This window comes from Hibiscus syriacus, unplaced genomic scaffold (assembly GCF_006381635.1).
Source record: "Hibiscus syriacus cultivar Baekdansim isolate YM2019G1 unplaced genomic scaffold, ASM638163v2 tig00116976_pilon, whole genome shotgun sequence".
Classification (NCBI taxonomy): domain Eukaryota; kingdom Viridiplantae; phylum Streptophyta; class Magnoliopsida; order Malvales; family Malvaceae; genus Hibiscus; species Hibiscus syriacus.
The window spans coordinates 300751-372839 of NW_024063500.1; the positions used below are offsets into that span (position 1 = coordinate 300751).

General features: G+C 33.7%; 5 protein-coding genes, 1 long non-coding RNA gene and 1 pseudogene across 8 annotated transcripts; 3 read left to right on the forward strand and 4 right to left on the reverse strand.

The window, feature by feature from the left end:
* Positions 1–8998: 8998 nt before the first annotated feature.
* Positions 8999–13216, forward strand: LOC120192723. 3 transcript variants are annotated; one of them, XM_039195453.1, is made up of 5 exons: positions 8999–9117; positions 9232–9559; positions 10897–11017; positions 11398–11457; positions 11564–13216. In XM_039195453.1, exons 2-5 carry the CDS (start codon positions 9429–9431, stop codon positions 12884–12886), a joined length of 1635 nt encoding a protein of 544 aa, XP_039051384.1. In that variant the 5' UTR covers positions 8999–9117; positions 9232–9428; the 3' UTR covers positions 12887–13216. The 3 variants fall into 3 exon arrangements, with proteins under 3 accessions (XP_039051384.1, XP_039051385.1, XP_039051386.1); XM_039195455.1 differs by lacking the exon at positions 8999–9117 and adding an exon at positions 9835–9924 and having other exon boundaries at positions 9422–9559; XM_039195454.1 differs by having other exon boundaries at positions 8999–9559.
* Positions 13217–14850: 1634 nt separating this feature from the next.
* LOC120192679 lies at positions 14851–18028 on the reverse strand. The gene is made up of 3 exons (XM_039195422.1): positions 17213–18028; positions 16368–16552; positions 14851–15595 (listed from the first exon to the last, which is right to left on the reverse strand). Exons 1-3 carry the CDS (start codon positions 17742–17744, stop codon positions 15104–15106), a joined length of 1209 nt encoding a protein of 402 aa, XP_039051353.1. The 5' UTR covers positions 17745–18028; the 3' UTR covers positions 14851–15103.
* Positions 18029–19408: 1380 nt separating this feature from the next.
* LOC120192678 lies at positions 19409–19623 on the forward strand. Its single transcript, XR_005522796.1, has 2 exons — positions 19409–19482; positions 19514–19623. It is a non-coding gene; the product is annotated as an uncharacterized LOC120192678 (long non-coding RNA).
* LOC120192677 (putative clathrin assembly protein At5g35200) lies at positions 19519–25871 on the reverse strand. Its single transcript, XM_039195420.1, is given in 17 exon segments — positions 19519–20132; positions 20318–20433; positions 20641–20716; positions 20933–21076; positions 21342–21419; positions 21528–21608; positions 21703–21768; positions 21848–21913; positions 22012–22062; positions 22197–22280; positions 23548–23648; positions 23740–23829; positions 23832–23880; positions 24594–24691; positions 24812–24881; positions 24972–25096; positions 25727–25871. Coding segments are annotated over 16 exon segments (1608 nt in total). The 5' UTR covers positions 25071–25096; positions 25727–25871; the 3' UTR covers positions 19519–19793.
* Positions 25872–38543: 12672 nt separating this feature from the next.
* Positions 38544–40726, reverse strand: LOC120192712 (heptahelical transmembrane protein 1-like). The gene is made up of 4 exons (XM_039195443.1): positions 40198–40726; positions 39997–40089; positions 39431–39488; positions 38544–39341 (listed from the first exon to the last, which is right to left on the reverse strand). Exons 1-4 carry the CDS (start codon positions 40458–40460, stop codon positions 38670–38672), a joined length of 1086 nt encoding a protein of 361 aa, XP_039051374.1. The 5' UTR covers positions 40461–40726; the 3' UTR covers positions 38544–38669.
* Positions 40727–47505: 6779 nt separating this feature from the next.
* LOC120192711 (calmodulin-binding receptor-like cytoplasmic kinase 3) lies at positions 47506–51390 on the forward strand. The gene is made up of 7 exons (XM_039195442.1): positions 47506–48350; positions 48470–48691; positions 48957–49231; positions 50157–50322; positions 50416–50505; positions 50649–50947; positions 51181–51390. The coding sequence occupies exons 1-7, from the start codon at positions 48095–48097 to the stop codon at positions 51388–51390; spliced, it is 1518 nt and encodes a 505-aa protein (XP_039051373.1). The 5' UTR covers positions 47506–48094.
* A 721-nt stretch (positions 51391–52111) lies between these two features.
* LOC120192710 lies at positions 52112–55735 on the reverse strand (annotated as a pseudogene).
* Between the last annotated feature and the right edge of the window lie 16354 nt (positions 55736–72089).

Sequence of the window (72089 nt, forward strand, 5' to 3'; positions counted from 1 at the left end):
ATTGTTTACATACATCTTATTATTGCAACCCATCTCATTTTGGCAATTACTTTATGTTTATTGATATTATTATTATATTATTGCCTCACTAAGTTGATGACTTAGCGTGTGAGTGTTTCACACGTAGGATCCGATAAAGTAGACGATCGAGGTTAAGCAGCTGGACAACATTACTCCTGCAACTATCAGATCAGAAGCAACTTAATCAGTAGGTCATTTTGTTATGAAAATGGATGTTGGCATGTAATTAAAGAGTTAAGTTGTGTATGCTCTGAATATTTTGGTAAACTTATATTACCATATGTATATTATTATATTTTTTGTAATATAAGTTCGAGTATTTTACTATTATTTATAATGAGTTGTGTTTTAAAAGTCAATGTAATATCTCTGACTCGTATCCGGGTTGGGATACAGGTTGGGGGTGTTACATTTAATGGTATCAGAGCTATGGTTTAGCCGATTCTAGGCATAAACCAGAGTCTATAGAGTCTTTAAATGAAATACATGCCAACAAATAGTGAGAACTTCTGATCTGGTATAGTATGAGTATGTTGTTTTGCTAATAGAACAATGTGTTTATTCTTATTAGATGTCCAGACATAATAGCTCCCGAAGTGAAGCGGGAGAAGATAGGCATGCTGAAAGCAGTAATTCACCTGCCCTGGCCAGGTAAGGTGAAGAACAGGCATCTCAAGGAGTGCCTGTGCAAGATCAAGATACGTTCAGAACGTTAGACGCTATTCTGACGCGTCTTCAACTTTCTGCTCCACTAACTCAAAGAATAAATGTAGCAAAAGAGTTGAGAGGCTTAGGAGCTCCTGAATTTAAGGGAGAAGCTGAGGAAGGTCCAGTGTCAGCGGATCTTTGGTTGAATGATTTGAAAATCATATTAGATGGTCTCCACTGTTTGAAGTGGAGAAGTTAGATGGAGTTGTATCTTTATTGAGGGGTCAGGCGAGGATATGGTGGACGAATGTCACCATAAGGATGCCCAATGACCAGTTGACTTGGTCTTTGTTCTTAGATGAATTCAAAAACAAGTACATAGGAGAACAGTTCATTCGGCAGATGAAGCAGGAGTTTTTGAATTTGAAACAGATAAACCGCTCTGTATATGAGTATGAATGTGAGTTCAACAAGCTGAGTAGGTTTGCATCCGAGCTTGTGCCTACCGAAAAAGAGGCTTGCGAATGGTTTGTGGAGGGCTTACTCCCTAGATTGAAAGAGATGCTGATAGTGTTGAATTTGTCCTCGTTCCAAGAGGTGATCAATCGCGCCAAGGCTCTTGAAAGAGCTTAGAATGAGAGATTCGGGGATTTTAAAGTTCATACATCAAAGAGAACGGGTGCTTCTTCTAGCTCCGCACCATCAAAAAGGGGAAGAGACTCGGGATTTTGATCACAAGCTAGATCAGAATTAGTTGCATCGTCTGCTAGGGGAGCAAGTCAGGCAAGACCTAGACAGACGCAGTCAGTGGGATCTGGTGTTGGGAAATCTACTATGAGTCAAGCGAGACAGTGTCAGCACTGTGGGAAAAACCATTCTGGGGCTTATCGGATGGCTGCTGGGACTTGTTTTTGATGCGGAGATGCCGGACATTTTATCCGGGATTGTGCATTGATTGTTGGTGAGCCTGCACCATCTGAAAGAGTTGGTTCTTCCTCACAAAGAGGACGAGGAAGAGGCAGAGGAAGGAACCCATCTGAATTCTCTGCTCAACCTGAAGTTTGATCAACCGTACGGGTGTACAATCTAAAGACAAGTGAAGACCGTGATGACCCTGATATTATAGCAGGTACTTTTCAGTTGTATGATAAATTAGTATTGGCACTGATTGATCCGGGTTTTAATTATTCTTATATTACAAGTAAGTTAGTAAAGGAATTAAGGATTCCCTTAGAAGCTACGAGTAATGAGATTATAGTAACAACTCCGTTAGGCCATAGTGCTCGGGTGAATAAAGTCTGTAAGGGGTGTCCCATAAAGGTTCAGGGAATTGAATTCCCTGCTAATCTGATGGAATTACCCTTTGACGAGTTTGAAGTGATTCTGGGAATGGATTGGTTGTTCTGTTACTATGGAGATGTTAATTGCAGATTGAAAAAGGTAACCCTGAAAAGTCCAGGAGAAACAGAGATAAGTGTGAGCAGTGAAAAGTTTAATCCCTTAGCAAATGTAATGTCAGCTAAGAAGCTATTGCTACATGGATGTCAAGGATTTCTTGCAAATGTGATAGATTTAAGAGCTATAGAGAAAGGGCTAGAGGAGATTCCAATAGTTCAAGAATTCCCTGAAGTTTTACGGCTGAGTTACCAGGATTACCTCCAGATAGAGAGGTAGAATTTCAAATTAAGATAATGCCAGGAACCGCTCCAATTGCAATGGCACCTTATCGGATGGCTCCGAAAGAATTGCAAGAGTTAAAGAATCAATTGCAAGAGTTGTTAGGAAAAGGATTTATTCGACCAAGTGTGTCACCTTGGGGAGCTCCGGTGTTATTTGTTAAGAAGAATGATGGATCAATGCGTCTCTGTATTGATTATCGACAGCTTAATAAGGTGACCATCAAGAACAAGTATCCCCCTTCCGCGCATTGATGACTTGTTTGATCAACTAAAAGGAGCTTCGGTATTTTCGAAGATCGATCTACGTTCGGGTTATCATCAATTGAAGATTCAGGAGAAAGATATTCCGAAGACGACTTTCAGAACGAGATATGGTCATTATGAATTCATCGTAATGCCATTCGGAGTAACGAATGCACCAGCTGCTTTCATGGATCTCATGAACAGGATTTTTCAACCCTATTTAGACCAGTTTGTTGTTGTCTTTATTGATGACATACTGGTTTACTCGAAGTTCATTGAAGAGCACAGCGCACATCTGAGGCTAGTTTTGCAAATTCTCAGGGATAAAAATCTCTATGCGAAATTGTCCAAATGTGAATTTTGGCTAAACGAAGTAATTTTCTTGGGGCATGTAATCTCAGCAGTTGGGATTAGAGTAGACCCTCAGAAGGTTAAAGCTATAATGGACTGGGAAATTCCAAAGAATGTATCTGAAGTTCGGAGTTTCCTTGGACTTGCCGGTTATTATCGAAGATTCGTTAAGAATTTTTCGATGATAGTGCTGCCTTTAACAAAGATGATGAGAAAGAATGTACCGTTTGTTTGGACTTCTGAATGTCAAGAAAGTTTCGAAGCTTTAAAGAGAATTCTGACGGAAACTCCGATATTGGTTCAACCGGAATCTGGCAAGAATTTTGTAGTATACAGTGACGCATCCCATAACGGGTTGGGGTGTGTATTAATGCAAGAAGGAAAGGTGGTAGCGTATGCATCGAGACAATTGAAACCACATGAAAAGAATTACCCCACTCATGATTTAGAAATGGCTGATGTAGTATTCGCTCTCAGGATTTGGCGTCATTATCTTTATGGGGAGCGTTGTTACTTATATACGGATCATAAGAGCCTGAAGTACCTGATGACTCAAAAAGAGTTGAATTTGAGGCAACGTAGATGGGTAGAGTTCTTAAAAGATTATGATGTGATAATTGACTATCATCCCGGAAAAGCTAATGTGGTAGCAGATGCTTTGAGTAGAGAGACGTTTGCAGTTTTACGAGCTATGGATGCAACATTATCTTTAATGGGAGATGGTGGTCTTTGTGTAGAGTTAACCCTTAAACCAACATGGTTAGAATGTATAGGAGAATTGCAAAGTAAAGATGAAACGTGTTTGAAAAGAATTGAGCAAGTAAAGAGCAAATAGATTAAAGACTTTGAGGTTAAGTCAGATGGAAATCTATATTGTAAAAGGAAGAATTGTAATACCCGACAATGACGACTTGAAGAAAGAAATATTAACAGAGGCTCATTGCAGTCCGTTAACGATGCACCCGGATGGAACCAAGATGTATATGGATTTGAAGGATCGATTTTGGTGGCCAGGAATGAAACGAAGCATTACTGATTTTGTGTCCAAATGCTTAACATGTCAGCAAGTCAAAGCAGAGCATCAAGTTCCGTCAGGATTATTGCAACCGCTTTACGTTCCTCAATGGAAATGGGAAAATGTTATGATGGATTTTGTTTCGGGGTTACCCTTGACTCCGAACAAAAGAGAATCAATCTGGGTAATTGTTGATCGATTAACTAAGTCAGCGCATTTCCTTCCAGTTAGAATGGATTTCTCTATGGAAAAGTATGCAGAGCTGTATATTAGAGAAGTTATTAGATTGCATGGAGTGCCTATTTCCATAGTCTCTGATCGAGACCCTCGATTCACTTCTAGATTCTGGAAATCTTTGCATGGAGCGTTGGGGACTCGTTTAAACTTTAGTACGGCTTTTCATCCTCAGACTGATGGGCAATCAGAGAGAACTATTCAGATATTGGAAGATATGTTGAGAGCATGCGTAATGGAATTCAAAGGATCATGGGAAAAGTATTTACCGCTGGCAGAGTTCGCTTACAACAATAGTTATCAGTCTAGTATAAAGATGGCCCCATATGAAGCATTATATGGAAAAAAATGTCGTACTCCATTAAATTGGTATGAACTCAAAGATCGAAGTGTTCTTGGTCCGGATTTAATTCAAGATGTAGAACAGAAAGTTTGAGAAATTCAGCATAACCTCAAAGTGGCCTCTGATCGACAAAAGTCCTATTCTGATCTTAAAAGAAAGGAGATTGAATTTGAAGTTGGGGATAAAGTGTTTTTAAAGGTATCTCCATGGAAGAATGTGTTGAGGTTTGGTCGGAAAGGAAAGTTAAGTCCCCGGTTTATTAGACCATATGAGATTGTAAAAAGGGTGGGACCCGTAGCATACCAATTGACTTTACCACCAGAAATGGAAAATATTCACAATGTATTCCATGTCTCAATGCTTCGAAGATATCGATCGGATCCCTCCCATATCGTAAACCCATAAGAGATCGAGGTACAACCGAATATGACTTATGAGGAAGAACCGATTCAAATTTTAGCTCATGAGATTAAGCAATTGAGGAACAAGACTATTCCATTGGTTAAAGTTTTATGGAAGAATCACAAAGTAGAGGAAGCAACATGGGAGCGTGAGGAGGATATGAGGAATCAGTATCCCCATCTCTTTTCTTATTGAAAATTCGAGGACGAATTTTCTTAAGGGAGGGAGATTTGTAACGTCCTCCATACCGGGTTAGTGATCAAATTGTGAAATTTTAAAATTTAGTGACCAAAGTAGATAAATTGAATAGTTGAAAGATTTAATATGAATGTTTCATATAGAATGGATAAGCAAAGAAGGAAAATTAAGAGGGCAAAAGAGTGTTTTAGTAAGAGAAATAATTAAATATTCCTTAAGGTTATTTTATAAACCACGTGGAAAGCATTTGAGAGAAAACAAGGTTCCAGATATTTCTCTCTTCTCTCTTCTTCTTCTCCAACCGTGAAGCTTGCAAGCAAAGGTGAGTTGTCTTCTTTTGGATTAATTCTTATGAGTTAAGCATGGGTTTGGTTAATGAAGATTTAGGAAATATGATGGAGAGAAACAAGGACCTAGAAACTCAAAGAATTGTAAGTTAAGGGAGATTAAAGGTTGGAAGCCATTGATTGAAATCTTAGATTAAAGGTTATAATAAGAATTAGAAGCTGGATTTGACTTGTCATCAAGCTAATTAAGAAGTATGAGGTGATAGAATTAAAATTAGAACAAGTTGGAATTTGAGTAAGATTCTTAAATTCTATATGGATTAGTTTTTTTAAGTTTTAGAGGTATTAAATGGATAATAATTAGTTTAAGTAAGTGTATGAAAGTTAAGAGTATTAAAAGGAGTAAAATATGAAGGTTTGAGCTGAAATGAGATGATTTTTGAGCTCAAAATGGGATTTATGGGCTAGGGGAATCGGTACCCATTCAAGGGGAATCGATCCCCCCTCAAACGAATATGAATTTCCAGAATGCTAGAGGGGAATCGATACCCCCAGGGGGGAATCGATTCCCCCATAATGAAAAAAAAGAAGAAAGAAGAGAGACTAAACTATTAATCCCTTAAATTGGTAGGCTATTAGAGGTTAATTTCAAGACTTAGGCATCTGATAATCATCTTGAAAATTTTGCTTATGTAGATATTGAGCCTAATCGAGTTCCGGAACCATCGACAAGTAGGATCAATCGAGGGAAAAACAAAGAAATCTAGGTGAGTGCATATGCATAGCATGAATATGTATTTTATTCAGTTCTAGACTTGCGATAAGTCTAGATTCAATATTTTGATACATGATCGTAGTTCATATGATGATATATGACATGAATCCATACCATATGCATTATGAGACATGAATATGAAAGAAAAGTTATATGAGTTATATGATAAAGGTATGGAAATAATATGTCTACGTGATATGAATTAGATAAATTGTGAAAGCCCATGTTATGTAAATGAGAACTATATGTATAGTTGACATGCCAAGGGTAGAGGGTCTATGTGGTCCTTCGGGACATATATGTATTCTTTGGAACATGTGTGAAGTCTGGTGAGACACATACTTGATCCTTGGCATATGTATATGATTCTTAAGGAATGATATGTGGTCCTTCGGGATATATATGTATTCTTTGGAACATGTGTGAGGTCTGGTGAGACACATACTTGATCCTTGGTATATGTATATGATTCTTAAGGAATGATATGTGGTCCTTCGGGACATATATATATTCTTTGGAACATGTGTGAAGTCTGGTGAGACACATACTTGATCCTTGGCATATGTATATGATTCTTAAGGAATGATATGTGGTCCTTATGGACATTATTATATGGCACTACGGTGCAATTCTACGCGGCACTCCGGTGCAATTCTACGTGGCACTTAGGTGCAATTATATGAGCTGTGGTGACAGCATAGTGCACAACCTCACGATACTCACATACCTTAGGTTCTCTGTATGGTACCATGGGCTAATGAACTTACTAAGGCGAACTTATGAATGTGAATTTGATAAGTATATGTGTAAGAAACATGATTTTGGTTATTGCATTGTTTACATACATCTTATTATTGCAACCCATCTCATTTTGGCAATTACTTTATGTTTATTGATATTATTATTATATTATTGCCTCACTAAGTCGATGACTTAGCGTGTGAGTGTTTCACACGTAGGATCCGATAAAGTAGACGATCGAGGTTAAGCAGCTGGACAACATTACTCCTGCAACTATCAGATCAGAAGCAACTTAATCAGTAGGTCATTTTGTTATGAAAATGGATGTTGGCATGTAATTAAAGAGTTAAGTTGTGTATGCTCTGAATATTTTGGTAAACTTATATTACCATATGTATATTATTGTATTTTTCGTAATATAAGTTCGAGTATTTTACTATTATTTGTAATGAGTTGTGTTTTAAAAGTCAATGTAATATCTTTGACTCGTATCCGGGTTGGGATACAGCTTGGGGGTGTTATAGAAGCAGTTTTAGATAGTTTAAGAGAGGGTTTGAGAGAAAAAGAGGAATCGTGAGGAATATAAGGGGAAATGTGAGGAAACAAAGAAAGAAAAACATAGAAAGTTAGTGATTAACAGAAAAAACGAGCACTACTTGGATTTAAGAGGGTTCGAAGTAATTGGTTTTGAGAAAAATTTTAGGGTTCGAAGTGAAGATGGTACTTAGATAGAGGCTACGGCAAAAAGGAGACAACGTTATGCTTTACGGTAAGCTTCCTTCTGAGATTTAGAGAAAAGGTAAAAACCTAGGTTTTTAACAGAAAATTGAATGGGTTTCTTTGAAATAATGTTGTTGATTATTTTTGTTATATGTGTACAACTTTACTGATTTTCTTTTGACAAAAATCTATGTGGTAATTCAACATTTAACTGTTAGGTTTTCACATTAATATTGATATGATTTTCTGAAATGGTTTTCTATGGTTTTCTTGACATAATAGGTTGATGAAATATTGATATAAAATCATTTTCTGAAATAATGTTGTTGATTTGTTATATGATTACAACTTTACAAATTTACTTGTTATCCTTTCTGTTATATGATCATTTTTATGTTGATATGATATGATGTCATTTGCTATGTTTTCTGTTGATATGAACCTTGACTTTTTTTTTGTATTTTCAACTTTATATGATTTCTGTTGATATGATACCATATTTAGAGTTTCTGTTGAAATGTATATATATTTTATATGATCATTTTATATCCACTTATGTATACTCATGAATGCTATTTTTAATAAAATATGGTGAAGGTTTGTGGTTTATGAAGGCTTTAATCTATCATCCAAATAAAAGCATTCTTCAACAAAAACCTTCAATCCATCCATCCAAAGCATCATTCCGTTTACAAATAGAGACATAAAACCAAAAAATCCTTTCATTTCTCATTTCCCTTTCCACTTTTCTTAATTTCTTCATCAACCCTAAGCAAACAAATCTTGCCCGAGGCACCATGGGAGGATTCATCCAAACAAAAAAAATGACATTTTGTACTTATCTTTTTTTCATAATTTCGGCAACCAAAAAACCGCCTCCCACAATTTTCATTCGTCCAAGCCATGACCACCTTAGCTGGTTGTTCACAATTGCAAAAAGAAACTTCAATGGAGTATTATGTCTTCACCTTAGCTAGGTTTTTCTTAGGAAAATTTTTGAGAAATTTTAAACAAAAGAGAATATGAAGGAAAATAGGTAAACTAGGATTAGTGATTGAGTTTTTATTTAAAAGGGAAAAGATGACAGTTGGAGACATGTCTCTTCCACCATGGCATTCTAGGTAAGAAAATAATAGTCCACATGTGTTTTTCGTCATGGCTGTTAACGCCGAGTGACCAATTTGTAACAAACGATAATGTTAGTGATCGATTTGTGACTTTTGAAACATAAGTGGTTAAAATGAAAACTTACTTAAATATTAGTGACCATTTGAGTAGTTTACTCAAAATTTAACATATACTTACGTGTATGCGTTACGTTACCGCGCTCAGAAATTTGGTGAGCATGGCGGTAACCTTAACATTTCTTTTTCAAACCCTAATCCGTAGGGATAAAATATCATTGACCAAATCTACTTCAAACTACTCTAAGCGCACCGTTCAACTTCACTTGTTCTTCTGTATTCTTCTTCTTCTTCTTCATATGGAAAAAATTAATCATTATCTTTTACCCTGTTCTTTGTTTGGATAAATTCCGTTTCGTTTTATTGTTTGAATTTCTTGTCTTTGAACAGAGAGACTGCTGAATTCTGGTCGGAGGATTTTGGGAATTCTGGGAATCACGCCAATTCATGAATTAGGAGGTGAATCGGGTCAACCGGCTTCGAGAAGTATGGAAAATCAAGTGCAGTTGCACTCATAAGTTCCCGCTTTGAAACCAATCAGGCTACTTGAATTTTGGTATGCAGATGTTATTTTCGTATTAGTGAAAATGGGGGAAAGGGAAGGATCTGGTTCTGGGAATTTGAAGTCGGCTCGTCCTACAGTTGCCGAGAAACTCTGGGATGGTTCCCTTAAGCTTAATTCTTCTGTAACTGTGTCGGTCGTTGCCTTCTTCAAAAGGTTATTCAGCTGCTTCTTTTTTTCTCTCTCAGTTCTGAGAACAAATTCTGTTTTTAGTATCGGAGATATTCAGTTCATTTGTTCATATTTTTTCATTCCAAAAAGATGAAATTATATGGATTTTTCTTTGCATGTAATTGCTTTTTAAGTAGTTAAATTGCTGTTAAAAGCTCTGCTTTATGAATAATTTTGGCAATAGAAACTTTATATTTTTGTATCTGCAAAGTTAACATAACATTATAAATGCAAATAAGAAACTATACAATATTTTGTAGGCTGCAAGAAATCAAATCATATTACTAGTAGAACAAGTCAGCTCAAGAACAAGGGCAACTTGGTAACAAATAAATTATGCAAATTGGCTGGTTAATTGGTTTATTTTCTGCATATTTCTCTTCATAAAAAATGGCATAGAGTACTGTAGTCAAAGAGTACTTTGTTCCAAGAATTTCTTATCAAATACTAAAGTAGAAAAGGGAAAATAAAATTAATCAAAATTGATAAGAGATATGTTGATGCATGCAATGCTGAAGTTGGTTTGATGTAGGATCAACAGTTTTTTTTTTTTAAATCATCTACTCAGAGATTGACATGGAAATGAGACCATACAAAAACTTCGGTAGAGTTCACAGTGTTACTACTCACCTAGATATGGCATGAAACTGAAATGGATATTCGTCCAACCACCAATATAGCCGTTTGTATAAAGAGGCAAATGACAATCATCAACTCTATTTACCGCGGATTGAAAACTTGAAGGAGCAAATTAAATGACATGCTCTAACTTAAGTGACACCAGAATTGTGATCTAAACCTTGAAATGTAAAGAGAGAGTTTGCTGTTAGTCTGCATGGGAGCCTACCATTCTGATTGACTGTACATACCCCTATGCTTTCCGGCTTCTGCAATACATGGCAATTTTGAGTTTCTTAATACTAGAATCCTTTTATTCCTTGATTCTTTCATATATAATGCCGCTTTTGCATGTTGTAAATAACTTTATGCAATTTATTTGCAATTGAGTCTTTCAAAGTTAACAATTTATATTTGTTGCACTGACATGTTTTGACAGTTTCTCCTCCATGCCTTTAGTTAGTAAATTCAAATATGCAATCCTTTTTTTGGGACTATTTCAGGTAAAATATTCGCTTCCAAATTAAATTTGGTGTCCTGGTTGGACACCTGGTTTACAGTCTCTTGGCATAATAAGACGGTTGTTTCACTTAATGCATTGTTCGTCGTTTTGGTATGATATTATCTGATTAGGTTCATGACATAAATATTTCAGTGGTAAATCTTCAATGGATAACCTTTTCTACGATGATTTTGTTGTGTAGTGGTGAGAAGATGCCTGATACCAAGTGGCCTGATCTTGTAGAAGTCAAAGGAAAAGTTAGACTAGAGGCTTTTGAGAAATATATTCAAGACCTTGCTCGCTCACACAATAGAGGGCTGATGGTAAGATATAATTTTCATGAGTTACTGGCATCAATTCAGATTATTTAGTGTGTGATTTACCTTGCCTTACATCACCAAGGTTTGAATTTAATAAACAGTTGAATACCAAGTTCCTTAGGAAATAGAGATGTTAAAGACCTGGGGTACCTCTAGAGGTTTCTTCTTTGCATGTCTGTAATCTCAAGTTTATGTGGCTATAGAATGAATAAAGAGACCTTAGTCATTTTGCAAACAAATTCACGTCATTATCAACTCTTCCATAAAAATGAAAACAGTAATGATTTACATGCTACTTATTAGGCTTTTAGCTTAGGATTTGCACATTGATAATACACTCTTTTCACTTCAAATTTCTGATAGATCAATGCAATTATGTTCAGGTAGTATCACTTTGCTGGAAAGAAGGGTCTTCTAAATCAGGACTGGTAGGCTTGAATCAGGTATGTTGGTAGAAAAGGAACATGATTTTGGTGATTTAGTGTTTGGGGTGCGTCTCGAGAATTTCTGCTTTATTTATTAATTCATACTTTCTTGTAATCTTAACAGATTGCTAAAGGGTACAAGAAAGGGGAAAGAGTGGGTTTTGCTCAACTCTCACCAGGTATTGATCTTTACATATGTCCTCGCAGTGATGCCATAATCACCATACTTGCAAAACATGGATTTTTCAAAGGCATGGCAGCTATTGAAGACAAGAAAAACTCATTAATTGGTTGTGTTGTTTGGAGAAGAAATCATGGACCTTCAGATTCTATCACGAAGAAGCTTGAGAAAATGTGTTCTTCTTTGACAGAGCAGCCGCTGAGTTCCTACTCTGAGCAAAAGGTTTCTGAAAATAACTTGCCGTGTGCTCAGCCTGCTCAAGAATCAGTGACATGCACAAGCATTGAGAATGCTGTCATCAATAGAAATGAATGTGACAATGCAGGTAGTAACAGCCAGCTTGCACTGCATACCTCTCCTGCCAGTGCTGATCTCTTGCTTAAGACTTCAGCATTGAGCAAATTCTCAGGTATTTCACTAGGACTTCAAACACCATCCTTTTCTGATTCTGTCTCACTCTTCAGACCCAAGGGGCAGTCTTCTGCAAAGGAAATGTCTCGTGTGGATATCTCAAAACCGGAGGAAATTAAATCATTTTTGAGACCTGAAAATCCTGTATTATCTCTGCCACAAGTTATTATAAAAGAGAACATTTCTGCCATTGATGATGATGATCTTCCAGAATTTGATTTTGGTGGGATATCTCAAACTCCAAGAAGTAAGGTTTTGGATACAACAGTGTTTGAAGAAAATGTTGTGGTTGAAGGATTAAAGAAAGTTGTTTCGACATTTCCCTTAGCTTTGCCAACTATGCAGTCCCTACCTGCTCAGAATAAAAGGCTGGCAGAAGATTTTCTTCCTCCTGGGTTTGCGTCCAACAGTAGCCCAAACTTGCCTCGAGGAAAGAAAATTTGTAAACTTGATCAGGTATCAGTGTTACCAGTTTTAGAAGCAAAACATACTGCCAAAAGCAGCTCAGTATTCACTCCTGTTGTCACTAGTATAGTTGCACCACAAAAGAATATTTTCGCTGATGATGACGACATGCCTGAATGGTATCCACCGCATGTACAGCTCCCCAAGCAAACATCTCTCGAATCAGCAATGGTAGTAACTGCCTTCCCTTTAGCTTCTCAGTTGCCTTTTAATACCCAAAGACCAAGTTATGCAAATCAGTCTCCGGTAACTGCCTCTGTGAAACCACTACAACCAAGACAAACTGATAGATACATTCAAAGAGCTCCAAGTTCTTCGATGGGGTCCAATTGCATCCATCTTTTGAGGCCACCCATCCACCCTCCTCAGTGGGAGGGCCAGGGTCGATGAAACCAGCTAACTGCTCAATATATGTGAGATAGTTAAAGCACTGTACAAAGCTTGCTCCAAAAGGGGATGGATAATGACTTAAAGAATCTTAAGGTAAAGAGAAATATGGATTTGCAAATAAAGAATTTGGTTTAATGGGGCTTCACTGGACGACAGTTTTCCAGTTTCATTTGTCAGGTTTTCTGCATTTTAGATTATAATGTCGCTTTCTAAATACATTCATCTTAAACCTCTCTTTAGCTGCGGCAAAAACTTCCTAAATCTATGGTGAAAACAGTCTAAGGTGACACTTTGACACTATATAAAATGCTGAAATCTGGTTTATGCTAATGTTTTCTGATATTCCTTTTAGGCCAGAAGAGTAGCAGCTATGGAAGGGCTTAATTCTCCAAAATCATAAGCTTGTCTTATCTACTTGACTATTTAATTTGCTTGCATAAGCTTTTTCCAACAACCTTTTTGGAAGGGTTAAATACTCATTTCAGGCTCTTCAGGTGACTAGTTTTTTTTCAGTTTGATACTTGAAGGAAGAGCAACCTCATTTTGATAACCCCTAGTTTTCCACCGTCTTTAGTTATCAAAGAATGTCATTTTCCATGTTTTATGAACTTCATTGGCAATCCGCTTGTCACTTTAGGTTGATGTTTTTCACTTCAAGGTTTCATCTTTTCCACTTTTCTCATCTGTGTTTTCTTCAAACTATGAAATTATTTGTTGTTTCATGAAATTTTCACTCTATTTCTTGTAAATCCCAATTCTCATGTCTTGTAAACCATTGTCTTTGATTGGGATGCAAAAGTCCATAGAAGCTGAAGCCAAAAGACTGTTTGACCCCTTCTTGTGGTGTTCTTTCTTGTTGTAAATAAAGTGATTTCACCAAAAAAAAATGTTTGGGAAGTGTTTTTAACCAGTAGCAAAAGCTTTGCTATTGGTACAATTTTGAGCGTATAATTGCATTTTCGGGTTAAGATAATATGAATAGAATTAGTTTTTATTTTATTTTAGTAAAATGTATAAATGGTCCTTAACTTATGTTGAAATATTTTTTTTATTATTGAAAATTTCCAGTTTATAAAATAGTTCTAAAATTAGCATTGAATTTTATTAAATTATTACATAACAATTATTAAATTGTTATAAAATTGTTTTTAGATATATCAAAATTATTATTATTTTATAATATGTAACGATTATTTTATAATCGTATGATAAGTTTTATGATTGTTTTTAACTTTTAGAATTTAATAATAAAATATATATTTCGGTTTAGCTTGATAATTATTTATACTTTATATATTATTTTAGATATAAAATATAGCTCTTTTATGTTATAGTTACAAATACCATACATTTGAATCAACATCTCATCATCTGACTTTGTGTAATGAACCGAGCTAGCCTACTTATATTTCCAATATCAACTTATAGTTCTGTCATGTCCTTGTCAGCATTTCAAAAACTTATTCAACCCAACTTCTAATTGAAAGTAGAAATGTATTGTAAATAGTTAAATTTTAATTCGAATAATATTATTATTGATGTAGGTCACCATCCAATTTCACCTGTATTGTATATGTATTTATGATGATAATACATGTAGGAAGACCTGGAAGTTAGATTACTTGTCTTAACCTACTTACGTGTCAGTTTGAACAAAACAACCCAATTGTTGTAAACAAGACGCAAGTATAACCATAACTACAATTGACAATAAATGCACGTACAATCTGGCAGCTATTTGAACGAAACTATACCACACCTCTTTTAGGAAAATAATATTTCTTTTAATCGTTTAGATGGACTCATAATTAAAACATATTCAAGCTTAATTAAAAATACGATAGAATTTAGATCATAATGGACTATAATTCGTAGACTTCTTTTCAACAGAATTGGAAGCCTACAACAGATATACACCCACGTATATTCGTATTTTTAACATAATCGACTAACACAGTGGGGGAAAAGGAAAATGGGAGAAAAAAATGAAAGAACCAACGCCGATAAGTTGGCAGCTACCATTTACAAATCAATGTACCAATATCATGAACAAATTTTACCAGTATCAGGTTTAGAGTTGACTGTATTTATTAGAACACAAGTATGTGAGTTTGTTTCCGCAAGTACATAATTTCTGGAGGTGGAGAAGGATTTGTGAAACTTTACAATAAATCAATAATCAATTAGCCCTTACCACATCAACGAAATCATCGTCAGTCAGCCAGTCATTTGACTCCTCGCCTTCAGAGTATTTATATCGAAATTCGAGAGGCCTGCTTTCTGCAAATCACCACGAGTTTCTGGTCTCTTCTTCAGCTGAACCCAGTCATTGGATCCGCTGGATGGAGCTTTGTCATGCTGTTTCGACTTAGGCAAGGATACTCTATTAGAATGATAATTATCATCGTCTTCCAGATCACTGAACGAAACATCCTCTTCATGTTCCAGGTTATGCTCGACTCTCACGGAACTTCCACTAGAAATATCTGCTTCTTCCACCCATTGCGCAGCGCTGTCTTCACCTGAGGTAATCTCTAATCCTTCTGCTGCATTTACAATTTCACAGACCCTCTCCTCAGATGAGACATTCTCCTGTACTGTCCCACCAAACTTGCCACTCTCCTCAGATGCATCAAGACTACTGTTCTCAGTTTGTGCATTCTTATTGTTTTGCAGCTTCTGCAGAAGTGCATCTCTGGTTTCAACAACCTGCAACATAAATAACCTTCAAGAAAATGGTTTTGGTTGCATAGAACAAAGCATGATTTTCCAGCCACAAAGTGAACGTATAACACACATAGAAATTAGTTAAAATAGAGTGAATAAGAAAAACACGCGCATATGCATTGGAGATTAAAGAGAATACGCATATTTGGTGGATTTACCACAAATTAGTCTCTACCAACTTGATGAAAGACCAACTTAATGCTTTACAGATTAAAGAGAGTAGAACAAGCATTTTGGAGATTCAGAACATTACTATACCATAAAAGAAGGGAAATCCATACTACATTTGAAATTCTAACTTCAAAGCTCACCCCATAGAAAAGAATCAGCAAGTGCATGCATATTACAGATAGAAAATAATTTGTGCACAAGGAATCCAGTCTTGATGCATTTGACTATATAAACATGAATATGTAATTGAGCGAACAACATCACGATATTAGCTCCTCTGGCAACAAGAACACGATTCTCAAATAAATACACGTTAGAGAATGTTGACTAATTAATAATACAAAGCAATATAACATGTGTTTATAATATTACTCCTACATATCTTCTTTTTCGGCCTAATTCATTCCTAAACCAAAAGCACGCGGAAAAGAACATACATGACAAACAGATTCATTTACGGATGAATTAAGGAAAACAATGGGTGATATCATTCTTGATCAGTACATAGTATACCTATTCACTATTATGGAAGGCATGCAAGTTCAATTCAATAAAACAACAATAAAGATATTAAATCTCTTGCCTCCGGGGTTGAAAGAAGCTCAAAATCATGCTCATTCAGTCTTGGAAGCAACAGTATGAAATATATCATCCAAAACCTTTCCTCTCCCATGTTATACTGAAGGCTAAACTTAAGAGCTTCAAAACTCAGGACTAGGTGTTCAATATTTTCAGCATGTTCTCTCTGACTCTCAGACATTTTGAAATCTGCGGTAACCAACACCTTGTTAGCAAAAAAATTGCCTCAGTTTCCATGGAGAACTGGAAAAGAGAAAAGAAGAAGCTAAAGGGTTAAGTAATTCTCAAGTATATCCTTATATAATATGCTCCTATGATACTTCGCCTATGGTCGAAAGTAGTGAGTCTTAATCTCATTACAGTGCATAAATCAGAAATTCTCATTAGAATATCGGCCATAAGCAAAGCCAATCCAACCAAACAATACTGATGCAGTCCCTTGGTAATAATGCATACAATGCACAAGTTATCACTTCCCCATGCACATTTACTAATGGCGTAAGTTACCAATCCTAAGTGTATCACATTTTTTAAGCAACACCACAAACAGTGCATAAAGAAATCCCCTTTAATAACGGAGATCTCTAATCTAGTGATCCAAACCTGTAGGAAATGTCAGGTATTGCAAAAAAGGAGGAAGCTGCCTCAAACAAAGCAATATATTCTGCATTTGACCTTCCTTGCTACTGTGACAAATTATAGATATGGTTTCTAATATTTCGGAGAACTAATTTAAATCCCTCAACTTAAAATCTAATTCGGTGTTAATAACAATCAAGTAAAAAATGCAACGTAAAGAAAATTTAGTTTTGTAGTAAGTAATTTGTAAAAATATAAATAAATAAATACCGTTATTTAGTAAGAGAGGAAAATCAGTCCAGAGCTCCGGCCGGTTGGAAATTTTTTTAACAAATTCAATCACCTCATCGGTAATCCCAGGCACTCCATCGTCGTCGTCGTCGTCGTGATCATCATCTTCATCTTTATCATGACCACCACGATCATCTTGATCCGGGAACTGCAAGAAACTCGAAGCGAATTTGGAGATCTCTGACACGGCTTTGTTACTTGACAACAATGAAAGCCCGCCCTTGAAGCTCCCACCGATCTCCGCCAAATCGTTGCGGATTCCAACTAGCTTATCTGAAGACCACAGTTCTTCTTCTTCATGTTCTGCTCTTTGCTCGGCGGCGGTGACGGAAGGCGGAGAAGGAGGCGGCGCTAAAAAGGCGGCTACTCCACGTAGTTGGCGACCGATAGTCTCACCGATAACCGAAAGATCGTCCTTAACGCCGCCGTTATGGTTGGTTCGACTGTGATCTGGTGAAGACGTGGGCGAACATGGAACGTCTGATTGAAGAGACTTCAACAGCCAATACATTACTGAATATTAAAATATTATAATCAATTTATTTTCTTTTTTCGCAGTTGCTGAAATTAGAGAGAGAAAAGAGCATAAAGTTCAGCTTGTATTCCCTTCTCTACAATTTTTTTTCGAAAGCGAAAATTTAGTTCAATGAAAAAAGAAAAAGAGTTGAAATTGAAGGAGAGAGAAGCGGTGGAGATGGCGGTGGCGGTGTTGGTGTTTTAGCGTTAGGTGGCGGAGGGGCTTTGGTTATCTATCCATTTGTTTTGTTTGCTAGTTTTTTTTTTTTTGCTTTCTTTTTTGCAGACCCTTTTTATTTAACTTCTCTTCATTGCTTTCTTCTTTTGGATTTCATATTGGGATAAAGAAAATTTTAATCCTTCAATTTTCAATTCTTTTATCTTAATCTCTGAATTTTTCATCTTCCCCGTTAATCCTAAATTTGACAATTTTTTCTTCTTATTTTTAGTCTCGCTGATAACGTTACATGTCACCAAAGTATAGCTTATCACTTAAGAGTGTCATGTCATCAAAATATTAAAAATCTATGTTCAGATATCACAATTAACCAATAATTTACGGATCAAATTGAAAAAATTATTAAATTAATAGACTAAAAGTTATTTTATCACTTTCAAAACTTAAACATTTGCTCCGCACGTCACTGTTTCTTGCCGTCTTGGCTCTTCATCCACACTCGTCTCTTTCCCGGTATTTAATTATTTATTTTTTGAGGTAAAAAAAGAATTGGAAAAGATTTACCATGATGACAACGATACCATTCAAGGGCTTCATCTTTAAGTATTCAGATGCAAAAATATTTTTTTTATTAGGAATATTTTATTTTTCATTATTAAATTATATAAGAACACATGAATAAACTAATAAATATAAATTTGAGAGGATAAAGTATAATTTATTTTCTAAAAGAAAAAAAGTGGAAGAGGATGGATCCCAACTCACCGGTAAAATGGATCCATCACTGCTTGGATGTGAACACAAATGATACAGAATCCAGTATCCAAGAAGGAAAGGATTGCAATCAGTTTCAAATAAATAATTGAAAATAAAACATTCATACATAATTACGTCCATGAAAATGAATGATGTCTGTGTTGATAGGATGTCCATTTCATTTCATCAATGATTAGCAGCCTAAAATTAATTATATAATAAACCCCCATTATACAAATACATATGTATACATGGATTATTATACACGTTCACATGGTTTTCTTGCCTCAAAAGTTACGGTAACTTGGACTGTAATATATTATATTACCCGAAAAAGTGTGATGATTATTAAAATAAGTCCATGTTCCTTTCAATCAAACTTCCATCTCTTTCTTCCACGTTTTCTTACATGCTCTTGCCTTCTGGTCCCCTTCATATTTCCTTCTCCTTGGCCATGGAGCCAATAAGAAAAACATACACAGTATCCGGCAATCACATAAATATAAACATAGTAAGCATTCATGAATAATTACAAACCGACCTATAGAATGACCCCAGTGATAAAAGAGAATGTTATTCTCCCTAAAAGACCCAGATTTTGGGTTCAAACAGCTACATTTATAAGATATGTGAGCATTGTCAATAGGTTAAGGGGTTCTGAACGGACACTACCTTGTAATCAACCTAGACTATTCAAGAAAAAAAATATCACTAGCCATAGAGCATGAGAAAAGCCAAATATTATAAACAATTTATATCAACAAGCGGACAATCCTGAAAGAAACAATAAGGATGAAAGGTCCTGATTCAGTATCAACAACACTTAACAGGTTTTAAAGAAAGTTACCAAGTGTATTAGCATTATTACCAACCTTGGTCAATGAAAACAATCAATAACAAAATGCTCTTTCTCTCTCTCTCTCTCTTACTAAATATTTAATAAAGAATCTTAATCTAGCTAACTAGGGCACATTCACAACATATGGTACACAATTTCCTATTGTTCAAGCATTCTTCCCAAGCACAAATTTCACAACCGATGATGAGTTTCACCTTTTTTTCTTCTTTCCTGTGCTTAGAAATATAAAACATGCACTTTGTGCGAAGCATCTACATCAGGCCTGCATATGGATTGTGCGGTTGAACTGGCATACCTGAGGTGTAAGGGTGGACGAAGGCTCTGTAATTGTTGAATGGATTTGAAGGCTGCTGTTGTGGTGCTGCCATCATCATCATCTGTTGCTGCTGCTGATTGGCCATTGCTGCCATCTGGACTGAATATGGAGCGGGAACCATGTTGGAGGCATAAAAGGGATCATGCGCTGGTTGTTGCATCATAGCACCAGACATAGTAGGTTGTTCCCATGGATTATAGCTAACGTTTTGGTTGCTTCTTCTGATTGCATCATCGTAAAGGCTGTCCAATGTAAGCTTATCGAGTCCTCCGGCCTACAATTTAATACAATTAAAAGTGTCAGTGCAACATGCATGTATATATTATATTATGTTACCAATGAACGATGCAAAAATGCCTAGTATCATAGGAAAAAAAATTGAAGTGTGTAATGGGCAACAGCCTTGTAATATAGCAGAGTCTGAAAGGTTCATAGAGGAGATGACAATAATAAAAGTACCAGTTTGCTAGCAGCAGCGGCACTTTCATTTGAGCTTGGAGCAGTGACAAGTGCTAATTCCCAGCCTGTAGTACCATTTGCTTGAGGAGGAGGAGGAGGAGCAGTAGTTGTTTGCTCTGCGGAATGCCACCAGTTAAACACGAACACAATTTCCCAATAATAAACATACCATTGAAGCTCAGTTGATTCAACTTACAACATTACAAGAGAAATTGCTCAGGTACATATTAGTTTTATGTGGTTAAAACCATTAGGAAAGCAAGTTGTTGAAGGTTCATGTTGTCTATGATTGAATTACTGAAAAGGAATGAATTCAAACTCACCAACAGGAACAATAGCCAGTGCCAAGGCATTCTTCTCATCCAGCTCTGAAGCAACTGGGACAGGATCATTTAAATTCTGCCAAGAAAGACAAAAAGAAGAGCTCGCAAATGAATCTCAGGACAAAAAGATCCGATGTAGCTGCCAAGTTCTCATATAACAATATAATAGGTGAGCAAAAAAGAAAGACTACAAAATTCTTAGATAAAAATAAAAAATAATTCAGATGAACTGCTAAGTTCTCATACAACGATACAGTTGGTAACAAGAAAAGAAAAAGACAATGAAAATTACCAACAAATCAGGTTGTTCAACAATAGGCTCTTCCACTTTCTCCACTTTTTTGGGTTCAGGAGGAGGAGGTGATGGTGAACGTTTCTCCTCCACCTCTGGGGTTTTCTTGTACTCAATGGCCAATACTTCCTTGGGTTTGTCAACCTGCTAGTTCAAAAATAAAATTTAAGACAATAATAATTGCAAACACCACTCTCTTGGCTTACTTTTCTAACACAAACTTAAAATCGGATTGTTTCTATTTTGCATAAACCAATCGAATAAAACTATTTTTACAAATTCATAAGCTAAACAGGATGACATTTACAAACATAAAACATTTATCGTATCACAAAGGCATAGAAATATATAAATTAAATTAAATTGTCTTCCTGTTAAAATGAGAATCAATTTCAGAGGATTTCAAGACCTGATCTTTACGAACTGCTGAAGCCTGTGGAGCTTCTCTTACATACTCTTCCATGGCTTGTAGAAATGATGCAGGGGGCTTCAGCAAAAAACACAGAAAATAAATTAGTTTTATAATGATGCCTCCAAGAGAATTCAAGGAAAAGCAAATCAGTTTCAGAAGGCACCAAACGTGGAGGATCCTAACCTGCTCTATCTTAATAAACCTTTCCCCACGCCCTATATCCAGACTTTTACATACTTCATAAAATTCTGAAAGCCTCTCTGCCTGCAAACAGAAAGTATTAAACTCCCCCAGATTTTGAAATCCTCCTCATTCACAAAAAGGAGATGACATTAGCGATACTGGCACAGCAATTTACCTGTTGGCCAGCCCTCCTGTAAATGTCCAAAGCCTTCAGAGCATCAGGGCGTTGCATCTCAAAGAACTGTAATTGTTCAGGGCATCATATATACATGATGTACTAAATAGAGAAGCAGCTTATTTAGATTAATACTACAGCTTACCTTGTCTACAAGATTTACTGTACCATCACTAATGGCTTGATAAATTTTGACACTTTCCGAAGCAACCTGTTTGAAATGATGAGAAAGATAAGAGAATGTCATCTCCAAATTCACCCTACGAATATGGGGAGCGTAGACTGGTAGTATGTTTAAAAGAAACATACCATTGAAAGTGCCAACCGGATAACAACATTATGAACAGCCGCACCTTGTGGCTGCACAGAAATTCCGTTAATACTCTCGCTAAATAAAGTGAACAAGAATTAGGAGGTACAGCAAGATATGCAACTAACACAACCAGTTCCAAGCCAGATAGATGTTAGCACAGCAAGAGGCATTAAATTCTCACCTGACAACCAAGAACACGAAAAAGAAGCTGTTGCAGAGCTGGAAGCTGCTCAAGCAACTCAGCAGTGTCTAAATCTTTTGTTCTCTGCAAGAAGATTAATCTATGAAATCTCCCGACAGTTCAGTTTCAATAAAATTCAAGAGACTGCAAGAGATATGGTTACAATTCTAACATGATATTGACAAAATTAAGGTGTTCACAGCTTTGTTTCAGTTCGTTAAACTTAAAACCCACAGTTACAGATGTGCATTAATGCATCTAGGCACTAAAAGCTTGAAGGGCATTGTAAACTAGACAAGCTTTCACTGTTTTTCACTGTTCGCTTAAGGCTAGCAAGATGGTTTCTAGCAAAATATCCTCTTTCCTATATTAAGGTGGATTCTTTAATTGGTGATCCTTCCTTGGCAGATAGTATCTCTGCTTCTAAGGAACTACTCAGATCTGGGTGCGGGTGGATTCCTCCTCCAGTAGATTTTTTTAAATTGAATGTGGATGGGGCTTTTAGTAGAGTTGGGAGAGTTGCTGGAATAGGGAGTCTTCTCAGGGATTGGAATCGGGTTACAATTATCTCTTTTTCAGAAAATGTTGGTCCTTCTCATCCCTATTTAGCAGAATTGAAAGCTGTAAAAAGAGGCATTGATATCTTTGTTTCTTCAGAATGGTTGTTCAAGGGCAGACTCATTATTGAATGTGATTGCAAGCTTGTCGTGGATTGGATCAAAGATCAAGCTTTGGTTCCTCTTTCCCTTTCAAATTTTGTTAAGGAAATTGTATCTATTGTTTCTTTTAGAAATTTTATTGTCAGGTGGATTCCAAGGTCTTGTAATTGCGAGGCTGACAAGCTAGCAAAAGAGGGGATCGGGTGATTATTTTGTCTGTTTCAGTTGGTGTCTGTTTCTGAGCTTAGAAGCTAGAGGAGTGTGTGAGGTCTTATGTTGTATGTAAAAGTGTTTTTAAGTCTTATGTAACTTGGCTTTCATTAATAAATTGAGGTACTCTTTTCCTCCTTCCGCTAGTTGGGCCTTACCTTACGAGTAAGGTTCACTAAGAGGGAGGTTTTTAATGAGATCTCCTATTCCTATCAAAAAAAAAAAAGCTTGAAGGGCATTACAAAAGGATGCAGAAGAGAAGTTTTGAAACCTAATGTAATTTTCTATATGATAGGTTAAAAAACCATGTGTGGTTCCTTGAATGAAGCATGTAAAATTTGGAACTCAATACAAGTGCCATACCAAATACTACCTATGATGTTACAGGAAAGCCAATAGAACATAATGAAAATTGAAAGAGATAAAATTGAAAAGATGTAGAATCCAAGAATAAAGATTATGCATCAAAATAAGCTTCTTACTGGGCGGTCCATCTCAATATCATACTTCAAGACACGGAAACATTCCAGCCTCTCCTCCAAGAATAAGGCATAAGTGCGAACCCATCCAGAATAATCCCAAGCTGTGAAGCAGATAGTAAAGGATTTCATAAACAAGGAACTTCGGTTTAATTAAAATTAATAGCAAGGATTTCAAAAGGGAAGATAAGGTACCATTTGGGCTGGAATCATCCTTGAAATGAGACATGTTAAGCATATGGCTTCTACTTCTGCCATAATTAATGAGTTCTTCATGAAACGTAGGTCCACCTCCCTCAAAGCACGATGAATGACAATTAGAGTTTTCAAAGCAACCTAAATGGCAAACAAAATTCAGTCAACCAAATTCCACCAACATCCATGAATTAAAATATAATTGTTAATGATTGCAGAGATTGGCTTCCCAATTAAATTAATGAATGAGCATTAAGCTAAACAATTATAAGTGAAACTTGCAATTCTAGTAAGTATCTGGGCAAAATTTTACTTGTCAGAATTTTATTTCTATCGGAATTAAATTCATCTTAATATAGATTCTATCAGAATTAGGCTTTTTAGTCTAAGTGATGGACAAATGCCGCAGATCTTATATTTCATCAAGCACAAAATTCGATGATCCGCTTCTTGAGAACTAAAACCTTTTCTTGTCTTCAGTTTCTTTCCGGCATAAGAACATTCTGAAATTTTAAATCTTATCTGAAATGTAACATGATGGTAAAGAAGATGGACGGATGATGAATCAAACAAAGAGTCTCGATTCCTATCACAGGTTCAATATAAAGGTATTTTAAAGCTTAGAGAAAGCATTATTATATACAAATACACACACACACACTCACACTCACACTCACACTCACACTCACACACACACACATATATAACAGAAATCTTAGTTGACCAATAATTTCTCTCTGACAGTATAGCTTGAATTACATTTTTGAAGTAACTCATGTTAACTCATGGTGGCACGTCATATCCTCAAAAATCAAATCAAAAAATGTCATTAGCAATATTAACATTTAACATACCACCCAATTATGAGTCCTTGACAACCGCCTTGCAAGAGCATGGATGCAGTAGGCAACATCAGCCCGAGGCCTGGTAGCTGAAATGGCAGCGAAAATTGCTGTGGAAAGGGGAAAAAGCAAGTGTTATATATATACTCATCTACTAAGTTCTCTTTCTATGAGCAGATCAAAACTCGAACTAAATGATACCATCACGAAAACAAAAACCCTGTACCCACCTCTGATGTTTTTTTCCCTAGCTGGACGTTCATAATGGTTTGTGGCCTTAACTATAGCAATATCCAATTCCTGCAAAATGCAAAAATCCATAACCCAAAAGGATCAGTAACATTCATAGTTGAAATAACCAGCTTGATGGTTATCGTTATAGAAATCCACCTTATAATCACTATTGACTTTAGCCAATGAAACGGTGGTGGTATCTTTGAGGGCTCCCAGTGCTTTCCTCAAGCTATTTTGTGTGCCTCCGCTAGACATTCTATCTCCCTCTCAATCACAAAAGTCTGAAAAAGAAAGTAACATTTAAACAAATATTATTTTCCTCCATGAAACATCAATTTTCATATAACCATGCTACAAAATTCATCTTAGAACATCAAATATAAATATTACTTCTTTGATCATCAAAAACATGATCCTTGCCCTCAACTCTTGACATTTGCAAACCACGAGTTAAGATCTAACTATACCAAAAATCATGATCGCCTACATAATCCAATAAGCACTAGTTAACTTTTAGCACAATTTGAGAAATTCCCATAAGAAACAAATAGATACACTCAACGTTGAAGAAACTGGAAGTAATCGATACAGACATTAAGAAATTCAAACAAATCCCCCGTAAAAACTCATTTTCTATGACGTAAAACGAAACCATATCCCGTAACCAAAAACAACCGAACACAAAAAGAAATGAAACCCAGTCGAAACGAAAATGAAACTAAAAAAGCTTCAAAATTCAATCAAACAAAAGTAAACATCTTTGACTTACCACCCAAAGGGAAAAAAGATCTAAACAAAGAGAACCGAAAACCAAAAAAAAGGCAATCGAGCAACAAGTCGGGAGATATATTAATATTCAACACAATATATTGAAGAAATCAGAGAAGAAAGAGCTTAATAAAGAGTTTTACCAGATGCTGTAATGAGAGAGAGAGAGAGAGAGAAAATTGGTGGGTGGAATTCTGGTCTTCTAGAGACAGCAAAGAAAAGTCGAACAATTCTTTGAGTTCTACTGTGTTTGGTTGGGTCGTCGGCGTCGCTATTTTTTATTCATTTTAGCTTTTTTGTTATTAATATTTTTTGTGAATTGCAAATGTTTAAATTCGTTCTAGATTTTTGGTTTTCTTGTTTTTATGATCTGTCAGAAAATACGGTATTGTAAGAAATTGTACTGGAAAATTGGTGCGTGAATAATATGCGGGGGCTCTGTTACCCTGCGTTGGCTCCCGCTGCACCCGTTTTTTTATTCGATTGGATTGCAACAATATTCTTTGGCTTTAATTAAACTATCCTCTTAGCCATTGAACTTTAATTTATTTATCAATTTTGTCTCAAAACTTTAAAGCACTTCAATTTTAACACTGAACTTTTGATACCGATTCTCTTATCATGAATCGTTAAATCATTAATAACAAGATGATGTGATCATTTTTCCTTTATTTTTTGTAAAAAAGTCATCAACTCATTTGGTTGTCAGTCAATCGTGGTTCATCACGAATCACTATTTGTGACATGATCAATACCAAAACATTCTCATTCCATTATGTTTTCTTATCTTTTGATTAACTGTATATGATAATCACTTAAAATCGATAAAAAAACCATCTTAATATTCAACATTCTAATACTCGTATCTTCTCTGATGGTCGTCCAATAAAACTAATTTCAAGATATATTATTTGTCTTTTTGAAAAAAATACTTCTCATCGTTCATTTTTTAATGAGCTCTCCAAACTCATAAAATTTTAAAAGGTTTTCAAACCCAACAAATGGTGGATTCTCTACTCCTGGATTTTGAATAGATCTTGGGAAAATCATAGGTAGATTATTTAGATTTTCACATCAGTGTCAAATTATCATATCTTTTGAGTGTTAAAGATTAACGAACAAGTGACGAAAAATCAATTATCAACAATTTAGTGTTAAAAATGACACATTTTAAAACTTAGTGACCAAATTAATACACTGCTAAGTTCAACATCTAAAAGTCTAAGCGCTCTTAATTTGTTTTTTATTCTATTTTTTTAAAATATGATCTTAAATCTGTAATATATATTACAATGAAATAATCATACACTACTGTTTCTAAATTATATTAATAATAATATTTACACAAGAAGATAAGGCAACAAATTAATGAAGCAGACTGTCGTAGATTAAAAAAAACTTACTTTCAAGTAGATATTAGATATAATAATAACGTGTATTATATTTTATTAAAAATGTAATTTGAATTGACTATTCAAAAAATGGAATTTAAATTTTAAAAATAATATTATTAAAGAATGAAATAAGTCTTGAACCTAAATTATAAACTGACAAGAGAAATAACAATTGGAAGGTTCTTTTTGTTTTCGTTTTATTGTTTTTATTTGTTTATTATATGGAAAAGGAAGAGTGTGGTGAACGATATTTGTCTTTTTAGAACAAGAAGTCGCTTAGAAACAAGAAAACCTAATGCTGCCAGCTAAGCCTAATTGAAAGACAAAACACAGGCATTTTAACGTTTTGTTTTTCAAATGTAATTTCATTAAAAAAAAGTAACTTATACATTGCTTCTGTATTAAATAATTAATTAATCTCTCCTGATTAATCTTGTTTTGTACAAAACTTTGATTAAGACTTGCTTCCATTTCAACTTGCTTATAGTTAAAGCAGCATTTGTAGGAAGAAAGGGTGTAATGCAAATAAAATATTATTTTTTATATTTCCACATAAAGTATGTTTTCTTAAGGACAAATCCACAAAAACATGATACATGGAACTATTTTAAGAAGAGAAAATCGCCTCAGTGACCAAAAAAAAGTTATAATATACGATTTTAACCAACTTTTTTTGGATTTGCCAAAATGATCAACAAAATCGCAACGCGAAATAAAAATCGCAACGCGATCCCCAGAATCGCAAATCAGTTTCCAAAATCGCAACGCGATTCTTGAAAATCGCAATGCGATAGTACAAATTCGCATTGCGATTTTACAAAATCGCAACGCGAATATGAAAATCGCAACGCGAACACATAAATCGCAACGCGTATCCGTAAATCGCAACGTGTATCCGTAAATCGCAACGCGTATGGGTAAATCGCAATGCGTATCCGTATATCGCAACGCGTATCCGTAAATCGCAACGCGATATTTAAAGCGCCATTATAATCGCTACGCGTATTTTATTTTCAAATTACAAAAAGAATATTAAGACAAAATCCCGTAATCGCAACTCATAACCTAAAACCTAAAATCACAACTCAGTCTCATCTCCATCTCTCACTCTCTACGGCGAAGAAATTCGTCCCCATCTTTCGAAGATTTCCGTCCCCATCTCCGGCGAAATCCCTCACAACCATTCACGGTCAGAAATCCCTCACAATATTCAGAAATGGAAAATCAACCTCCGAGGGTTAGTTTTTTTAATTATTTTTATTTTGAAATGTTTGCATTATTGTAGGTTTTTCATATTGAAACTGATGATAAGTTTACTGGTCATTTCAATAATAGATTAACCATTTCACTTAGATTTCATTTCGCGTTACGATTCTGTCGTTGCGATTTTCATTTCGCGTTGCTATTCTCTCGTTCCGATTTTCAAGTTAGTATTTGTCTTTGTCTTTGTTCTGTCTTTTGGTTGAAGTAATGCAATCCATTCAAGTTTCAATTTGCAGAAGAGTCGCAACGAGATAAATGAAAATCGCAACGAGAGAATGACTGTCGCAACGAGAGAAATGAAAAGCGCAACGAGAGAATCGCAACGCGAAATGAAAATCGCAACGAGAGAATCGCAACGCGAAACCAAAATCGCATTGCGATTTTCATTTCGCGTTGCGATTCTCTCGTTGCGATTTTCATTTCGCGTTGCGATTCTCTCGTTGCGATTGTCATCTCGCGTTGCGATTCTCTCGTTGCGATTTTCATTTCAACCAAAAGACAAAACAGTGTTGCAAATTTTAGTTTCAAGAATAAACTACTACTTTTTATGTTTATTGTTTTTGGTATATCTTCACAGTGTAGTTTTTGGTATATCTAACTTGGTATGTTTATTGTTTTTGTAGAAATTTTTTTCGGCTCAATTGACCTTGAGAAATAAAGTCAGCCTGGCCACTACAATTGCAAAGAAGCTTTCACCTGCTCAAAGACAATTGTTTGAGGAAACCTGCTTCGGGCCATGGCTGAGAGTACAGCATCCGGGTGGAGATGCTAATTTGACCCATTTGTGGCTTCAGACCATGACATCAAATCTACCCGACAGTATACAACGTGGTGAGGAAGAGATATGGTTTCATTTTCCACCAGCGTATACTTGTTTTGGGCGGAAGGAGTTCTGCTTAATCACTGGTCTACGATTCGGACACGATGATGTAGGCCGGTACACTCGTCATATCGCCCGCCCATCATGGTTATCCCGGGTTTTTCCGGATGAGTCAATGGAGAAGCCGAACCTACATGTCGACGACCTGAAGAAATTGTTTAATAAGAAAGCTGGTTTCACTCTGATGGATGACGTCGATGTTGTCCGAGTATGCCTTCTACTACTTGTGTATGCCGGCTTTTTAGGCAGAGAGGCCAGACAACCTATTCATCGGGAGCTAATAATATTGGTAGAGGACCTGAATGCATGGAATCTGTTTCCGTGGGGTTCGTATATATGGAAAGCTACCTGGACTAAGTTGTCGTCTGCCTTTGATGACCGCAAAAGTTTGCGGGGCGATGGGTCCAAATACACTTTGTCAGGCTTTGTTTGGGCCTTTAAGGTAAGAATTTCTATATAATGTTTCTAAAATTATAATTAATTATTTAACAATTACTAATTTTGTTATTATATTGTTTGTAGATTTGGATATTCGAGGCTTTCCCCAGCATGCGTACATATGCAATAAAAACGTCAAATGATATTCCCAGGGCTATTTCCTGGAAGAGGAAAACTCTGTTGGATTGGGAAGACTTAATACCATATGCCACAATAAATAATGTAAGTTAACACAAATACTTTCATATAATATATAAACAAGTTATTAATAGTAGACGTTTAACTTTGTTTGAGTTTTTATATTTTAGGAGGCTAACATTCCATTACAAAGACTGACACCCACGGAGGAAGAGCTTGCCACTGATTGGTGGCAAGCTAGTCAGAATTTTTTTGATGGCACGGATGATGAGCAGCATCCACTTCCTCCAATTCGAGAGCCATCACCTCACCTAGAGCCATCACCCGATCGACCCGACTATACACCTCTAGAACGAGAGCCATCACCTATCCCGTCACATCATCGAGCCTCTTCTCCACCATCACCTCATGATAGGCGACCGGCAAAGATGCCACGACTCCTATCTCCCTGTTCTCCACCTCCACCTCAACGGGATGAGTCAAGGGAGTTACGTGATGAGGTCAATGCCTTGCGTGAGGAGATCGGTACTCTACGCGATAACGATGGTGCATGGCGTGTGGAGGTGTCAACTTTACGTGGTGAGGTTGCCGCTCTACGTGAGATGATAGTATCGTTGCAGAATGAGGTTCATACTCTACGCAACGAGGTAAGTTTAAGATTTTCCATATTTAACTTAATGATAAATTTACTCGTAATTTCACTTAGATTAGCCATTTCACTTAGATTGCTTAGTAAATTTATTCGGTTGCTGCCAATTCTGCTAAACTGTATTCTTTAACACTGTGAAATAGTATTTGTCTTTGTTTTGTCTTTTGGTTGAAAGTAAATTTGTTCGGTTGCTGCCAATTCTGCTAAACTGTGTATTCTTTAACACTGAAATAGTATTTGTCTTTGTTTTGTCTTTTGGTTGAAAGTAAATTTGTTCGGTTGCTGCCAATTCTGCTAAACTGTGTATTCTATAACACTGTGAAATAGTATTTGTCTTTTTTTGTCTTTTGGTTGAAAGTAAATTTGTTCGGTTGCTGCCAATTCTGCTAAACTGTGTATTCTTTAACACTGTGAAATAGTATTTGTCTTTGTTTTGTCTTTTGGTTGAAAGTAAATTTATCCATTCAAGTTTCAATTTGCAGAAGAAGAAATAGTTTACTTTCGCAACACGAAACTTAAAATCGCAACGCGAAACCAAAATCGCAACGCGAAATGAAAATCGCAACGACAGAATCGCAACGCGAAACCAAAATCGCAACGACAAGATCGCAACGCGAAACCAAAATCGCATTGCGATTTTCATTTCGCGTTGCGATTCTTTCGTTGCGATTTTCATTTCGCATTGCGATTCTGTCGTTGCGATTTTCATTTCGCGTTGCGATTTTGGTTTCGCGTTGCGATTTTAAGTTTCGTGTTGCGAAAGTAACTATTTCTTCTTCTGCAAATTGAAACTTGAATGGATAAATTTACTTTCAACCAAAAGACAAAACAAAGACAAATACTAACTTCAGGGTATTAGTTTGAAACATATTTTTCTTTGTTATCTGATGCATTTTGTGAACTATGATAGAATAATGACTTGGGTGAATACAATGCAAGTTTGAAACATATTTGTCTTTGTTTTCACTGTTTAAATATCATGTCTGTTTATTTACTGATTTTTGTATTTAATTATTTAGCGGCCCGATAGAGTGGATGCTTTACGTCGGGTTATGCTTGCACGACGGAGTTCACGCATCAGACAGCGTGCACGTGCTATTAAGTCTCCGTACACCCCAATAGTGCGAAGACACCGCAAGAAGAAGCCCGACTCGCCTGTCATCCCTCAAGAGTCCACTCCTATCGTTGAAGAGGCCCCCCCTATCATTCCTCGAGAGTCCCCTCCCACCGTTCAAGAGGCCACTGTCATCATTGAAGAGGTCCCTCCCACCATTCAAGAGCCCGATTCACATGGCGTCATATGTAGGCTTCTTGAGAAACCCTCTGACGTGCCGGACATGATGGATTCAAGTTGGCTCTTGTATGAGTTACCGGCCAGTACCATACCGGTATCTGAAGAGGAGAGGGAACAACTACCGGACACAATTCTGGATAACACCCTTTGGGCTAAGACCGCTGTTGATTTTTATCTACATGAGCGGAGCCAGGGGTGTTTCACTGACATATGCAAGCTCACCGATGATATCTATTTGTTGCTTGATCGGTCTTGGTGGGGCGTATTATTAGGGGTCGAAGACAATGGCTATTTCGATGGGGGGGTAAGTCTTATATTTTTCTTATATTTCAATTTGATTAATTTTTTTTTTAAATTTATGTAAGTCACTAATATATGTCTTTTTTTGTAAAACAGCATATCGATGCGTGGGTGACACGTCTTCTAATAATAAGAAAACTTAAGAAAAATAAAAATATACGATATACAATTATGCCGACGTCTTTTCACGCCGTTCACTTGAAGAATGCACGAAATGAATCATTTGATTTGGGCAATGGACAAGCTAAACTTTATCCTGCATGGTGGGAGGTCGATAAGGTTAGTATTTATTTTAGATTGAGTTTAAAGGTTTTATGAAATAAGTGCGCAAATGAATGAATTATTACTTATGATTGCAGGTGTTTATCCCTGTTTTGGAACGTAAACATTGGATTCTCGTCGAGCTTCAGCTCCCATCCCTTAAGACAATAGTGTATGACAGCATGATAAATTACATATCATTGGCTGATTTAAGAGATGTTATTAAGGGATGGAGCTCTCATTTGGCTAAATTCTTGGATGCGATCAATTATTGGACTCGTTCTGGAAACAAGAAGCCAAAGAAGCTCAATATTACAGTTATTAGAGACGAGACCGCGCCACAACAAACGAGCGGAGCCAGAGGAGATTGTGGTCCTCTCGTATGCTTGGCGTTGGAGCGTTTGACGACGGGAAGCATCAAGTATCTACCTCCCACCGATAGAGATAGAGCTGCAGTAGGCTTGTGGTTTCGGCATTATATGGCTAAATCGATATATACGAGACGCTGCCTACCTGCATCCGTGTTATAAAAATGTCCATAAACAATTGGTAAGTTTATATACTTTTGGTTTGAAAATGTTTGGTTAAGTACCTAGAATTCAATAATTTGCTGTTTGTAGGTTTTAGATGTGTAGAAAGTGTTGTTTGAGCAAATGTTTGGTTTCTGCAGGTTAATCTCAGAAGTGAACTGCGTGAAAATGATGTATGGCTGCAAAAGTTGATTCAATAGTTTAATTGATTGTTTTTGATTGTTTAATTGATTTGTAAAAGTTGATTCAATAGTAGATGATCGGAAATAAGAATTATTGCTTATTTTTTGATTGTTTAATTGATTTGTAAAAGATGATTTGTAAAAGTTGATTTGTGTAATTGATGCGAATATAATTCTTATTTGTGCTTGTTTAATTGATTGAAATGTAATGGTTGATTTTGTTGATTTCAATCTGCATTATGTTGAAGGCAAAATTGACTATCGCAATGCGAAATGAAAATCGCAATGCGAAATGAAAATCGCAACGAGAGAATCGCAATGCGAAATGAAAATCGCAATGCGGAAATGAAAATCGCAACGAGAGAATCGCAATGCGATTTTCATTTCGCATTGCGATTCTCTCGTTGCGATTGTAATTTCCGTGTTGCGATAGTCAAATGCATGCCTAATAGTGATAACAACTGAATAACAAGAGTTGGTTAAGTCAAAATGGTTGGCCTGAGTCATTAATTCAACTGAAAATGTTAAAAGTTCACACATAAAATCCACATAATACAACGTTTGCATTTAAAAATCACCTAAGTTAACAGTCCCAAAAGGTGAAGCCAATTGTGATTGGGATTTTGAAGATGGTTGCCTTTTGCTTGACACCATATGAGCTTTGGATTTTGATGAGGATCCATATTTTGGTAGAGGAAAAGATGATTTTGATGGCACTGGTGATCCACATGTCAACCTTGTATGACCACTTTCCTTGCACCGACTACATGTCGATCTCTTCTTCTCTTCACCCTTAGACGGTATACGATCGTGACTTTTTGGTCGGCCAGGTAGCCTTCTGTCCATGGCTGGTGGCAAAACTGTTTGTAAGTCATCTGGTATGTCCCACTCAGAAGGATGTGGAATAGGGTAGACAATCTCGGCATAAGTCTGTCAATAAACTTCTGTAGTGTAGCAATCCATAGTGTATGCGCTTGAATCATCTTGGTTTAAATGAAGAGCAACTTTTATAACATGGCCACACGGATAACCAGATGTTTGCCATTTCATACAACTACACGTCTTTGCATTTAGATCGACTAGCCCATTTAAGTTATTATCCAGTACTTGAAACAAAGTGTTTGAACATGGTTCAACTCTCCATGACGTTGACTTCACAACACGTTTCGTTATCTTTTTTTCAGTCCATGGTGTAACACGATGTTCCAATGTTCCTGTAAATTTAAATAAACAATACTTAGTAAAATATAAATATGATAAGTTACGAATTCAAAGAAATAATACCTGCATGGTTTCTTTTCTTGTAGTACCACTGTTGAATAGAGGCTCGAAAAAACTCCATTAACATAGTAATGGGTAATTTCCGGGAATGACGACTTAGAGCGTTGATTGATTCTGCACTATTAGACGTCATGAAACCATATCTTGCTCCAAGTTGATGTACTCTTGACCATCTTTCAAACCCGACATCTTCTAGTGTTTGAGCACACTGAGGCAAAACACGTCTTAAACAATTTATATGCTTATTGAAATCCACTTCCCGATAAGCTTTTACAGCCTTCCAGTATGTCCATTTGTGCTTTTTTATACCAGCAGACCTTGATTTTAGATTTCTATACAAATGAACACCACAAAGTCCATGAAAAGCATCTGGGAAACACCTTCTAACAGCGTTGTCAATTGAGTTTGCCCTATCGGATATGATTGTCAGATTGCTAATAGGACCTATGCAATCCCTAAGATGCCCCATAAACCATGTCATGAATCAGAGGTTTCAGATTTGCCAACCCCGTAAGCTATTGGCAATATCCCATTGTTAGCATCCATGGCTACTGCTAATAAGTTTACTCCAAGGTATCGACCTTTCAAATGTGCTCCGTCAACTATAATAACTGGGCGCATGCAAGTAATAAACGAACGAATCTACAAAATAATATACACAAGAAATATAATCATTTAAATGTGAAATGCATGTAACTAACAAAAATGAGTCAACAAAATTATATTGATTTACTAACCGTAGCACCAATGGCGATAAACAGCAACTCAAAGCGTCCATCTCTATCTGTTTTGATATGAGTTACCGACCCAGGATTTTTCAGCTTTAAATTGTGACAATAAGCCGGAAGTTGGGCAAACGATGCTTCTGGCGACCCCCTCAACAATTCCAAGGCATAACATTTGGCTCTCCAAGCTTGAGAATATGATATACTAATCTTGAACCGAGCATTCATGTCAGTCATAATTTCATGTCCCCGATATACCCTGCCATTCAAAAACATTAACTCAGCCAGAAAACCACCCAACACCTTTTTGTTTGCCTGTCTATGGTGAGGAAAAACTTGGGTTCTTGAACATGTATGTTTATCAATAAAAGTCCTAACTTGAAACATTTTGCAATCTTTTATTCTCTTTGCAATCATACGCCACGTACAGTTTTTGTCAATCATACACCTTGTTTCGAAACGATCTTTGCTTGATTTGTTAACTTTTAGTTGATAGCCATCTTCCACACATTTCGTATACAAAGCTATCTTCAAGTCTTCCTTTGTATCAAAACAATCATCTTTCTTGACACGAATAACTTTTGTGTAACAATCAACTGCTTTCTTTGCCAACTCTTCTTCCGGTAACTGAAGTAATTCTGGCATATTCCAGTTATACTCCCGTGGCATTTTCTTTTCTTCGGGGACTTTTTCTTCTTCTTTTTCTTCTTCAGGATTATATGAATTACAGAATGGATGTTCAACATGTTCATTCACAGTCGTAACTTCCTCCTCATTATCATCAACAACATCTTCCTCGGCAACGGGTGTTTCATCATCAAAATTCGGGTATTGACCAATATTAAAATCATTACACACATGGTCTGTTTCTTCTTCTGAAACATCATCAAAATCCGTGTATTGACCAATATCAAAGTCCGGATATTGACCAAGACCAAATTTCGAATACTGACTAGTACTCACAATTTTTTCTGTTGGCTCATCATCGTCTAACTGGTCAATACGAAAACCGGAATTTGGTGCTGAAAGTTGATTGGGATTTGGATTAGAGAAAGGTTGTGGGTTTTGAGAAAAACTTAGTTGATTACTACCCGCTACTGACCCAACAATACTACTTCTAGGTTCAACAACATACAATGTAACATCATCTTGTGAAACACTAATGTAAGCAATGAATCGTTCAACATCTTCATTGTCGGTTAACAAATAAACTTTACCATTTCTCTGATAAGATAGCCTAAATCCACTTAGGGGCTCTAAATTCAATTTATTTGAAACACGTAGCATTAGAGTTTCATAAGTTAACTTTTGTAAAGACAATTTTAGTTGAAGATTCATGGGTAAAGGCATATATTGTAAAACACCATGAACATTATCTCATGACCCTCCAAAACACAAATCTATCCAAACATGATCAACATTAGATGATTTCATGGTTGTAAATTAATTTACTAAACAGACGAGCTGCGAAACTAAAACCTGTTGCCGGATTGGGAAGGATGTCGTTGGATATAGGAACGGATGTCGCCGGAGAGAGTGATAGATGGAGATGGAATGAGTTGCGATTTAGGGATTTAGTTTATGATTTCAGTGTTATATACCCAAAATTTCAGTGTTGTGATTTACAGATTCTCGTTGCGATTTACGGATTATCGTTGCGATTTACGGATTATCGTTGCGATTTACAGATTCTCGTTGCGATTTACGGATTATCGTTGCGATTTACGGATACGCGTTGCGATATACGGATACGCATTGCGATTTACGGATACGCGTTGCGATATACGGATACACGTTGCGATTTATGTGTTCGCGTTGCGATTTTCATATTCGCGTTGCGATTTTGGAAAATCGCAATGCGAATTTGTACTATCGCATTGCGATTTTCAAGAATCGCGTTGCGATTTTGGAAACTGATTTGCGATTCTGGGGATCGCGTTGCGATTTTTATTTCGCGTTGCGATTTTGTTGGTCATTTTGGCAAATCCAAAAAAAGTTGGTTAAAATCGTATATTATAACTTTTTTTTGGTCACTGAGGCGATTTTCTCTTTTAAGAATTATACCATAAATGACAAAATTTTAAATTAATTATTATTGAGTGCTGCTGATTAAGCTTGGAAACAGATATATACAGCCACAGGAGTGCCATTTTTTTTTACAGACTACAGACAGACACGTTAGAAGTCGGTGCCACGTGAAAAATTCTTGGACAAGAACGATGAGTGAAAAGACGATCGTACCCTCTTCTTTTGAAACGAGAAGAAAACAAAGGAATAAATAAAGCTGGAAGATAAGGATCCATGGATGCGTTGAAACCTTAAGGGCAGGATTTGTCTTTTAGAAAATTGTCATCAACCTTCATAGACAAGAAAATGTTCGATTACCAAGTATTTTTTAAAATCGATTTGAATTGTTTAAAGAATATAAATATTAATTTAAATTAAAAAAATAAAAACTCACTAGGTTTAAAAAAGTACATTTTAATTAAATTTTAAACAAAAATTAAAATGTAAATATATACTTCAAGAAGTGGGCCCCTAAAACAACCTTCTATTATTATTGTTATTATTGGCCTCAAAATAATAAATTTTTTTGAGTTCGACATTTTCCTCTTCTTTGTTCTCCATGTTTGATGCTACAGCGGAGGCTGCTTAGGCGGGATCCACAAAGCTTTTTTTTTTCTTTTTTAATTGTTCTTTTAATAAAATGAATCTAAATTTATAAGCCGTTGATTAAGTTTTTGGACGTGCAAGATTTCGTTAGTTCTTTGAAGCTCTGGCATTAGTTGGATCTTAGATATATGGTTCTATATACGTTCCAAGATCACGAGCTCTTTGCAATTATTCCAAAAGTAAATAACATTAAAAAAATGACTAGTAATAATAACAATATCAAATTATTAGAGATCTTATAGATTAAGCCAAAGATTAATAATACCTTAACTAGCTTAGATTCCAATCTTCAAACTTTTAATTTATTATATTTTTTGGTAAATTTAAATTTCATACAACATTCATATTTATATATATTTGAAAAGAGAAGATGAATAATCTAAAATTGAATTTAAATTGTAATATTAACAGAAATTAAAGTTGTTTTTTTAGTAATATATTATAGATTTGATTGATAATATTAAAGTTAATATATAAACACAAAGTTTAGTGCTTGAACTACAAATAAAATATAAGAAAGAGTATAACTGCGCATATGTCATAAATGATAAATTTTTGTGCAGATGTACTTTCGAAGATGGGTTGTTCTCTTGATGAGGAACTTGTCACATTCAATTCTCTTCCAGTAGTTTTATTGCCGTTCTTAGACCTTGATTATAGGGGAATCTCTTTCCCTAGAGGTTTCAATGTGAACTGAAACCACTGCTTTTCTCTTTTCCCTGGTAACCAAAAAAAAAAAGAGCAATGAATTTGATTTTGAAATAGTCCAAGATTAATAATTTAATATAATGATGAAGAATTGAGTTAAATTCAGATGAACCAAAAATTCTGTCTTGATATGTTGTCATCTCTGATCATGACATGTAATGATTCTTTGTATATTGTTGGTCTCTATCATGGACGAAGACCGAGAGAACAATAGTTGAACTTCAACAAGTATAACCCCAGCATGCCTAATCTTACCAAAGTTACAAATAGATATATATGTATATAACAAAACAAACGAGTATTCCTCGTAGTTAAGTGAATTAATTGAAGCAAACATGAACCCTGCTTTGGGTGAGACGACAAAGTTTTTTTAGCAGCCATTACGGTCACGCCATTCCAAGAATACAAGAGAAGCACCGTAGTGAGCCAATGCACCCATCACTACAAGAATGTGAAAGATTTGATGACTATGCCCCGCTATGTCGAACCATCCGGGCTTCAACCGCTCTGGAATCCGAGTCACATAGAACATGGTCCCTGTTAAATAGGATACGGCCATGGCGAACTCGTATGCCAGGGTGACGTTGCGACGCGGATTCGACCAGTTGACCGTCGCAGCATGGAGTCCAGGGACAACACCGAAGAGACCCATGGAAGTGAAGAGTAGGGCTCGGAATGAACGGAATTTGCCGGTCGACAGAGTCGGCGATAGCAGCGTTACAATGGTGAACATGCCTATAGTTGTGATTCCACCGAGATAGACAAATTGCCATCGTGGATCACATTGAAAAATGTAGTAGATCGGAGGGAAAAACGATGTGATGATCATGGCGGTGATCCCAGCATAGTCGAGTTGCAGTAATGTAAGGTTTAGATGGTGTGAATGGCAAGAAAAGAGGTGGCAAACGCTGCTGGATAGGAGGCAGAACAAGGAGCCGCATAAGAATACATAGAACGGCCAACGGGTAACAGGCGTCACCGGGATAGTTATATCCAATTCCGTGGACGCTATTCGATTAAAATCAACGAGATTTGTTATTCCCTGCAATTCTCCAACCATCAGCTCCATGGCATAACCAAAATGAAGAGAAAAGGCAGGCAATAACATTAAATGCCATAGGACATACTCACCAGAAATAGGTCTTTAGAATTATGAGAAACTTCGGTGTCTCCATCAAAGAGAAATGACCTGCACAAATTTGCATAACATAAATGCTTGAGATTTCAATCATCAACTCAATCCCAAGGCTTGACTTGGGTGGTTCATGTAATCATCTTCAAGAGATGAAATCTGGTTCGAATCCAATCCAAATTCGAATTTTTTTGGAAAAGCTTTGTAGACTGAACCATCCATACTCTTTGTTTGAAACCTGTTCCTGTTATTTTTCTAATACTTACAATCACAAGACTAATTAATATTTTATTGTTTCTTAGATTGATTTATGAAGTAATATAATTAATTTTTTTCTTTATATTATTCATGTCCAGCATTTCTTAACTGTCTTCAAACCTGTAACGCATTAGGAAAATGTTGGATCCCCACTTATATTTCATGACAATTAATTAATTAGAAAGAAGCCCTCTAAGTGTGATCATGTCATTTTTGTTGCTTTGAAATTGAGAAATAAAATATTCACCAAATTGAAGGGGAAAGAGTGCAAAATTCGTTAAAATTATGACAAAAACCTTAAACGAACCTGGTTAAGAATGTAATGAGATCCGCTGGCTGTGGCAGATCCAATAAGTTCGCCATGGTTAATCCCAAAAATAGAAGAAACCCAAGCAAATGCCTACACAGTCCAACACAAAACCAAAAATTAAATCAGGAAAAAAGAAACATGGTACTGTAAACCTTTGTAAGAAGAAATGAAACAAGAAATCATGTTTATTAAACATACGTCCAAACATTAAGTGTTTCATTATGCCAACGAAAGATGCTGAAAAGAGCTTCCTTGAGAGACAAATTAGCCCTGTAATAATTCAGTATGAACTCGTTGTCCTTCATGTATTCCGGCAACTCCTTGTACGATACCAAAACATACGAAGAAGACGAAGACCGCTTTTTAGCCTTGTTCGAGCCCTGCTGCCGGCTGTCGCCGTCGCCTAATTTCTTCCCGCTTTTCGTATCGGAAACAAGCTTGGACTCGAGGGTAGGATCCATCTTCCCGAGCTTTTTTTAATAAGATAGAATTCAAAACAAGAGCTTGATGATCTTCAAGAAGAATAGAGAACCCTAATGAAAGATTTATATAAAGAAGAATGAATTGATGATGTAAAAAAAAGGGAATGCAGGGTAGTATTAGCTTGTGGGGATGGCAGATAGATAGCTAACTACACCAACTGCAACATTTAAAAGGGGAAAGAAAATCAAAAGCCTCCGCCTCTAGAGCTTACTTAAACTACTTGTAATTTATTGTTAATGGAAGAATTCTATTTGTTGCATGCAAAATGCAAAAGCAAAGAGTCGGGGAAGGGAAAACCAAGTTGTTGGTAGGTGATCAACAAATATCACGGGTTTTTGTGGGACCCGGCTAATTTTGGGATAATCAATTACTTCAAGTTTTGATTAAATATTAAGATTTCGTTTCATGGTGAACCGAACACGAGCTTTAATTAGCATACATTTAAATTCGGGTAAAACTTAATTAAAAATAAAGATTAAATCAGTTAAATATAATAACATTAAGTATTAAATTTATCCATTATATGATACTAATAGTTGAAATAAATAAATATAATATTAACATAATTAAGTTTAGCTCAATTTAATAAACAAAGAAAATATATATTGCATAGTATACATACGACTATATATAAAGTATATATTCATCATTATATACTTGAATGATTTTGAATTTGACTTGAATTTTTAACGAGTTAAAACAAACTATTTAATATTCAGTTTTTTTAGTTTTTTAAATTAAATTATTAATACTATTAACATTTATATGTTATTTTTAAAAAAATATAATATAAGACTTTTATGTACTTAAATTTTTTGTCTGAGTTCAAATTTGAGCTTCAATTGAGCTAAGTCTAAGAATATTCCGAGTTCAATTTTTTTTCAAGCTCGAGTCGAGCTTCAATCTTTTATTTTGAGTCGAACTTGAAAATGTTAAGCTCACGAACTTTCTAATTGAGTTGAACTTCAGTTTTTTATTTTGAATTTGAGTCGAGCTTGACAATTTTAAACTCGTGAATTTTCAAATTGAATCAAACTCAATTTTATACTTTTTGAATCAAACTCAGCAATATTCGAACTCGACTTAACTCGACTTGTTTAGAGTCTTAGGAAGAATTATATTAAAAAGACTAAATAACACTATTAGGGGATAGATTATGCAGCTGACCATATTGATCTCTTTCCTCGTTTTTAATATTTTTTCTCCTTTTATTTTTTTATATACATTTAGACGTGTTTGCTTAATTTCAAAATAAAAGATTAGCTAGAAAATTAGGCAACCGTTTTCTTTTATACCTACAGAGACAGGTGGCCTACCACAAGACCGTCGATCTCTTCTGTTTCCTTTTTCTCGTTTGCCCTTCAAGACACTTCAACCTAATAACTGCCAACAGAAAATTAAATAGTCTGTATAATTACTTGTTTATAAATGATATCGGGACCAATATTTTATTTTTGAACATTAATAAGCTTTTTGAATGTAAATGTTAATAATATATTTCATACATTTTTGTATTCATTTTGTTTTTTTATATTATATTTTAACCATTCCTCATATCAAGTTAATAATTCGTTCTATATATTAGTTTGACATATTTATGTATTTGTTCATTTTTATTCGTTTTATATATTAGTTTGTCCATTAAATATATCTTATTTTTCTCTTGATATTTTATATAACTAAATTAATTTGTGTATCTTTGTATTGTTAATATTATATTTTCACGTATGTGCGCTATGTTTGGCTAAAATAGATAGGGGCATGCATCCCAATTAGAGGTGGGTATATGGGCTAAGGTTTGCGGGCTACCCGTTTAACTCGTGATTCGTGTGGGTTTTGGACATCAAAAATTGAAGTTCGTTTAAATTGCGGGCTTTTTAGCCTGGACCGTTAAACCCGCGGGTTTAGTGGGTATAACCGCGGGTAGCCCACGAAGCCCACAATAGCCCACTTAATTTAAAATTTATAAAATTTTAGAGAAAATAAACTTAAAGAATTTTATAGAAAAAGAAAATAAATTACATAAAAATATGATGTTACTTATAACTATTGTAGTTATTAAATTTATTAGAGCATTTGTCATAATTCTACCGCTGCTTTATATTTTTTTTCATTTACAATATATCAAAATATTCTTCATTTTAAAAAATAAAAATTAAAAGATTTATATAGTATTTTAGTCTTATAAAATTTACATCATTATCACTTTGGTATTTAAAGATTTTTTTATTTAATTTTGACCTTTATTTTTTTCATGAAGTATGTTATCCATTTCGTTCTTTAATTATAAAAAGTCACGTGATATTCTAATAATATATCACATGACACGTAATATTTGGATTAAAAATAAGAAAGAAAAGTAAAAAAAATTGAAAACATACTTTTTAACTTTTAAAGGCTTTTACAAAAGAAAATTTGTTAGATTTGTATAATGTTTGACTTTGTTGAATTTTTCTGTTTGAATTTCTATTTCCATACACTTCAGTGTCTTCATATTATAGCATTGAATAATCGTGTTTTATAAAATTATAATGTGGTTATTGTTTTATTTGTTTTTCAATTTGGTAATATAAGTGAATATTGTTTTTTAATTTAAGTTTAAATAATTATATCGTTATATATATATATATATATTAATATATTATTTTATAACTATTTCCGGCTATTTAAAATAAAATTTAAATATTATTTATTTTTTTGACGGTACTACCTTCCTTTCCAAGTTAATGGAACATTTTTAAAGGTGTAGCAAGTTAGAACATTATTTTTTATTGCATTTAAAATATTTTTATTTAACGGGCCGGTCGCGGGTAAGCACGTTTAACCCGCGAGTTAAATGGACGGGCCGCGGGCCTTAAAATTCAAAACCGTTTATAATTACGGGCTTTTTAAACCGTTCCGTTTAAGCCCGCACCGTTAAAACCCACGGGCTAAACAGACGGGTAGCCCGTATGCCCACATCTAATCCCAACCATCACTATTTAAATGCTGTTTGGTACATATTTAATCAGCGGATTAGGAATTACGGAGTGATACCAATAGTTAAAGGAAATTTTATTTTCTTTTGATAACTTGAATTTAAACAACATAGCCTTCACATATGCATGAGTTTAGATCTAGGTATTTTAGGAAGAAAAAAAATCACCATATTATATCCTTAATTGATGCACTTTAATGTTCATCAGCAACAAAGTATATCATTTTTGTATCCTAATATTCAATTCGTATTTTTTTTCTGTTGTTATACTAGTGTTATTGATGATGATGTACATCCATTTTTTGAATTAATCATTAATGTCTGATCTATTGATCGACTAATCCATAGTGAATTTTGTAGAGATTCATTATGGGGACGATCTTCCCAAATTAGTATTCATAAAATTTATATTATATTTTTTGTATGTTTATACTGTATTTTAGAAAAACATTATTTTCATATCATAATTTCATTATTTGTTATATCTAATGTAATTGCATAGTGTATAATACTACTTGACTATAAGCAATAGATAACTTATTAGCATATAAACACATACTCTTTTCTATAGTCACTTATGTTCGTTGTATTTATTCCATTAATTGATTAATTTATATTGAATATTGTAAAAGTTTATTATAATATAATCTTTCTAACCTCATTTTATTTACAATACTAAAATATCAACGTCTCATCTTACTAGACTAATTTTTAAATAATAATATAATAAATATATCGTAAGAAGTCAATGCATCAACCCTGAAATGTCTGTCGTTTTATTCTTTTTGTTTAAGAAATAATAGTGGAATTAATTGAGAATTAAAATAAGTTTAATGATCACAAGTTCACAACTAAGATATTAAATGGTTGTCACTTATTCCCATATGTAATGAGGTAAGAGGGAGGTAAGATAGTAGGCTGCCCCCAACACCAGGTTGAGAACAACTTCCGTAGAAGATCTCCGAATTATAAAATGCCCTCCATAGAACAACTAAGATATTAAGTGGTATTTATTATGAATAAAATGAGTTAACAATATTAATAAACCTCAACTGATGTGAGACATAATTCTCACCAAAAGCAATTCTAATTATTCAAAGCAAAACAAAACTACCGTCTCTAAGAGCATTGAATTTGAAGTCGTTGCTTATTTTGAAAGCAATTCGTCCATGTTTAAGTGGCGTTATCAATCAATTACTAACAGAATGTTCTGAATTTAAGTTATAATGAAACAGAATAGAATACGAAAGTCGTCCTATTTGATTTATTTCTGTAATAGAAAATAAATTTATCTTAAAATTGGATAACAGGTTGGTTTTGTTTGACTTCAATAGAAGTCAAACTAAAATGATAATTTCAAACCTATTTCTAACAACAACACTAAACGCTGCTATGGACTTATAATTTTTTTAGTCTTTTTTAGTCAGATATCCTCAGTCCAGGTAGAATCAGGTGAATATTTATTTGAATTTTAATCATACAAATATACTAATAATTTAAAATTATGGATAAATTCCATGTTTAGTACCTAAATTATCACTTTTGATCCGTTTTAATACTTAAAATTTATTTTTTTTCTTTAAAAATCATACCTGATGTTTAGTTTAGGTTTTAATTTGATACCCCACTGTTAAAACTTTAGCGGCAGCGATGACGTGGAATTATTTTCCCTTTTTCAATATTACACACTTCTTGTAATATAAATTTCACGTCATCGGTGCCATATAGATTTTATCAGCAGGATACTAAATCGAAACCTAAACTAAACGTTAGACATTGTTTTGAAAAAAAATAAATTTTAGGTACTAAAACGTAAAAAGTGAGAATTCAAATATTAAACGTGTAGTTTAGCCTAAAAATATGCAAAACATACTTGTATTAAACAAATATTAAATTATGAAAACGTGTATCCATATAGCTAAGCCCGTGTATGAAGAAAGTAATAGAAGTCAATCCATGAAAATGGTCCAAGCAAACTCGGGCTTTTTCTGAAGATTATCCTACCCTAAAATGACCGTTCGGTCCAGTATTATGTATACGGTGTTTTTTGGTTCAAATATTTATTTATTTAAATCTATACAATTATATTAAAATTATTTATTTAAATAATATATATATATATATATATATATATTAATACACGCATCAAAGTTATATATAAAATTGTCAATTAAAATAAATTTATTATATAAATATGATAATTTACAAAGAGTTATATAAAATAATCAGTTCACTAAATCCAAAATTAAGTGAAAAATAGAGAAATAAAGGTTACATCATCACATGGATTCCTTTTTTTTTAAGAACATCACATAGATTCCTACTTGAATAAAGATGACACAAGCTATCATACACATTATTTCTTCAAAAATAGTTACCATTTAGGTTGATGAATTTTGGGAGTTCACAACTTAGATGCCCTTTGATAGTTTGTCCTAATTTAATACTTTTATCATTATAAGTTTTCTATTTAATTCGGTGACATCTGCGATCATTATATTTATTAATAATATATTTAATAAGAGTAATCATCATTTTTACTTATTCGAACCTCTTTAAGAATCTCCACTTATCATTAGTTTAACACTTCAATGCTTTATGTCTTGAATATGATATGATACTAATTTATATTTTATTAATTTTTAAATAATAAATTAGGTTTTTATTAAAGAAAATATATATTACAATAAAAGTAACACAATCTCAACATAAAAATTTAAAACACGTGGTCCGAATCAAGCGATTTTGGTGGTTAATAAATTATTGTTATTCTTTGAGGTCTCGGGTCAAAGCACCGTGAATGTCAAGGGTGTGAACTTTCAATGTCCAATGGTTGAGAGTTATCTTTGAACAAATACTATCTTGTACTTACCCCATATTATTTAAAAAATCAAAAGACGTTAAGAATAATAACTAAAAAAACTAAAACCTTCACTTGAATGCATGTTTCACCTTAAAAAATGGCAATCATTGATGATCTTCATGTCTCAATTAAAAAATAGACGTATCATTGATGTAGGCGTGGAGATTAAGAGAACAAATTTGACAAATTACTCTGCGAACGGTTCTAAATGTATTAACAAACTACTACAAAAAGGATATAACTATATGAGATTGTCAAACTTTCATGATCAAAAAATGTGTTGTGATGAATAAAACACGAAACGATAAACAAAATCGTTCCATAAAAGTATAAAAAAACACTTCAAGAATATACGAAAAGAAAGTAACCAAAATTGGGAGGATATTTAGATCTAAAATTTATAAATTACAAAAATAGTCATTACATATTATAAAATATTGGTAAATTTTGATAAAATTAAAGACTATTTTATAATAATTCAATTATAACGATCATTTTTTAATAAATGGATAAATTATAATGATCATTTTGTAATCATTTGAGAGGTTTAATGATTATTTTGTGGTTTCTAAAACTTTAGTGACTGAAAAACCATTTTAACATAGTTAAATGACTATATGTGTACTTTACCCTGATAAATTTGAGTGAAGACATCAATCAAGCCGTTAATCACTGAAGGGTCAATGTTGTCCAACTATTTTTTATATTATTTTTTCTGCCTTATGATTATTCGTTGGTGGGTTGTTATTACTAATTTATTTTTTGAGAAAAAAATGCAAGTACTTGGACACAGCCATGGGTTACGTCAAAACTCAAAACAGCACACCATTATTCCTTCTTCTTTCAAACAAAAGGGCCGGTCAGGGCTTTCCTTGATATTTCGCACGCTTAAACAACTATTAACTTCATCTACAACAGCAAACAGCGACCTTATTTTTTTCTCCCTTCACCATTAACAAGCCGCCCTCTATCTGTCACTTTTTCAGGTTTGCTGTTTCTTCTGAAGCTCTTTCCTTTTCCATCCTTTCTGATATTTTTAGATGTTTTTGCTGTCTGGGTTTGTTTCATTTCATGATTTGGTGAATTGGGTGGTTGCAATTAACTTGATTGGTTATGGTTTTCTGGGGTTTTGAAGGGTTTGAATTTCTCTCTTACTACCGTTCCAAGTTCCAACTATGCCTTTCCCCCCTTCATATATATACACATACTTTGTCAGGTGGAAGTGACTTTGATCATAAAGTTTAAAGCTTTTGATTGAATTTTGCAGGGTTTGCTAGATGTTGGTGTCAACTGTTTGAAAACACTTTTGGGAGGCTTTAAATAAAGGGGGTCAGCTTTAATATCTATCAGAGTTTCAGGAATCATGTTGATTCAGTCAACTCAACCGTGAAGACTTTGGTCAAAATTTGCAGTACCCTTTGAAGAAAGAGAATTGAACGATTTGAAAATCTCTTTGAAGTTGTCCCCTTTTTTAGTTTGGAGACGAAAGAAAAACTCGGTTTGGGTTTGTTTCTTTTGTGATTGTTGGATATTATATTTATTTATTGGGAGCAATTCAGTACTTTGATTCAAGTTCATTGGGGTTTACCTTGGTTACCATGCATTATTAACTTGCTGTATTGAGTATGGACAACATTGAATGAAGTAATTAAGGTTCCGGGGTTGATTTTGCATGTTTCTCCCCTTTGTCATTACTTTGAGGTTGCTGGCAGAATAAATGATGCTTCGTTTGTAATAATTTTATGGTAGTCGAGTGAGTTAATACATCGGGAATGGCTGCCTCTATGTTTAGTCTACTGTTGTTTGTGCAATTATCAAGATTCTTTGCCTCTGGGATTGAAGTAAAGTCGAAGATTTGCGGTGCCGATCACATAGCGTACTCGAATTTGAACAGTCATGAATTGTTTTATTTGAACGGCAATCTAGTAGATAAAGTTTTGTTCTGTAAGGTCCTGAAGTTTCACTATGAAGATAATTGTGTGTTGGAAGGCTATACCGGCGCAGATTGTGGTTTGGATGTTTCATTAGGTGACACTTTATTTCAAGTTTCTAATTTAAAATATTTTATCTAATAAATGTTATGAAGTTTATCACAGAATAGGATTATATTCTTAGAACCTTTATCGATGCATTTTGCTTTTTGGCAGCCGATTTATCAGTCGGTAGAGGACGGAAATTATTATACGACCCCAAGAAAGATGAGATGCCTGATGATAACCTGGAGGGGAAGGGTAAATATCCGGCCTCAACCAAAGTAGGGATAGCAGCGGCAGCTGGAGTATTTTTAACTTGTGTTTTTATCTGCCCCTGTCTTTACAAGAAAAAGAGACCTACTGACCACGCTGTTCTCTCGAGGGATCTAAATACAAGTGAGTCTCAACTTACTTAGAAGTCCTAAACAAGGTTTTATTGTATATAAGATTCAACCATTAGATGCAAATTTCAAATGAGTAGTCAATAATAATATTTTGGGTCTAAGCTGAGTATTTACTGCTTATACAAGAACGTTGCGATTTTTATTTCCTCTTTGTTATTGCATCTTTGTCAGTTCAACTTTTTTTTTCTGTTATTTCTAATGAATCATAATTTGCTTGTTCTGTTTCTAGTTTTGAATGGATGGTTCCGTTTTTGCAGTTGAATCAGCTGCCCCTTCAGAAATGAGTGTTCATTCTCTTCCCGAGAAGGTTCCGGCCAGCCCACTCAGGGTACCACCTAGTCCTTCAAGATTCTCAATGTCCAACTCTCCACAACTCTATAGAATCGGGTCAGTGCATCTCAATATGACACAAGTGACCAGAGCTACCCGTAATTTCTCACCCACACTAAAGATAGGCGAAGGAGGGTTCGGAACGGTTTATAAGGCTCATCTAGATTCTGGCCAGGTGGTTGCGATTAAACGAGCCAAAAAGGTAAAGTGAATCTGCTCACTTGGATATTTTGTCTACAACTTTTTCCCCAATGTTAAGCTTAATTTTGAAACTCGTTCTCTGTTTTATTAGTAAAATTTGTGTTATATAGGAATGACTAAGAGTAATCATCGCACTGAAGTCTGAATCATTAAATTTTTACATGTGTTCCTAAATAAGAGTATCTATAAAATATATTTAATGGCAGAGTACAGTGACTAACTCTCCTTTTACATGCATTCTTTACTACATTAGATTAAGACATAATTACAGAAGCATCTCGGATTTCATCGGCTAATCATTTGTAGGGAAGATAACAGTGAATCAGATGACATACTAGGACACTAGGCTTTGGTTGGTGTGAAGCATGGAAATCAGATGAAAATTGTGTTATTTCATTTGTTAAGATTCGTAACCACTTCCTTACTCTTTAGCTTAATCATTAGATTAAAATATTTGCCGTTTTCACTCTTTGCATCTTCAGACCAAGCAGAGCCGTAAGGATTCCAACTTAGGTTATGAAAGGAACTGCCAACCCGATTACTTATTGTAAACTTGTGGAGTGGTTTGACCAAACAGGAAGTTGAGTGTGGGAAACTTTTATTGTTAACTGTCGTGGCTAGTGGCTAATGAACACCAAAGAGTGTAACATATCTGCATCGGATCAAATGTGCCTAAAGTTTTATGCTTGTAACAATGTTGAAATTTTCTCACATTTATTTATCATTTTAAAAGGATTTCTAGATATCGACTCTGTAAATCTCTTGGCAATTGCCTTTATGTTGACTTTATTGGTGACAGATTTGGAAGTTGGATGTGGCGTAAAATATTAAATTTATTTTCTTGTGCCTGTTTCATGAATTAAGGTTTAAGCCATCTTGTTCTACGCGTAAGCTGTTTGGTTGGCTGACATAAGTATATTTTCTAGGAACATTTTGAGAATCTGCAAACAGAGTTCAGCAGTGAAGTTGAACTTCTAGCAAAGATTGATCATAGGAACCTTGTGAAGCTACTTGGTTATGTCGATAAAGGAAATGAACGGCTTATCATTACAGAATATGTACCAAATGGTACTCTAAGAGATCATTTGGATGGTAAGTTCTCTTCCCACCACAAATACCTAACTTTTTGGTAAACAATCTTGTTAAAGGCTTTAAAAACTAATATTATGCTGCTATTCCTGTCAGGTCAGCGTGGGAAGATCCTGGATTTCAATCAGCGTCTTGAAATTGCCATTGATGTTGCTCATGGCCTTACATATCTCCATCTCTATGCAGGTAAGCAAACACATTAGCTTGGTTGTGGTCCAAACCACTGCACTAGAATGACACACTCGTATATTGTCTTTTTATCATGGCCTCACACACTTGTATATTTCAGCCTACGCCTTCTCATAATATCTTTTTTTATCATAAACCAGAAAAGCAAATCATCCATCGAGATGTGAAGTCATCCAACATTCTTCTGACAGAAAGCATGAGAGCTAAAGTGGCTGATTTTGGATTTGCAAGAGTTGGCCCTATGGACTCAGACCGGACACATATTTCAACAAAAGTGAAAGGAACAGTAGGTTACCTTGATCCTGAGTACATGAAAACCTATCAACTCACAACCAAGAGTGATGTGTACTCTTTCGGGATTTTACTTATGGAAATTCTGACTGGCCGCCGTCCCGTGGAGCTAAGAAGACCAGTTGAAGAGCGTGTGACTCCTAGATGGGTAAGTTTGCCCTTCATTCTCTTGTTAAGCTTTTGTTATTGTGTTTCTTAGGGAACTGTCACATGGAGTAGCTGTAGACAATCCGCAATCAGTATCTAATTAATGTATCTTTTTCTTTGTTCACATACTCTACTTTCACTACAAGTCTCATACCTTAAGACTACGAAAACAATAACTTGGTATTTGCTTCTAGTTTGTTGCACCTTGGGATTCATGGTTTAATGTCGTTACAGGCGTTCCACAAGTACAATGAAGGACATGTAGCGGAATTGGTGGATCCAAGGATGGAAGAATTTGTAGATGCAGAGATACTAACGAAGATATTTGCCTTGGCATTTCAATGTGCGGCACCCGTTAGAAACGATCGTCCGGAGATGAAATCTGTGGGAGAACAGCTATGGGCAATCAGGGCCGAGTATGTTAAGACTTCGAGGCGAGAGTAACTCTACGTAATCCAATAGTAGTAGTCTCCTCTTCCCTTTGCTCAAACCCATTTATTTTTCTTTTGCTACTACTATTTCCTGGTGTTTCTTTCTTTCTTTCCTTTTCCCCCCTTTTTTTGGAGTATACTGTAAAATCCAAATTTGGTCTTTAACCAAAAGCTATGATTTGCTTCTGATGTTCTTCGCCTTACCTCTTTAACTGTGTGTCATTGTGACAGCATCAAAAGGAATTATTAAAAAGTATTGCTTAACGTTCATTTTATTGGCTTGATAGTAAATGCTCCTCAATATGTTGCAACTGCATCCGATAATTCGATACAATTGTAACATCTTAAGTACGATTATAATATGAAAAAATTATATAAAAACACAAATTATCGAATAAGATTTCTTACGGTGGTGAAAATATCTATGCTTAGATTTAATCCCTTTTCATGGCCATAATAATCTCATCACGAACACCCACTATGCTAGTTCTATTTGGAAAAAAAAATAAAAAGATCTGCATGACAATGTTGGTTCTCTCTAAGTCGAAAATGAAATCCGGTCCCTAGCTTTAGCAGTATTCTTCTGTCATAAACGACTATAAGAAAGCATGCACATGCCTAAAAACCATCGTTACATCTGGTCAAAAACCCTTGAATGTAGTTTTGAAAGCTCTTTTGGAAGGGAGTTACTAGTTTATAATGCTTGCATGCTGGAGATTGACGTGCCTCAACTTCTACAGTAGGTGCAAAATACAGATTCGAAGAGTTCGACGTGTTAGCCTTCGCCTGCGAGCTAAATGAGGGGTGTTGAATCATGAAGGGAGGATCATATTTATCTTCAAGGGCTTACCCCGTCTGCAACGATGAATGAGATCCCCCACTAGAATAGTTTCAATAACAGGGGCAATTGAAACCTCAATCTTTTCCACCTGCTCCTTCCCAACAATGGATGCAAACCTAAGATGTGTTCTGGCATGAAGTCGTGCCTTGTTAATATGCCCACCACAGGTTCTCTCTGCAGTCACATCATCAACCATTTAAATCAGAATTCAGAAATATGAATCAAGTTTAAGGCAAATGAATATGAAAAGTGTTTCTTACGCTGGAGATCTTGGGTATGACGATTAGGTGTCGCAAACCAACTTCATGGAAAAGTGTGAGTGCCTTAGCTAGTGACATTGTCTCCACAACTGTATACGGCGAAGCATTTGTAAAAGGGTGTAGATCCAGGAACATCTCCATCTCCTCATCAGTTAGTTCTATGTCTTCTATCTCGTCAACGTTACCCAATCCCTTCTTTGCAAAATCATCTGCTGAGAAATGCCTAAAAGCATCATCAACACCTAACCGAATAGGGGTAGACAAGAATGCTTTCTTCTTTAGCAGTGCAATAAGATGAGCACGGAGTATCAAACCACACAAAACTGGGGATTCAGAATGCGGAGACGCATCGATAACTGGAAACCCGTGATGCCTTGTGGTTTTAAGGATGTGTACTATATTACCTACCTTCTCAATTCCATGACAGAGCTGAAGTGGTCAAGATACAACATCGGCAACAGTTAGTTGTCTCATGTATGGTTCAGCATGAGTTTCTAGGTAAGGAAAACCTTTTACTTTCATAATAATGTCATAAATGTTGCCATTAAAAGCATCAGGTACAGTTTTGGAAATAAGGAGAACCATCATTATTAATGGCAACAGTAGAAGGTTATTGGTCAATTCCAGGATTATCACACACAAGCAGACTGTCATCCTCATAGATCCGCCAAGGAATGAAGCCGCACCAAGTACAGCATAAAGACCGTGACCAAGATTTGTGAGAACGAAGTAACATTGCAATGAAGCGCCCATAAGATGCTCCAGTTACTATTGCAGGTACGAATAGACCTGCTGGAGCGACAATCCCATAGCTAAAAATACTTGGAATAAAGCAGGTGATAAAAAACATGAGCATTGTTGATAGATGAAACTCAGCGTCGGTATTCTTGCTAAAAAGATTTTTGACAGCATCATCGTTTGTGTTGAAAATGAGGCTTGCAAGATCATTGTAATGACCAGGAGGGCAGTGAAATCTCTTGTAGTTACCAGATCGACCTATTGTGGGACAGGCTTCAGGTGCACCCGATGGGCACAGTTGGCAAGATGCAAGCCATGGTAATCCAAAAAGCAGACATGATGTGCATATCGAGATTGTGCAAGCAATCAAAATTTGATAAATAATGCCTTTCCTGAGAGGAGAAAAAAGAGGGGAAATAAGCAAGGAGAATAACCCCATAAATTATATTATACCATATTCTGAAAATGGTAATTGGTGCAAACAACACACATCTGAAAAATAGAACTTACTCATAAATGAAGTTGTAAACTCGGACAACCTTAGTTAAAAGGAAATTGTATAAACTTCCTAATATGCCCCCAATAACTCCAAGAACAAGAACAGAAGGAACATCAGCAATGTGATACGAAACATTTGCTGAATAGGCATCAAACATAATCAAACCCCCTTTACCAAATAGCCCACATTTTCCACTGAAACAAACATCAATTAGGGCTCAAAGTATGATTGCAACCACAGCAGTCGTAAAGAAAGCTCTCCAAAGAAGGGCACTTCTCCACCTGCAGAACAGAACCAGTATATTATCTTAAGGGGTCAACTTTTGGCTATTTAGACTTGTCAGAAAGACACCATGAACACCCTGTGCTTGATTAATGAAAGAGAAATTGAAAATGGGACGTGTGTAAAACCTTAAAAACACCAATTAAGAGCAATATGCAGTGACACCGTGTACACTGATGAAAGGATGGCTAATAATTATATCAAAATGATGGTCCAACGACGTGTCAATTTACATACCAAGATGCCGTTTCTTCAAGAGCAAACAGCATACCTCCAACTGGGGCACGGAAAGCGGCAGCGATTCCAGCTGCTGATCCACATGTTACAAGATGTCGTCTTTCTCTGTCATTCTTAGAGAAACGAAGCCACTTCCATGTTAAACCATATCTTCTTGACCCGCCCTGTCCGAACAATGATGCAATGCATGAACCAATATGTATCATAGGCCCTGCTTTTCCAACCAGCAGGGATGAAGACACTGCAGAAATGCTTCCCACAATCTGCACATTTAACACAATTATTAATTTCTAGTTTTCTACCCTAGAATGGAAGAAGTGGAAAAGAAGGAACAGTGGTTGTTCCTCCTCAATTCACAAAAAGTGGAAAAAGAATTAATTCCAATATAAATGTCGAAAATTGAAAATACAAAATCCTATAATTTGATAAGAAATTAGGTATTAACTCAATTAATTAGCGTATTAATACAATAAGAATCAACAAACTTAAAAAAAGAGCTCTTCACTCCGCATCAAACTGAGTACTGAACATCACAAAGGATCTTCGGTACACTAACAACTCATCGTTTGTAATAATTTTTTTAAAAATATTTAGCTAATAACTACCTTAACCATTAAGGTTCGCTGTGAAAATATATCCGGAGCATCAACACCGTTCAAGTAAGCTTTCACTTCCGGTATACCTGAACCAGTAGCAGCGGGAGAAATAAACGCCGTTAGGATGGCTGCAAAGAGAGTTAGGACCAGGTTTGACACAGAAAACACTAGAAATGACATCCCGTGCCTGTACGAATAAATAAATCTTCAAAATTACTATTTTTCTAAAGCCATACAACAGTGGAGTATATAAGAATTTCTTGCTGATAAAGTTAATCTAGTATTTGGCGCAAATTATTCCCGGTTAAAAGGGGGGGAAATTAGTGATATACGAAAATCATCAGTAATTCAAAAGGAGGAAAAAATAAATAACGAGACCTTCGTGACAACATCATGTTAGAAGTGACGACGAACTTAACGCCGGCGATATTCTCCACTGCGAGATTATTGAATAAGCCAACTAGACTGACGAAACCGCCGATCAAGAAACAGAGAAGCCATTTCATGAAAATATACTGAAAAATCTGGAACTTTCCACGTGTTCGCCAGGCCTGTTTGAAGAAATCATTCTCCGCAATCCTTTAAAAGAAAGAGCAACACTTACAAAAAATAAAAATATCAGCGGCAATAAAGAAAAATAGGTAAGAAGAGAGATTACTCGTAGTCGAGGCTTTCGATAGGGCAGACGTTAGCGCCGACGATGGCGACCTGAGAGGTGGAATTAATGGATCGTTGTCGGTGAGAGAGTAAAGGAACGGTGAGAGACTCTTGGTCTTGGTCGTGGGATTCGATTTGGTACGGCGGCGCATGCTCTGACATGGCCTCACGCGGCGCGGCGATTTCGGCTGGTTGGTGGAGCTTGGGCGGAGGCTTAAGACAAAATAAAGGGAGACAGATAAGTCAAAGGTGGAAGGGAAGATAAGAGAATTTCTGTTATGAATTATAGAAAAACTGCACGAGAATCTATAAATAAGAAAATAGAGGGATAATAGTAGGGCTGTAAAAAGTCGACATTCAATAAAATTGACTCGAGTTAAAATTATTTTTAATATACGATGTAATGATTCGAAAGTGATTCGAGTTAGAATTGGTGTTTATCTGAATTCTAATTAGACCTGAAAATTATGGATCTGAACTCAACCAGAGAACGACCTGAACCCGAATTGAACCAAAAAAATAATATTCAAACCCGATCTGCATCATATGAATCTGAACCCGAGATTGACCTGGTAAATAACTAGTATTACCCGACTTGTTTTCAACCTGACCTGTAATAAATTTGACATGTTTTTAATCTGACTTGTAAATATTCCGACTTGTTATTGATATGATATGATATTTATTTGACTTGACATTTACATAATTTATATATTATCATAGACGAAATTATAATACTTTAATAAAATTGTGAGTTTTTGAGTTTATGATATAATTAATATAATTAATTTTTAAATGTTATAATAAAATATTTATTATGATAATTAAATTAATTTAGACTTATTATATAAATTTATTTAATATAATTATTTAAATACAAATTATATAAAACATGATTAATAAAATTATTGAGATTGAACAATGATTAAATGTAAATTAACATAGTTTAATTTATGTAAATTATATAATTTAATTTATGTAAAGAAAAAATAATATTAATAATGTAAGTATTTATTATGTATTTTATATTGAAGTTTTACATGATTAATACAAATAATTTTGGCATTGAAATGATAATTAATTTGATAATAAATGAATATTGATATTGAACGTGATTAATTCTCCAAAATATAAATATAAACTATACAGTTTAATTTGTGTAAAGAAAAATTATCTAACAATTATAACATACATAAAACATAATATAAAAGATAAATTTACTTGATATTGATAATTTAAATAATATTTGATCTAAAATTTGAATAACATTTTAGTTATTACAGTTGAATATAATAAAATGAAAAAACAGTGTTTTTTAATCTCTCATATCTTATAACAAAAGTTTTATAAGGCTAAAAGCCTAGCTTTGCTACCAGAAATTTCTTCATCGAGCTTTTGTATCAAAATAGTTGCCAACATTGTTAAATTATGGAAAACTTTTAAAGCCACCAACATAATTTAACATGAGTAGCTATTTAGAAAAAAATGACAAGATTCAACAATCTATTTAAGTCAGACCAACAAAATAAATTACAAGGCAACAACAGGCAACATGCAACAGACATGCAACATTTCTGCATTAAACAAACATGCAGTCAGTGGTAAATCCAAAGGGAATATGATGGCCAACATTACCAAACATTTCCGACTTTACCAAACCCTCACAGAATCAAGCATTCAACATTGTATATAATAACACAAATAATATCAACCAGAATAAGGATGTGTTACTTTGGATAGAAACATCGTACAAAAAAACAGAAGCATCAATAAAAATTGGTTTCAGTTATTGTTAAACATAATAAATATAATAAGTAATTAATAAATAAAAGTTACTTGTAAAGGGAAGAAACAAGACATAATCTCAAATTCAAATAGTTTCACTTAACGTTAAACACCCTAAAAAATTAAAATAAAAATAATTAATAAACAATTTGAAATATTGAGATTAACATTAAAAATAAAACAATTTTATCATACCTTTGCATAGCATACTCATTAACCACGATAAAATAGTCTTCATCCTTATCCTCCGGCTCAAAATCATACAACCAATTACGGGTTGTTACAAAAATCTCAACATTTTTTGGTAAGAGTAAAGCTCTTAATTTGTTCAAAATTCTACTCTCATACTAAAGGACGATCCAGATGCAACTGAAGTAATTGGAATAGCCAATATATCTATCGCCATGCGAGAAAGTACAAGATATGAAACACTTTGATTTTTTCAATACTCCAAAATATCAAAGTCATATTCTCTAATACGATGGATAAGGGGCAAACTGATGTAAGAGTCAACATCAGATTGTCCACTCCTTGAAGCAGCTAAATTTGCATCAAAATTCTGAAAAACAAAAGACAAGAAATTAGTAAATGAAAACAGAAAATAAATAAGTTAAAATTCAATTAGAAATTATACTAACTAACCTGAAAAAAAAAACTGATTTTCTAAATGTTCGAGGCCGATTGGAACTTGAGTCACTTCTGTCCAAGGATGTGTTACTTTGGACATAAGAAGAAGAAGAAGAAGAACCACAATATGCATTTTTTTTAATAAAATACATATAACTCAAGAAACTCATCATAAATGAGACTTACCCTCCGTTGAACCTCATCCTCAATATAATGAACATTGTACAACTCCTTCAGAAGTTGTAATTTATATCGAGGATCAAGTAAAACAGTAAAAAATAGAATCATAGAGTGATGAGACCAATATTTCTCATATAGTTCAAGCATGAGTCCTGTCATTGTAGAAATACATTCATAAGGATCATTATAAGCATCACAAACAATTTCTCAATTGCAACAATGTTAGTCAAATACAAGTTAGAAGTGGGATACTTAGAACCAAAGAACATAGTAGTAATTTCATAAAGAGGCTCAAGAAAATCACAGATTGTTTAAATTGTTTCCCATTCATGATCAGTAATGATATCTAACTCATTTTCTCTATTAACAAACAAGTTAATTGCTAATCTACCCTCAAGTGCCCTATGAATCATCAAGTAAGTATAATTCCTAGGAGTAGGAACATTCAATACTAACTTACTAGAGAAAGAAGAATCACAGTCTTTAACAGCTAATTCAAAGGCACAAAGTCGAGAGTCAGAATAATCAATAAAATTAACAATCTGACGTAATTTATTAACAGAATAATCAATTACCTTCAAACCTTTTTGAACTATTAAGTTCAAAATGTGGGCATCACACCTTATATGGAAGTACTTACCATTGCAGGGAAGAGGAGAAATGACATTCAAATCATCTTTCAGTCTCTTAATCATTCTATCATTTGCAGAAGCATTATAAGTGTAATGGTAGATACTTTTTTTTTCAAGACCCCACTCATATATCATATTTTTCACAAACTTAAAGATAGACTCACCATCATGAGGAGGAGGAAAACGACGAAAATTAAGTATTTTAGATTGAAGTTTCCAGTTATTATCAACATAATGAGCAGTAAGGGAAAAATAAGAATGTGAAGTGCAGGCAGACCAAGCATTACATGTAAAATAAACACGACTTGAGATAGAATGCATTGAATTGAGTAGTAATTTTTTTATGTTTTGCATGCTCCAACATGCAATACTTAGTAACAGTATACCTAGATATATCCTTAATAGAAGAATTAAGGCAATGATGTAAATCCCTAAGTTTTTCATGCTCAACAATACTATATGCATAACCATGACACATAATAGCCTCAACAAATAATCAACAAATAATTCACAATATTTGTTTTGATCAAAAGAAACTACACTACCAGGATTTTCAGCAAGAAAACTCTTATAAGCTTGACATTTCTCAGTATGCCTTCTAGGGTTAGATGTACCAATATAAGAATCATATTTATACTTTTTCACTTTGCAATACTTACACTTGGCATAAACAGAACCATCATCAGATTTGGTGAATGTGTAGTTGTCCCAAACATGAGAGGTTCTTCTCCTAAATTCGGATGAACCAGTGAACTTCCTCTTATAGGATTTATTTATATCAACTGCTTCAGACAGTATATCATTTATTAAGCTAGGGTTAGTATTAAGGTAAAATTAAACCTTTATTAAGCTACAAACAAAGGCAGCTAACAACCTTATACAACCAATCCCAATAAAGAACCAACAACTGCACAAACAAGGACTACAAAGGAAACAAATAAACACTAGATGCTAACAAGGCAACTAACAACCCTATACAACCATTCCCAATGAACAACCAACAACTATACAAACAAGGAATTATAACAAACAAACAATATTAAAATAAACAAAATGAATTAACAATATATTTACCTCTTTCATAATGTTTTTCATTCTAATTTATTGGGTTTTCTCCTACAAAAGAAATGAATAATATATTAATGAACAATATTAAAATAAAAAATTAAATAATAAAAAAATTAAATATACCTGGATAATTCAACTCGTAAGAAAGACTATCCATGAAACCCTTGAAAAAAAATAAAGGTTTCGAATATCAACAGAGACGGAAGAAGAGGAAGAACATGAATAACAGTCGTGGTTACAGAATATGAAAATATACAAAAAGTGAAGAGGCTCAGTTAGGGTTTTTTTTAGGTTCGGGTTTGGATTTGGTTTGGATTTATGTTTGGGTTCGGGTTTAGATTCGAGTTCGAGTTTGGGTTCGGGTTAATGAAGATGAACTGGTGTTAAGATTTGGTTTGATCGAAGAAAACAAGTTGATTTTTACTTTTGGGTGTTTGTAATGATTAAATAATGGTATGGTGAAGAATAATGATGAATTGCTGCTTGGGTTTGGGGTTTGATTGAAAAAATAGGAAATGATATGTGTTTTGGTGTTTGTGAAGATCAATGGAACTGGGATGAATACGAATGAACATGGGAGAAAATTTTGGGTGTTTAATCGGAAAAAAAAGAAATCATATGGGTTTTGGTGTTTATGAAGATTAAATGAGGATTTTGGTATGAACTCGGATGATCTCAGATGAACAAGTTAAGAAATTTTGTGTGTTTGATCGAAAAAAATAGAAAAATGTTTGGGATTTGGTGTTTTTGAAGATCAAATGAAGTTTTTTTCAAAGAACAATGAAGAACACGGATTCACTTCTAGAGATAAGGCAAAGAATTTTGAGAGAATCGAAGAGAGAGAGAGCAAATTGAGAGAATGAATATGAACCAGAAAATGATGAAAAACAAAAAAAAATTACCTTATATATTATGCTCCGTTCGGGTCGGGTTCAAGATCCGCGTGCTTTTTAACTTCGTTTCACATTGTACCGTTGTCCCCTTGTTTTGATTTTATTCAATTTAGTCTAACTTTAATGATTCAATTTAATCTTTATATTTTAAATTCTTTCAATTTCATCCTTATATAATTTATATTAATAAACTATAATTTATATTAATAAATTATTTAATTAATAGAGTTAATATAAACTATCATTTATAATTAATATAATATAAATTATATATTATAATTAATATTAATATAATTAATATTAATATTAACTTATATTAATATAATTTAGTTTATAATTTGTAATTAATATTAATATAAAATATAGTCTATAAAATTAATATTAATATAAACTATATTTTATAAATTATATAGTAGAGTTTATAAACTACAGTTAATATAATTAATATTAATATAGTATATGGTTTATAGACTATAATTAATATTAATACTGTATATTATATTAATATAAACTATAGTTAATATGTTAATATTAATGTAAACTATAGTTTATAAACTATCTACTACATTAATACAAATTATAGTTTATAAACTATATACTATATTAATATAAATTATAGTTAAGATAATTAACATTAATATAAACTATATAGTACATTAATATAAACTATAGTTTATAAATTATATACTATAGGTTATAAATTATATAGTACACTAATATAAATTATTGTTTATAAACTATAGTTTACATATATAGTTTTATATAAACTATATATAGATTGTATATATACATAATACACATACTATAGGTTACATATATAGTTTACATATAAATAGATTGTATATATACATATACTATAGGTTTTATATATAGTTTATATATACTATACATAGTTTATAACTTTTATACATACATGTACTATAAGTTACATATATAGTTTACGTGTATACATATACCATAGGTTACATATATTAACTATTGTTTATAGACTATAGGTCAAGGTTACATATATAATTTATATAAATTATTGTTTATATAAATTATATATGAATTATCAATTGTGTCTATACATATATAGTTTATATAGTTTAGGGTTTAGAGTTTCTATAAACTATATATTTTATTATTTTATATAGTTTATATATATATATATATATATATATATATATATATATAATCTATAGATTACATATATTACTTATACATATATATATACTATATTAATATAAATTATAATTTATAAACTATAACTGATGTATAGTTTATACATATATAGTTTATATACATATATATATATATATATATATATATATATATATATATATATATATTATAGTTTATAAACTATATACTTTTATAGTTTATATACATAGTTTATATATATAATTCATATAAACATAGTTTATATATGTAGCTTATAATAATTATATAGTTTATAATATAAATATAGTTTTTATATATAGTTTATACATAAACTTATATTATATTAATATAAATTATATATTTTAATATTATATAGTTTATATATTGTTACACATAGTTCATTAATAAATTTTACAGTTTATATATAAACTATATAATTTTAATGTAAACTATTTATATAATAATATATATGTACTTAATATGCTATATATATAAACTATATACATAAATCTTATATATTATATATTTATATATATATATATTACATAGTTTATTAATAAACTACATATAAACTATATATATTATATATTTGTCTTTATATACTTTATATATATATATATATATATATTTTTTTCAATTTTTTAAATGAATGCAATTTATTCTATTTTTCATTTTTTCTTCACATTTTACATTTATTTCAATTTCATCCTTTTGTATTTTTTTAATTTATTTCAATTTTAAGTCTTTCACTTTTATATGTATTCAATTTAGTCCTTAAATTAATATTTTCATCTTAATTTGGCCCATTGTTATTTGTTATTTATATTTTTGTAACTGACCCATAACTTTTTAAATGGGTATAATTTAGTCATTTTTTATATTAATTTAAACCTTACATTTTAAATTTATTTTGATTTGAACCCTTATCTGTGTGTGTTGTTTAATTTATTTAAAATTTTATTTGTAATTTTACATTTCTTCAATTTTGTCCTTAAATTTATATTTTTGTACAAAATTGACTCGAAATCATATATAATTACAACTTGCAATTTAACAATCATGAAAGATGACAAAATAATTAATCCAAAATTAAAAACGACCCGACCTAAACTCAATCCGTATATGGTAAACATCCGACCTGAATTTTATCTGTCAATGATGTGACCCGAACTGAATGAAATTCGATCGAAGTCCACCTGAACCTGAATTAACCCGGTCTTTATCTGCTTCGGACCTGAACTGTTTTGATATGAACTGACATCGATCCGAACTAAAAATGACCTGACCTGAACCCGATCTGGATCTGGTGTCAAATCAACCTGAAACCATCAAATTGAACTGTACCCAATTTTACCCGATCTGTCAAGATCCGGCTGAAACCTGTCCGGTTACATGATTTTACATCCTTAAATAATAGTGTGACAGAATTTTGTAGTCACACGTGAGGGATCCATCTAACGTAACAAATGATACGAATGTAACAAAAAAAGAAAATAATTTTGGACAATTGGATGAAGGGAGGATTTAAACCATTTTATCTCATCTGTCGAGTAAACAAATTACAATCGGTAAAAGATTGTAGTTTGATATTTTTTTTAGAATAATTATAAGATAATATTTATTAAAAAAATTAATTATTTGATAATAATGTTTAAATATTCATGCACACACTATGCTTGAATTAAAATTTTCTAAAAATAATAATTATATCTTAATCACTAAGATCGTTTGATCTTTTGTAAAAAGATTATTGTATAAATAAATCTATATAGATTAAATGAATTGCTAGGGTGATAATCACGCCGCATTAAACTAAAAATATATAATATTATGAACTAATACCGTAGTTAATGTTACATCTATGATAATAATTTTGTGCCGATGGTGTCGTTTTTTAGCGAGGGTGGACCAAGTATGCCATGTTTTTATATCAAACCCCAATTACCTGAAAGATTGCTTGTATTACATATATTTTCAACTTACTGTGAAGTTACAAGAAATAATATTTATATAGCACTATAGCTAGCTACTAACTAACATTTTAACCAATTATTAACTGTTACAACCAACCTTGAATTAACTCTATAATAACTTCAGTTTAAAAAAAAAAAAAACTCTATAATAACTTTTAACAACCACTTTTAAAATTAATAAAATGTAATAAGTGTTTAATTTAAAATTAAAATTAAAATTAATTTAATAAATATCTGAATTATTTGAATTAAAATTACTATTAAAAAGAATTTGGGGGCACATTGTTTTATAAGAAAATAAAATAATGTCATTACAAAATTAATTCAGATGGTAAATAACTAAATATGGTATGCAAACTGTGTATTCTTATTCTAATTACGTGGCTTCGAAAATATATTCCGATCCCTGTGTGCTGTCCATTTCTTCCATTAATGCTAGTTCACGTGGAAGCTTGTTAATATAATAAGCTTTTTCATTGTAATTAGTGTTTCATAAGTTCTAATTATTAATCCAGAAAGGACCCACCATGCTAAATTATTAAGTTGGATCATATATAAAGCGCAGTTTTGGCAATTGTCGTTAAAATAGTATTGGGAAACAAACTCATTTTTTAAAATTACTTTTGGTTAGTAAAAAAAATTTACTTTTTGGATGATTTTTCTAATCTCACTTGCACGTGGATCTGAAAAAGAAACTCCCATAATTTATTACCAGAATGTTGGGGGCGTGCCCTCTGTTATTTTTTATATTGGTTTTGTGATATATTCATACATCAAAATCTACAACTATTTTTTAATAATTCTTACCTGAGAAAGAATGAAGAAATTTGTTGTTAATGAATATTAAACTCACACTTTAGAGTAGGTCTATTTCCTAGAGATTCTTTCGTCAATAATGTTATCTCAAGGGTGGGTCTATAAAAGAACAAAAAAATCAAGTAACAGGATTTACCCTAGTTTTATCTCTTTTTTCTTCATCGTTTTTAGTTTATATTTTTCTTCATCTTCATGACTTAGGGCGACACCCGTCCTAATACCAGTAGTTGACTTCCAATATTTATTATTTTTTCTTTCTTTATTATAACGTATCTTTATAGTACATTTTATTTGTCTTTATGATACTTTTCGTTAGTTTGGATGTTGTTTTCATTTTTTTTAGGGTTTGATTTGATATTGTCATGACTTATCAATATGACACTTATTTGTTATCATGTTGATTTCCCCTGCTTTAGACTCTCGGATTCAATTTGGATAAGCGATTTGCATTCGTGTATATATTTTTTATTTCGATCGACTTTGATTTGCGGTTTGTCAGTGGTCTTTTAATAGTTTGATCACCTTTTGTAGTTTGTCTGTTCGTATATACCTTCTATTCGAGTTTATTTGGTTAAGTTTTTTTTAAAAAAAATCCATTATATGATCCTTATGTAATTTTAAGTAGCTGATTTTCTTATGTTAATGATTATACATGTGTTTAATTTACGGTTGTAGTTGTAAACGCTCATGTAATTTATATATTTTATATTTTAATAAAACTACTAACTTTTATTAAAAAATACAAATATTTTAAAATAAATTATATTTTATCACACTCATAATTAGAGTGAATGAATTTTTTATTTAAAATATTTATTTTGATCAGATTTTAATTGAGATTAAAATAAATATTTATATAGATTTTAATATTAAATAGTATTTCTAATTATTCTATTACAAATTAAATAAAAGATATAAATTTTCATATAAAATTATTAATTAAGTTATGATAATAATTTTTATAATTTTAAAATAATTTAATATCTAACTGACTCGTAATACTAACTTTTATGTATAATATAAATAATAGGTCACTGAAGAGAATGTGCTTAGGCTGGTCAGCATGAAAAATTACAAGCTCATGGGCACGTCTAATAACAACTCAGTTGAGCCACTTGTTCCGAACTGAGGTTACGATAAAAAAAATTTGAGGACTAATTCTAAATAGCAAAAGCCCAATAGAAATTAGCAATGGGTTCCCGTACAGTTTGCAACTAGACCCCAGTCATATTCTAATACCAACATGTTAAAAATTATACAAAATTAATTATCAATAAATAAAAAATTCTAACTATGAGCTATTTAAAATTAACTACGACATAAGAATAGTATAATAAAATAATACTTAAACAAATTTTCAAGTCCAGTCGCAATAATAATATAATTACACATATTAGTCTATATGCCTGTCCCAAAACATGGATAGGTTATTTGTTATTTTTCAAAATGAGACCTTTAAAATATTTTATAATAAGAGTTAATTTATCAAATTTAAAATTATGAGATATTTATGAGATTTATTTTTATCAAAATTTATTATGAAAAACGATTAAAGATACTGTCAAAATTTTTATTTACAATTTTCTCAATCACTTTATGAGAATAAACACAAAATTTATTTTTTCTTCAAATAAAAAATGTTATTAAGATATAAAAATATACACAAACAGACATAAATAACATTCATATATACAACCTCAAAAATTAAAATAATATGATGTGGTATAAATCACATTTGTACATGAACGACATGTTATTCTATATTATACCATGCAGAGATAAAAAGTTGCGTAAATATTCAAATCGAACATCAATAAAATTTAGTGCAAACTACAAAAATTTTACTGAATTTTTATAATACTTGCATTTTGGTCACTAAGCTTTTAAAATTTGTAATACAATCACCATACTTTTAATTCATTTTCAATAAGGTCCTTGATATTACCTCATGTTTATTTTATCTGACATGACACATTACTGTTAATTTTTAGCGTAATAAAATAATATTTTTAACTCATTTCAGCTTAATAAAAAAATTCATTCATATAAATTTGATTGAAACCCCTAAAAATCAAATTAAAACTAAAATCCAAAATCAATTACAACTCAATCTAGTTTTTTAAACCCTATTGGAAATAAAATCACATTCAATATGACAAATAACAATTCCAAAATATGAAAAGTCCCTCAATTAGTCAATTTCAGATTCCAAAAGATTTAAACAAACTTCAAACAATTGGGTAACACATGAATTAAATCAGAAATAAATTTTCCAAATACATTAGAAATAACAACTTATCATTTGTCAAACTTGAACAAAAATTCGATCGAGTCATTCTCTCCCTCATTTTCATCCACCAAACAGTTGATAATCTAAAAAAACCTAAACTAGAAAATTCAAATGAAACCTAATTTATCTAAGTCATATGATCGATAAAAGAGTTTTAAACTCTTTTAACTTTTCTCAAATTTATACGGCGTCGTTTGAGAATGTTTTATTAAGCTAAAAAATAACAGTAACATGCCACGTCAAATAAAACTAAAGGGAGGTAACGTCAAATAAACTAAAAGTTTGGTTATTGTATTGCAAGTTTTAAAAGTTGGGTGACCAAAATGCAATATATCTAAAAGTTAGGTGAACATTTATGTAGTTTAATCACAACGTGGCGAGTTCTCCTCGAGGCCGTCTGGGACCCCACCATAGAAAAATCGACGATTTGACTAAACTGACACATTTTCGTCGAAATTCTCCCTTTTTAACACCCTTTGACCAATATTTCCCGAAGTAGCACCCTTTCGGCTGAGGTGGCACAAAGGCGCATCCCCGGGGACGCGTTTTACCTTGGTTTATGCTGACTGGGATGCCACGCGTGTAAGGCGCATCCCCGGGGATGCGCTTTATATGGGATCTGCTGAGTCGGATGCCACGCTGGTATTTTTTTTAATAATAAAGATTTTATTTTTATTGCTATTATAAATTATTAATATATTATGTAAAGTGTTTCGGTTATAATTTAAGAATTATCGAATGCATTTTTTAAATGTGTGTTAAAGGTGGAGTGAATTTAGGTTTTAGTGTTATATGTTTCAGGGACTTTGGCATTCACCCATTCCACTCGACATTAATCCGATGGAACAATAGATGAAAACCAGCTTTGATCTTATTGTAGTTATAGGAAAAATGTATGAAATTATAATATTACACGTATGGTTATATATCTATTTTTTTTTATTTTGATTATCGATATATTAATTATATCACTTAATTGTTTAAATGTTATCAATCTAGTCACCTGTTATCAATATTTAACAAAAATATTGATGCATAAGTTAATAAATTAGTATAATTACACATTTAATCTTCAATACTTACATATTTTATCAATTTAGTCTTACTTTTAATTTAATTTAATAAATTTAATCCTCCAATAAGAACATGAAATGTGTCATCGTATACATAAATTTTTTATAACTTTTAATTTGTTTAATTTAATATTTTTTCTCTACTTAGAAGGTGAAATTATTATAATATTTTAAAATTAATATTTAATTTTTTATAATAAATAATATTAATTATTATATTAAATAAATATCATAAAATAAATTTTAAATAAAAATTAAAAAAATATTTAGGTGTACATACATTGAGAGAAAATGCAATTACATTTAAATATTAGAAACAAAAATATTCATTTAAATAGAATATTAATTACATAAGGGTTAACAATTATGATATGATAATAGAGCTGAACATTTTTCTATTGTGCCCGATGTTTCTACAATGCCCGCATCGTTTTTGTTCTGTTAACTTCTCCCGAATATCCATATCACAATGTATTCTAGTAGATTTTGGACGACCTGAGTCCCTCAATAGCAATGAATCTAGTACAATTGTAAGCCAAGTTTGAATCTCATCTGGGTGTCTTTCGTTTCCTATGGGCGGAAACTCAAATTCATATACCTTGAATACTTGTGAAAGTTGGTATACGTGATCAACATAATTTTTGTAGTCCAAATGCGAATGTGAGCAAGCTGCAATGACATGAGAGCATGGATATTTGAGTGCTTGAAAGAAACCATCGCACCACCTCTCTTGCAAATTAACTCTAAAAGAGTTAGCTTCAATCCCTTGCAGCGGACGTGACATTTCGGTAACACGAAAAAAATTTACGGGTGCGAGAAAAATTTGTAACCAACATCCCATTTGATGCAACCATATTTTTCTGTAAATCAGCTACTAGTCTTGGGTGGTAAATATGGTTGTTTTGCAACCAAGTAAGAGCTTGTCCACCGAGCTTTGCAAAGAGTTGACCCAAACAAAAATAATTCGTTTTGACCAACACCGTGACTGGTAAATGACGTGCCCCCTTTAAGGTTGAATTTATTGCTTCAGCCAAGTTGGTTGTCATATGACCATAACGATACCCCCGTCATAAGCATTTTTCCACATTTCTTTGCTGATGTCCATAATGTACGTGCACCCCTTCTTATTTTTTTCCAAATAGCTCTTGTAGCATAGACTCAAACCTTTGAGGTAAGAGTTTGTAACCTAAGCCATTAGGAATATGTAATAGTTAATATGAAGTATAAATAAGTAATACGAAAATGATAGAAAAATTGAGAAAAAGTAACATACCCATCCGCATGACTAACTGACGTTCATCGTTCTTCTTATATTTTTCGTAATAGTTTGCACAATATGACGGACACAATAACGATGTTGAACATGTGGAGGTCTATACATTATACCCAAAGAATCCATTGCTACTTTTATCTCGGCTCCTCGGTCTGAAATAATGCATACTCATTCCTTGGTGATAATATGTAAACGTAAATTTTTAATGAAAAAAGCCCAGGACTCAGTGTCTTCTCCCTGAACGAGGGCAAACGCAACATGAAGAATATTCCGGTTTCCATCTTGGACCACAACCAATAATAAAACTTTCTTGTATTTTTCATACAAGAAAGTACCATCAATTTGGACAACTGGTTTACAGTACTTGACTGCATTAATACACTGAGGGTAAGTCCAAAAGACACGGTAGAATTGGCAGCGATCGCGAACCATTCGATCATTCACGTAATGATGTTGAGTTTCGAACTCAACAATTGTCCCGGGATTGAGTCTTTGTACAACATGAAACCAACTGGGCAGCTCGTTGTAAGAGGGATCCTATTCGCCATGAAGTTTGCAAATGACATTCTATTTTGCCAACCAAGCTTTTTTATAGGAGACGGTGTACCCATATTGTGATTGTATAGCAGAAATCAACACTGCAACAACTATATGAGAGTTTTACTTCACAATGGGAATGATTGCTTGACAAATAATGTTGGAGTCCAAGTTGGGATGATCCTGGTTTATACCTCTTGTACAACACGTATGAGGACTGTTGTATCTGGTTAGTTACCATAAGTTGTTCTTCTTCTTCCTCTTTGATACACGGGCCATCCATTGACATCCGTTATCACGTTGGACGCAGTAACAGACATATTTCTCCGTGGTAGATCGATCAACTCGGGACTGAACTGAGTTACGAATATTGTAACTCTTTATTGCCATCATTGCTTCATCTTTCGATGCGAACTCCATTCTAATATGTAAATCACCATCGTTGACTAATGATTGAAGTCTATAGTTACCAACATCAGGAAGATTCGGAAATTCAGGTTCGTACATTGCATCATAATCAGCCCCATACATATGTGCAGAAAGTTCGACTGGTGTTGTATTTATCATAATGTCATCCTCATCATCATCAGAATGTATGTTAAACTGTGGTGAGTCAGGTTCAACGAATAATCTTGTTTCAGCACCATCTGCACCTGGCTCCCGAAGAGGTTCTTCTGGTGGAGATGAAGGTTCCTCCGATAATCCAATGTTGAGGTCAAATAAGTTCCCGCTTGTGTGTCCTCCCCTTGAACTTGAGGCCATTGTATCATGTGGGATGTGAATAGACTGTCGTCTTGATGGCATTTCCATATATAAGTCGAAAACATTAGCAGATTAATGTCTGCCCCTTGAGGTAGAAGAGATGTTGCCATATGGATTATTTGTGAAGCCACGTGGGTTGAGATCATAAGCAGTTGCTGATGAATGTCTTCCTATTGAACTTGATGGCATGGCATCTGGCGTTGGATCCGCCATTAATGATGTGAAATCATTACAGATTAGTTGCGTCGGGCTATCAACTTGATATGCAATGCCAAAGTGAGAGAAATATGAGAGACCACGAGAAGCACAAACCTCAATAAAAGTGACATAAATTTCAATAAGAGATTGTGAACTCCCCATAAGAGCATCAACCATCATAGAAACATCATCATCGTTGGAAAGCTAAAATGATGTATATGTGAGTGGAAAAAGTTAAGTAGAAAATCTATATTGAAGTAAAGATAGCCTTCTCTGGTCAGCTACATGAATCTTTAACAAAATTTTTGTGATTAACTCCTCAAGAGTGATGTTTCTCTTCAAGGTTAAGGGGATATAATGATCTGACTAAAAAACAACCCCCTCTTCAGTTTCCTTAATTTCTTCATCATATAAAACAACAACAGAAAGACGACTCATTTTAAGAGAATAGAGGATTGAGATTTTTGAGAAATTTAGAGTTTGAGAATTTGAAAGAACTGAAGTTTATTTTGAAAGTCCATAATACGTTGCATATAATAGTGTCTATAACCGGGGTACTATTCATGTGAAGGCGCATTTCTGGGGGGCGCCTTCCGCTATTTTGTCAGATAAATATGTTATCATTGCCCTATTATGTCACTCATGTCCCTTGGGGGGACTATTCATATAAGTACCCAAAGTGGTGAAAGCGCGTTCCCAGGGGGCGCCTTTGATTATTTTGTCATGTTATCATTGCCCTATTATGTCACTCATGTCCCCCGGATAACTATTCATGTCAGTACCTATTATTTCTGAGGGGACTTGGCTAAGTGGTGAAAGCGCGTTCTCGGGGGTGCGCCTTCCATTATTTTGTCAGAGAATATGTTATCATTGCCCTATTATGTCACTCATGTCCCCCCGGAGAACTAATCATGTCAGTACTTATTATTTCTGAGGGGACTTGGCAAAGTGGTGAAAGCGCGTTCCTGGGGGCGTGTCTTCCATTATTTTGTCAGATAATATGTTATCATTGCCCTATTATGTCACTCATGTCCCCCGGAGAACTATAGATGGATGGTGAAATCAGGTAAATTATAACCAAAATATAAGTTCTTTTTGGAAGTTCAACAAGTTAAAGATAAAATTATACATATGGATAAATTTAAGTTCATAACTTAAATTAAAACGTTATGTGAAGTTTGAATAAATTGTATGAAATGTTATGAATAAATTGAATAAATGTGAAGTGATCAATTGGTTGTTTGAATATATTAGATAAAATGTTATGGACAAATTGAATAAATGTGAAGTGATAAGTTGGTTGTGACATTGAAATTGTATGGAATGAGCATCGACATGTTTTTACGAATAAA

Coding starts and splice junctions, on each gene's coding strand:
- LOC120192712 (XM_039195443.1), bottom strand. CDS start 40,460: ATGGATCCTACCCTCGAGTCCAAGCTTGTTTCCGATACGAAAAGCGGG. Junction 40,090..40,197: donor GAAACACTTAATGTTTGGAC/GTATGTTTAATA, acceptor TGGACTGTGTAG/GCATTTGCTTGGGTTTCTTC. Junction 39,489..39,996: donor CTCATTACATTCTTAACCAG/GTTCGTTTAAGG, acceptor AAATTTGTGCAG/GTCATTTCTCTTTGATGGAG.
- LOC120192711 (XM_039195442.1), top strand. CDS start 48,095: ATGGCTGCCTCTATGTTTAGTCTACTGTTGTTTGTGCAATTATCAAGA. Junction 48,692..48,956: donor CTCGAGGGATCTAAATACAA/GTGAGTCTCAAC, acceptor CCGTTTTTGCAG/TTGAATCAGCTGCCCCTTCA. Junction 50,948..51,180: donor AGCGTGTGACTCCTAGATGG/GTAAGTTTGCCC, acceptor ATGTCGTTACAG/GCGTTCCACAAGTACAATGA.
- LOC120192723 (XM_039195454.1), top strand. CDS start 9,429: ATGGGGGAAAGGGAAGGATCTGGTTCTGGGAATTTGAAGTCGGCTCGT. Junction 9,560..10,896: donor GTCGTTGCCTTCTTCAAAAG/GTTATTCAGCTG, acceptor TTTGTTGTGTAG/TGGTGAGAAGATGCCTGATA. Junction 11,458..11,563: donor GACTGGTAGGCTTGAATCAG/GTATGTTGGTAG, acceptor TAATCTTAACAG/ATTGCTAAAGGGTACAAGAA.
- LOC120192679 (XM_039195422.1), bottom strand. CDS start 17,744: ATGTATTGGCTGTTGAAGTCTCTTCAATCAGACGTTCCATGTTCGCCC. Junction 16,553..17,212: donor TCCTCTCTTACTAAATAACG/GTATTTATTTAT, acceptor TGGTTACCGCAG/ATTTCAAAATGTCTGAGAGT. Junction 15,596..16,367: donor AGCTTCTTTCAACCCCGGAG/GCAAGAGATTTA, acceptor TTTATGTTGCAG/GTTGTTGAAACCAGAGATGC.